Source organism: Oryza glaberrima, chromosome 1, assembly GCF_000147395.1.
Source record: "Oryza glaberrima chromosome 1, OglaRS2, whole genome shotgun sequence".
Taxonomy (NCBI): domain Eukaryota; kingdom Viridiplantae; phylum Streptophyta; class Magnoliopsida; order Poales; family Poaceae; genus Oryza; species Oryza glaberrima.
The window spans coordinates 17,944,979-18,013,761 of record NC_068326.1 but is presented as its reverse complement, the minus strand read 5'-3'; the positions used below and the strand labels follow the sequence as shown (position 1 = coordinate 18,013,761).

Below are 68,783 nucleotides of genomic sequence, written 5' to 3'. Positions count from 1 at the left end.
TCAATTTCCCAATCTTCTCGGAGATTCGGGTATGTTTTTAGTAATGTACTCTTCTTGTAATACTATGAGCTCAATAATAGAAATATCTTATCTACCTAATTATGTTTTTAATTCATATACTGCTTTGTCAGTTATATGGTTTATGAGTAGTTTATACTTATTTCATAAACTATACAGTTTAGATTAGTCGATCTATGCTACGACATCGGTCCAATGATCTTAACGGATTGCACTAGTTTTAACTTATCCATCCGAAGGGTGGGAGAATTACTGACATTATTTAGAAATGTAAGCATGGTGCTTAGATTGATTAAATGTCGTTGGATGCAGGTGTGTGGTGAGCCCCATGGACACATGAGTAGGGGTAGGCACAAAAATACCGACAACCGAAGACCGGAGCGAACCATACCAAACCGAGCCGAAGTAGCAGTTTTTTTTTATCTTTGGTTTTTTCTTCGTTTTATTTTTGCTTGTGTTCAATCTCCGGCTTTTTGTGTGGTTTTCTGTTCCCGACAACCAACAAAGCCGAACAACCGATCTAGGTACATGCATTACTAGTCCAAAGTACTTCCTTGGTGTTTCCAACATGAAAGTCTCAAAGGCTCACTTAACTCAATAGGCCAAAGCCCATTACCTTAACTTTGTTGCTAACTAGCGTGTGGGAGATGTTTGCTCCGTGAAGGCCGCAAGGGAGATCGCATCTAGCTATCCCAATGCTATCTGGAACGCGTGCTAGGTGAGCAGGTCGGTTGTCTTGGTAAACCGAGGAATCAAACCGACGTGATTCGGTTTATTTTGTGTGGTTTCATTTATTTTATCGTTTACTTCAGTTACCATTTATAAGAAACTAGAATTCTGCCATTTATAAGAAACTGGAATTAGGTATAACCGAAGAAACCGTACCGATTTAACCGGAAAAACTGAACACCCAACCCTACACATGATGCCGATGCCAAACCCAGTTATGTCATTCCACCATGTTCTTGGTAATGCATAGCCCCAACAACCTTGGCCCATGCAATTAGCCACCATTTACACCTTCTCACAATGGCCTCCACACGCCCTCCTTTCTGACCCTGACACTCTCCACCATTTGTCAGCTGCATCGTCATCTAACCACCACAATAGAAGGATGCGAAGGCCACTTCGGGAGTTTGCCTAGAGCCCTAGACTATGCAATGAACACTTAACCCCACATTTTCTTCACCACGAATCCATGTTGATTGAAGTTTGAGCGGAAGCCTCAGACTCCTCCAAGTTCTCATGGAGAAATGAAAAGGGTAGCATTGTAACATATCGCAATAATTTCAATTAATTTAAATTTGAATCTTTTAGAGGCAATATCACAGCCAGTTTAACTCCAAATTGAGTGGAACTTAAACTTAAATTCATCTAAAATAAAGGTCTATCCAAGAAGATTGATTTCGTAATTTTGGAATTTTTAGAATTTTTATGGATTTATTTAATTATGTTCTAATTGAAATTAAGTTCCCATCCATGTAGCTGGCTACTTATACAATGAGGAACCCATGTGCAACCCAGATGACCACTAGTGCAGATTACATTACCCCCTTCCCTTGATCATGTTATGCCAAAATTTTCATATCGCATTGTTTTCAGATAAAAATTGCATGCTATGATAAAAGTGTGTGCCTAATTGCTTAAGTCTCCATGATGCCATGTACTCCCTGTCATCTCTCCCGTCTCTCTGGTAGACAATTCATACCATGCACACGATGACCCTGATCACGCCTCCCTGCTGCCTACTCCTTGACAAGCTAGGAGCACATGCCGACCTCCTCCTCATTGCACACTTTCCCGATGAGCTGAACCTGAGCATGGTTCTAGGACGGCAGTGAGTGTGGTGACCATCGCAACATGGATCTAGGGCAGCAACTGATGATGGCATCACTGCTTTGGATGTGTATGAGCGAGGGCTAGGAAGCACTTGGAGAGAGGCTTGGAGATGGAGGCCCAATTCATATTAAGTTTGAATCCATCTTGGAATCCAGGAGAAGCTCGCACCAAAATCATCGCCAAGATCTCATTCGAATTACTTTTTTACTTTCTACATATGTATGGAAAGCTAACAAGATCAACTCTCCAATGGATCTGGTCTCATGTTAACACTCCTTCTAAGTCAACGAGAATCATCGAAATATGTTGGCATCCATTAGGGACGTGTCCATGGGTCCTTGGTCAACCCTAGAACCTATTTATTCAGTAGCCGTTGTTGAATTAGGGTTGGGTTTTGCTTAGATTATTCTGTCATTGCAGTTTCACTGCTAGTTTGGTTTGTGGAACTCCAACTTATGAGATTCATCTTATATTCACCGCTAGCTCATGTCAAAACTAGCTAAAATAGGGGAAGGGTGTTTCGTCCTGTTTGAATAGTTTAGTTTTAAAATGTATAGATTTAGAGGAAATCTAGATGGGAGAGTTTCCCTAAAAAAATCTAGATGGGAGAGGTCAGTGCCAAACTAAAGGCTGCATTCATTTGTGCCAGTTGGAGCCTATCCCTCCGGCACGGAAAACGGAATAGCTTATTATTGCATAATTAATTAAGTATTAGCTAAAACTAACTTGAAAAATGGATTAATAAGATTTTTTAAGCAACTTTCCTATAGAACTTTTTTTTTGCAAAAAATACACCGTTCAGTAATTTGAAAAGCGTGCACGGAAAACGAAGAGGGGAGTTGGAAACATAGGCTGCCGAACACAGCCTAATTGACATCAAAACCCATCCCTTGGTGTCAGCTCATCTGGCGTCGAGACATCGCACCTTGGTGCCAACGTCCCTGATACCGAGGACCGAGGATGTGCAATAAGGTTTCTAAATTGTAAGGGTCGATTTGTAAAATGTTTTTCTAAAAAGGTTAAAATAGCAAAGAAAAAGTCCAGTCTTTTTTTTATTTACTGCTCCTAACACCCAAGTAGTATTTTGTCCTACAAATTACTTCCAACTATTTTTTATGTAATTAGTATAATTTACTAGTTAGCATATATTGTTTTGTTACATAATGTGCAAGAGCTGGTTAACAAGTCTAATGAGGTGGGGAAGAATTAGTGTTGGGATGGCGGAGTCATGGTGCATGATTTTATTCATCAGGGTTTAAATCCTGTACCCACGAATATTACGTATTTATAGGCGAGTTTTTAACATGATTTTAGTAAGATCAAGGATGTGCATCTGGTTTTCATCTCTTTAAGCATGCGTCAGAGGCACATTAGTAGGGGATGTGAGTGTAATATTGCGCATGTAGTGGTGTGTGTACCGTGTAATAAAAAAAAAGAGAATCCATGAAATGCCATTGACAAGTACCCTAATCCCAGAAATGCCGTCAACAAGCACAACTTCCTGAAAGTGCCATTATACAAGCCTATTTGTCCGAGAAATACCATCACAGTCAACGCACCGTTTAGTCCACACTGTTAGAACAAAAAAATTTAAAAAAATAACTAAATCGCCCTCAATCCAAATTATACTATCTCAATCCGTTAAAAGAAAAGAAATTGGAAAAATAAGAAGACAGCCCTAAACCTAACACGATGGGTGACAGGGGCGATGCGGTGGCCCCAGGCGGTGGCGCGGTGGCCCTCAGCGGCAATGCGGCGCTCCCAGGAGTATTAGATGCTTAAGCAGATGGAGAAAGACGGGGACGCGGTGGAGTCGCCGGCGGTCGATTTGGAGGCAATGGTCGGGAGCACGGAGAATGCCGGTGACGGTGGCCTGCAGTGGCTGAAGTCTGTCAGCCTCGACATGCTTGGCGGGATCATGGACTCCGGCCCGAGCCCCGGCGCCGGGCATTAGACGCCGGCGGTGGCAGGGGTTTTGGGAATTGGGATCCGTCAGCGATGGAGCACGCATGCAGGCTGAATTGAGGGAAAGCCTATGGGTGTGTTTAGTTCACGTCAAAATTGGAAGTTTGGTTGAAATTGGAACGATGTGACGGAAAAGTTGGAAGTTTATGTGTGTAGGAAAGTTTTGATGTGATGAAAAAGTTGGAAGTTTGAAGAAAAATTTTAGAACTAAACTTGGCCTATGTTTTTCATGTCCCTTTGCTCTGTATTACATTTGTTTTTTTATGTTAAGTACCTTTGCATAAGACAGCAAATGCTCAACTAGCAAATGCTCAAATGCTCAACTCCCCGTCTCTCTCCATCCGCTTTAGGGTTTTTTTCAGGCCCAAATCCTCGCTTAAGCATCATAATTGCTACTTTGTGTGTTGATTGCCCTGATGTGGGTTACATGAAAGTAGTATCGAATTTTGACATGATTATTAGTCTGGACGTTCAATGCCTGAAAAATGATTGATGGTAGCTCTATTTTATTGTCAGGCAGTCTACCTATTGTACTCAACTCTGAAACCATGTTTTGTTATTTAGCTCAGATTGATAACAAAATTTCTAAAATCATTGATAGCCTGATTTTTGCTCATATCACAACCCTGATAATTGATAGCGAAATTTCTGAAATAATTTTGATGGCAAAATTTGTGAATTTAATTTTGAAATAATTTGATTGATAGCAAAATAATTATGTCTGAATTCAAATATGCATCAATGCAAAAATAATGTTGTGTGGGCAAACAATACAGAATGATGTGTGAGCAAATGTTTGCCCAGGGGTAATATTGTCTTTTCATATAACTTAACAGAGAGAAGTTAACAACAGTTTGGCTGTAATGGCATTTCTTGGATTAGGGTGCTTGTCAATGGTATTTCATGGATTTTCTCAAAAAGAGAAAACATTTACTACAAGACACGCAAAAAAATGTGTAATTGGCTAAGGGACACCAAAAAAACGTGACACTGCCCATGGACACTGCAAAAGTTATGTAATTGGCCGTATAACACCGAACACATTATTTTATTATTTTCGAGATGAAAGTGGTGAGATTTTTATTGAATTGTCCGGATTGCCCCCCAAGTGTCGATGACTTCGCCGTTGTATGCCTGTCCATCTTCCTGTTCTGTGTGCTCACCGCTTCTGTCATCGTCTTGAAGGCGTGCGTCTATGCTGCCTTGGCCGCGCTGGTCCCTTCCAAAATTCGAGCAAAGATGGGGTCATCGAGGATGGCGAGGACAAGCTGGGACAGCTCGACCTTGACGGCAGTGAGAGTTGCGGTCGTGGGAGAGGATCTCTGTGATGTGGTAGCAGTTCTCCTCCCCAACGCCGGCAAGGTTCCCGGCCGGCGAAGGGACGTCAACGTCGTCCACGGTGGCGAAGCTGCAGAGGAAGAGAGGCGGCGGGTGGGTGCACGTGGGGAGGCGGCCGAGGAGTGGCATGGGTGGAGCCGGACGGAGGATGGTGAGCTTGATGTCCCTGCTGCGGAATCCGGCCTCAGGGAAGACACGACTGATGATGGGGTCATTGAGGATGGCGAGGACAAGCTAGGAGAGCTCGACCTTGACGGTGGTGGGAGTTTGGGCGGTGGTGGCCTGGTGGTAGAAGTGGAAGGTGTCCGGGTTGCGGCGCTGGTTGGCCTGGGAGTGCTTGATGGCGGCCATGAGGGAGTTGGAGACGGGGGGTTCATCGGCGTAGAGGCAAAGGAGGAGGAGGCGGAGACGGAGGGGAGCCTATCGAGGGAGACAACGAAGCAGAGGTCGAGGGCCTTAAGCTGGATGCGTGGGGAGTAGGCGGCACTGTGGGTGCGGGCGAGGGCGTCGCGGTGAGGAGGGAGGAGACGAGGTGGAGGGAGGTGGTCTGGGCGTGGGCGCGGTGGCCGGTGGAGGTGACGATGGCATCGTGGGCGGGGACGGAGGCCGACGAGAGGCACTGCCTCGTTGCAGCCACCGGAGTGGGCATCGCTGACTCTCTCACCGAATCGATCGGATTTTGGAAGGGATGCAGTGGCGTCGGTCGGCATTGGGCGCTGGCGAGAGGAGGATGATGACACTGTGCGCGGGTCCACATGTCGGCTGCATTGAGAGAAAGGAATAAGGAGTACAGGGGCATTCCCATCATTTCAAAATTTCTCTCCCCTCTTTCAGCCCGGAAATTATAAAATAATGCCTTTAGTGTCCTACAGCCAACTACACAACTTTTGTACTGTCCATCGGCAGTGTCACATTTTTACAGTGTCTCTCAGACAATTACACGATTTTTGAGTATCCTATAGCAAATTTTTCCTAAAAAAAACAGTAGAAACTGAGCCCTAGCGAGGCAATATAATTAGCTATTCCCATCCCAGGTGTACGTAGTTCCACCCGTGGTAGTCCCGTATCCATGCAATCCACACTAGTAGAATATGAAAGATGATCCTCTAACGTTCGCCGTGACTGACATGTGGGCCTCACCACTTTCGGGCCTACATGTCAGCCACCAAGTTAGTGAGAAGTTATGTCAGAGGATCTCAATCCAGTAGAATATATATGCTAGATTGTTCAGAGTATATATATATAGCTGCCACTTGATGCTAACTAAACACGCCAGTGAAGCTAGTGATAGCTAGCTTTAGAGTTGAGACGTGCCCAAACTGTGTCTTTTATTTGATTAAAGCACTCTCTTTTGCGTGCATAATTGAACGATCGCCCAATGAACAGATCCGGAGAGAGCCGGTTTCAAATCCTGTCCTGTTCAAGTTTCAATTTGGAGAAAGCGAAAGAAGAAATTATTAACGACTCCCTGCCACTCTACGAGGTTATAAAACATTAGAACCTAGTACTCATATATAGGAAAGCAAAGCTTACCGATGCTCATTGATCCCCTCCATTTATACTCATTGCTTTAATCTTGACCATTAGTTCGATTATGGAGTTGTTTCTGTAGTGAATAAAAGCATAAATCTTACTTCCTCCGTTTCATAACGTGAGTCTTTCTAGCATTATCTATATTTATAGAGATGCTAATGAATTTAAACATATATGTGTCTATATTTATTAACATCTATATAAGTATGAGTAATGCTAGAAAGTCTTACATTATGAAATAGAGGGAGTATAACGTTATACTACACAAATAGATTTCTAAAGATTAATGATCGAACTTAAAATGATTAATTTAGATAAGACGACAAATAATTCGAAAGCGGGTAGCTGTACCTTTATCCATCCTCTCATTCCCTCTGCAGTACGGCGCCGACATACGGTGGTACACATGACATGAAACACAGACATTTTGAAGCCAGGAAACCAGGTATAAACATTATTCGTTTTTTACCTCATAAAGAAAAGCGCACACGAAAGAAAGCGAAGAGCCCGGCCGTGTGTTCGGCTCCTGTTGGAAACTAAGGCTCTGTTCACTTTGATGCCATTTTCGATCTTATCAAATTTTAGTAAAGTTATCAAAAAAGTAGCTACATTTAATTTGCTGTCAAATTTTAATAAGTTTATAAAAAAAGTTACTAAAATTTTGGCAACTATGCCAAAATTTAAAATTTTGGCAATGCCAAATTTTGGTAAGTTTTTTTTTCATCAAAGAGAACATGCCCTAATACTCTGCCAATACAAAATGGGTGTACTCCCTCAGCACTCGTAAAAAAAGTCATTTCGGACAGCGACACGGTCTCGTTTGGACAGCGATACGGTCTCTAAAACACAACTTTGACTTCTTGTTTCTATAGAAATATTTATTGAAAAGTGATATATGTATACTTTTATGAAAGTATTTTTCAAAACAAATATATTCATATAATTTTTATATTTTTAAACTCATCAACTTGTTAGTTATTCATTATTTATATTTTTAAGATTTAACTTAAACATTGTGCTAAACGACTTTCTTTATGAGTACGGAGGGAGTATTCATTAGCATATATAATTAATTAAGTATTAATTATTTTTAAATAGATTAATATAATTTTTAAGTAGCTTTCGTATAGAAAATTTTTAAAGAAATACACCGTTTAGAAATTTAAAAAGCGTGCGCGTAAAAAAACGAGAGATGAATTAGGGAAGTGAAAAAAAAACTCAACAAAGCCCCTGTCCCTGCCTACCTGGCCCCACACGTCAGCACCGTTCCAAATTCCAATTCCTTGCTTCCCTCGCCGGCCACCCCCGCTCGATCCGCATCTGCGCCGCAAAAAGAAAGAGAAAGAAAAAAAAAAAAAAAAAGCAAAGCGAAGCACAATCTCCTCCTCCTCCTCCTCCCTTCCTCGAAGAAAGAAAGAAAGAAGGCCAAAGCGGCAAAAGCGAAAAAGCGCGCACTCCGCACTCACACTCCCCCCTCCCTCCCGCTTAAGAAGATGCCTTGCCCCCATCTCCTCCTCCCCTTCCTCGCCGATCCTCACCACCACCACCGCCGCCAACGCCGCCGCGGCGTTGGTCTCGATCGTTGTCGAATAGGGAGGAGGGGGTACGTTGGTCGTCGTCGTCGTTGTCGTAGTCGCTGCCGCGGGGCGGGGGAGGCATGGCGACGGGGGGAGGGGGGTTGTCGGGGCCGCAGCCGTCGCTGCGGCGGGGCTTGTCGAGGGCGTTCACCATGAGGCCGGAGGGGTACTCCGGGGAGGACGGCGGGGAGTACAGCGAGGAGAGCGAGCTGGTGCCTAACTCGCTCGCCCCCATCGTCCCCATCCTCCGCGCCGCCAACGAGATCGAGGAGGAGAACCAGCGCGTCGCCTACCTCTGTGCGTGCTCTGCGTTCCCCTTTCCCTTTTTTTTTTTTTTACTTCTCTCCTATGATTTCGCTATCTGTTGCCTGCATGCGCAGCTATGCTCGCTCGTTGACACATATTGGTGTTTTTTTAATTAAAAAAATCTATAGAAAATTTGCTTAAAATTCATATTAATTCATTTTTCAAATTTATTTTAGTTGATGCTTAATTAATCATACTCTAATGAATTGCTCCGTATTACATGCACGGACGCAGCCGACCACACCATTTAGGTAGTCTAGTGCCATCATGAATGTTCTGAGCCAGTGAGCCTTGGAAATTGGAAGAATCTCATTTCGCAGCTATAGTATCGATTGCAGAATTATTATTTTTTTTTCTGTTTATGTAAGAAATGTGCATGTTTATCTCCCTTGTATACCTCTGCTTTGAACTTAGCCTATTGTGATGACTTGACTGTGGTTTTTGGTTGGTGGCTTGGTGCTTGCTAAAAGGTCGGTTTACCGCGTTCGAGAAGGCTCACACCATGGATCCAAACTCAGGTGGACGAGGAGTTCGGCAATTCAAAACATACCTCTTGCATAGGCTGGAGAAGGTATCTGCTTTTCCTGCTATTCCTCCACCTATCTATCAATGAGCACACGTAACAAACGTCTTTCCCAAGTGGCATGTAAGTGTTTGAAAGTAGCTACGTGCAGGAATCACATAGCTTTTGTTGTTAAGTGCATGTGTATTTCTTGTGATGGTGTTAAACTGTTTGAACTTTTATGATGTGAAATGGAAATGCAAACAAATTGCAGTAAGCACCTGGAATCGTGACACAAATAAACAATAATGATGTGCCTGAATAATTTAACTATTGAGAGAGACTGTTGCGCCGAAAGAAAATTTCTGCACCTCGATATGCAGTTTGCAATGTTATCCTTAGAAGGTGAAATGTAGCAGTTCGTCTACTTTACACCCTAAAGTATAGTACCACGTAATATAAAAGGAAGAAAAAGAACCCACTGGGCTAGTTCCGTGGCAGTATTGCCACTGTGGAGGATAACACGGCCAGCAGCATGGATATGACTCAACAATGTGTAAAATTTGTCTTGAATGTGGGCCCCCTTTCTCTATGAAGTCTCTCTTCTTCCCCTTTCTACCCTCTGTCTCATTCTGCCACCTCCTGGTTACCGCCATGGATGCCTCCATCAACAGTCTCTGATCCATGCTGGTGAAACGCACCTAAGCTTCCTCATATGCTCTCTCTTTCTCCCCTCATATGCTATTAGCATGATGAGATCTGGATGTGCAAAAGAAGGGTCTAATCAGAGTCAACAGGTGACACAGGGTGGTGAGAGATTGATACAATTTCATACCAACAATATCACGCCCAAGCTATGAGAGCAATAAATCTCCTGCAATTTCGATCCTACCACGTACCAAAAGTATGTTCTCAACTAGTCACGAGGAAATCGGTAATTGTCAAAATGGTAAGATGACTTAAAGCTACTTGATGAAGTATGTGTCAGTAGAATTGCGGAGCTAAGTCTGGTCTTAGAATAGACGGTCAGAGCGGTTGTGCTTTCGGCAATAGCAACTATGAACCTGAGGAATGCCAAGATGCCCATGGGAAGCAGGCTCGGTGCAAGCCCTGAGATGATTGAGAGGAATATGTCACTAATGCTCTTACTCATAGTTGAAAAGACTGGACCGGTGAGTGACCCGGTCAACCTCTTGGTTCACTGGTCCGACGGTCTAACTGGTGAACCGGCCGGTCTAACCGTGGTTCGCTACTAGATAAAAATTACTTTATATTCTCGTATCAGAACTAACAACCTAATGCTTGGATGGCTACCGGAGTCAACTTCAAACCCACCACCAGGGTTTGACTCCCCACCATTCCCTTTTTCTTGGTCATTTTTGCCTAAATATCTAGTTATTTCGGGCCTTCGAATTAAATGGGCCTTCTTCCGGCCCATTTAAGCAATTCAGATGTCTAGGCCGGTCCGATCGAGGCTGGTTTATCACCGGTTCACTTAAAACCGGCCGGTTCAAGAGGTCTAAAGCGGGTCAATTACATGTCCAGTCTTTCCATCAAACCGAACCGCGCTGACCTCTGGTTCCGGTTTTTTCCGGTCCAAACACCGGGCCGGTCTGGTTTTTTTCACTATGCTCTTACCTCACAAGCAGCATGGCAGAGATGCGGGGAATGTGCTCTTTTTTTTCTCCATAACAAACAGAGGGGGGGGGGGTGAAAGATGAGAAAGAACAAGAGTATACCACTGACATAGGGGCCCACTGTGCAAGAGATATTTTATATATTTGATTTGCTGAGTCACTATCATGTTGCCAGCTTGATCTGCCATGCTGGCAATACGCCTACATTTGCTCTGGTTTTTGTTAGTTAAGGTGGTACGATACCTAGTGTTCAGGGTGCTAAGGAAATAAACCATTACACTTGAGGGATTTAAGTAGATATTTTCCCTATTGAAGTTATTCTCACTTGCACTGCAAATCTTAGTAATGGAGAGTCTCTATTTTAATTGCATATTAATTGTGTATGATTAATTATAGAGTAAGGACCCACCTTTATATCTCATCTTTCCAAACTAGAGGATGAATGGCCATGATGCTTTATAGCATCCATGTAGTTTAAATTTGTTCCTTTTATATTAGTACAGAGGAATGGGCAGAGCTTCTGTGGCCCTGCCATCTGTTTCAGAAAAAAAAAATTCCTCTAATCAAGTATGATTTTTTGAAGATTACAAAATGTTACTTTCTCACAGTCCTTGCTTGCAGCATAAAGCACCAAAAGCCTGATTTTATGTGACCCCCAGAGAGTACTTTGCCAACTGGCCTTACAGTTTTACCATACGGTCAGAGGTTTCACAATCCCATAGTTCTGTTACCCACTAGAATTCGCATGGCAGTGTCTAGAATTTGTCCCAAACCAGGTATCACTTGGTGTCCTGTTTTTGTTGGAGTTAGTTACCGGTGATAGCTTGTCTTGATACTAGTGGAGACAATATTTCTATTAAGCTTGCAATAGTGATTCGTGCAAAAAGAAATGAGTCTCCATTATTTTCCAGAACACCATTGTGAAGTGAGAAGTTATAATAAACTCCACAAGGAATAAACTGGAATAAAGTTTTCATGTAGAAGATTAATATAAAGCCCCAAATCTTTTAACATTCTTCCTTACTCAGATTAGAAGTGCTTCAGCATGTTAATTGCTCCTATTCACTTTCAACATATACGCATTGCATGGTTTGACGTTTGTTATTTCACAGGATGAACACGAGACACAGCGCAGACTTGCAGGAACAGATGCGAAAGAGATTCAGCGGTTTTATGAGCATTATTGTAAAAAAAATCTTGTGGACGGTCTTAAGACAAAAAAACCGTAAGACTGGCCATTGTTGCATCGCATTAGCTATCTCTCGGTGCAAAACTACAAATGGCTCAGACTTTATCAATGTTCTCATACTATTCTTTGAATGCCTTAGGGAGGAGATGGCTAGACACTATCAGATTGCGTCCGTCCTATATGATGTGCTAAAAACCGTGACACCTGAAAAATTTCACGCTGAGGTTCTGCATTCTGCATCCAGTAATTACAAATAATTGCAAGATATTATTGATTTTCCCAGTTTCTGTAAATCATGAAATATGATAATATTGAACAACTGGTTGCAGTTTGATATATATGCTAAAGAGGTTGAAAAGGAGAAAGCTTCCTTCTCACACTACAACATTCTACCCCTTAATATTTCTGGTCAGCGACAACCAGTAATGGAAATTCCTGAGGTCATGTACTTTAAAATTTATTTTAAAAATACCACATTTATTTCATAAATAACATAAGTAGTAAAAGTGATCTGCTCTAAAATTGGCAGATTAAAGCAGCAGTGGACCTTCTTCGCAAGATAGACGGCCTCCCGATGCCAAGGCTTGATCCAGTTTCTGCTGAAAAAGAGACAGATGTACCTACTGTCCGTGATTTGTTTGATTGGCTCTGGCTGACATTTGGATTTCAGGTGCAAAATAAACTAATGCCTTTTTTTCACTTTCTTCAATCGTACTCAATTACTTAACTTAATCCAAAAGTTTGCATGATTGCATGATCCAAAAGTTTATTGCATCGAACTATTTCCTTTCTTAGAACTTTTCTATTTAAACAAATTATGCATATCAACTTGCAAAGTATAAAAGTTTCAGTACTTCATTGGGTATGGAACTAAGTTTAGTTTGCACGACTGCGTGCTCTGGAACCTTCTGATTCTCCATTCGTTTTTTCTGAACTATTTCCATTTTATAGAACTTTTTTTTCTCTAAACCAGTTATTGATATCAATTTGTGAAGTATAAATATTGAGTACTTCATTGGTTATGTAACTCAGAAGTTTTAATGATATGGAAATGAAAACATACACGGTGCGGTCACATCATATAATAATTCTTGCAAGACTTACAATTTTGGTTATTCCTGAACCATGTTCATTGATGATGTTAATATCATATTTAAAGTAAATTCCTTCATGTAAATTCTTTATGCAATGCACCAAACATCTGTTAATTACATGGCAGTGTTAACTAAATAGTTTGTACCTATCATTGCTGCACTCATGGGAAATATATTTTGTTGTCTCTAACATGCTGTAGATACAATAATTGTGGTGGCTTTGAGTTGGATGGCTAGACACCACTGTTTATCTTTGAACACCTACCCTGTTTGTTTAGTATTTGATACATGCTTTGATTTGTTGTTACAGAAAGGCAATGTTGAGAATCAGAAGGAGCATTTGATTTTGCTGCTTGCAAACATTGATATGAGAAAAGGGGCTAATGCCTACCAAAGTGACAGACACAATCATGTGGTAAACATTCTCTTTGAAGCTTCATTTAATATCACTAATCTTGAGTGAGCTTGTTGCCTTTTCACACATCATTCTCAGTCCGCATAAATGTAAGAATATTAAACTGATTCATGAACTTCTAGTATGGCTCGCAGATGCATAGTGATACAGTTAGATCCTTGATGAGGAAAATCTTTGAAAACTACATTTCTTGGTGCCGATATTTACATTTGGAGTCAAACATAAAGTAAGTACCACTAATGATCATTGCACATCTGGTGCTCAAAATCTGCAACCTTGTCAACTGAGAATATTGACATTGCAGAATTCCAAACGATGCCTCCACACAACAACCTGAGATTCTTTACATAGGGTTGTATTTGCTGATCTGGGGTGAAGCTTCTAATGTTCGCTTTATGCCTGAATGTATTTGTTATATCTTCCATCATGTAAGTGATTTTTTTTCTATTATATTTGAGGTAAATTCAATTTATGATACATCCTTTCATTCACTTGTGGCTCTACTCTGTTTTATCGAAAATCTGTTATGATCAATTCCTTTTTTTGTAACTGCACTTTTGGCAATAATACTGACAAGGCAGTTAATGCCAAATATTGTTGGTTTATAGAGCATTAGAGCTATGTTGGCTTCTCTGCTTCAATACTGCGTGCATATGAAATTTTTTTTTCTGTACTGCTCTTTGTATCATGCCAGTCAAATTTGTCTATGTATAAACTGATTATATCGTGTCGAGAAGTATCGTTTTCATCCAAACCTTAAGGTTATGATGCCATGTCACTCTAGAGTAATGAGAAAAACAAATTAACTTCTTACTTCTGAGTAATGTGAAATATAAACTTTTGCCATGTTGTGCAAAGTGATGCTACATGCAATTGCAGATATATCAACTCTTTACATTTATTGCATATTTCAGAGCCATCAGTACAAGAACACAATTATACCCATGTGTTTATTCATGGAACATGTGTAAGCTGCTTAGGAATGGGCATAAACTCCAAGAGAACCTATTTAAAGACTGAAGTGTATAAAAGTTGTGGACATGGCCCCGCTGGGCCAGTGCGCATAGAAGCTAATGTTATGGCTGGCAGTAGTTAAATGGAATAATAAGTTCAAGTTTGTTTCCTTGGGATCAAAGTTGAGTCACCCTTACAAAAATGGATAGCATGTAATCACCATTAGCTAATCAAGAAATATACTTCATGCCTCTATTTGCTATGTGTCAACTAGTTCTCTCATAGCAATCAATGTCTACCTCTCCCTTCTAATACCCTAATGACCTAATCCGTTTCAAGCCACTAGTGATTATCCCCATAAACAAGCTTAACATTATCAAAATAAGACATTCCCACCAGTAGTTTGACAAATAAAATGATGTATGTTTTTCTTTTCTATTCTTTTATAATTTTTTTCTTACACAGACCGCTAGACTAATACCGTGCATATGCACTAAACATACACTAACTCTTTTATTAATCATTTTCACCCTAATTCACGAGTTAGATGGCAAGGGATTTGTATGACATCATATCTGATAGAAGACAAGATTTTGATCCACCCTTTCGGCGAGAGGGGAGTGATGATGCCTTTCTACAGCTTGTTATTCAACCCATCTACAGTGTTATGAAGCAGGTATGTGCTGATATGTTATATCCTATGTAGCCCCATGTTCTCTGGCTGTATTTATTTATTTTTCATTTGATGTGAAAGGAAGCTGCAATGAATAAACGTGGTAGGACAAGCCACTCAAAGTGGAGAAACTATGATGACCTGAATGAATACTTTTGGTAAGTTGTTCTTAATAGTTCGTTATTGACTTATGGTGCTTTAGTTTTCAGTGGGTTCTAATGTACTATAATTTCAGGAAAAAGATAATGCTTTATCTGTCACCTTTTTGTCATAACCCTATACAATTTCAGGTCAAAGAGATGCTTCAAACAGCTTAAATGGCCGATGGATTCAGCAGCTGACTTTTTTGCGGTTCCTCTGAAAATTAAAACTGAAGAGGTTAGCAGTTGATCCTTTGTTTTTTTACAACAATGCAATATTTTATCTGGCATGAGAACAAGAAATTCTTGCTTGATTTTACATCATGTGACATAATATTGTTAGAGCATATATCATCAATTTGATGTAACGATTTCTGTCTAGTATAGTTATTACATACTTTATTCTTTATAGTACGATGGGACTTGTTAAGAAAATGTGGGAGGTGCTTTGAGGATACATCAACGTCATAATATGAGAGAATTTTCTGTATGGCCTTGAGATTTCACTCATTCCCTTTCATACCCCTGAATTTTGCTCATCGACTTCATGCCCTTGAGTTAACTTGAGCATGAGTTGGCTGTTACACTTTCCAAAATGATCACGAAGCCCTTGCCCGCAACCATAATCAATAAGCCTCTGCACTAAAAATAAACCCTCAAAAAAATTCAGCTATATAATTTTTTTCAGAGGATGTGATATTACCTAAATCATTGAAGTCTCAATATTTAACCAAATTTGAAACCCAAAATTGAAAACATTAGTATGAATAAAAAAATGAATGGAACAATCTGTTTGAAATTTACCAAAATAAAAAATATTAGTTTTTGTCTTCAAATACTTGGTGAAAATATCTTCTTTTTAGTTGACTATTTTCACCACCCTCCTTTATTATATCTTGAAATTTGGTTGAATATTAAAAATTCTGACGGTCAACTAACAGAATGAGCAAATAGTGAATCAAAATGAAAATTCAGTACCATGCAAGGGATTATAGAAACTCAATATAGCATAATTTGGTCTTTGGTTTGTACATGTTCCTGGATATAGAACAGTCACTAATGGTAACTGGAAACACTTAGCAGCTAATAAAAATATGAGTAAGTGTAAAGGATAATAATACCAATATATTGGCAGTGAAGGAAAAGAAAGTGAAAAGCATAGTTGAACAAACTAGCAATGCATATCGACGAAAAAGACAGGGATAAAACTCTCGTTGAACATAAAAAACTCGGTTCTTTTGTGAACTAATTACGTGAAACCATTGCTGGAATATCTTTTTTAGATGGAAAGAGAATTTCCATTAACTCTCTTGAGGCATCTGCATTGCCTTCCACACTGCTTTCGTAGCGGAGTGCCATCTGCATTGCCTTCCACACTGCTAATAGCAAAGGATGCATTGCACTTTGTAGATTCTTCAGACGTGCTGCTCAAGTTGCTAGCAGTACACAAGCTGAATATCTTGCCATGCATCCACATCCTCCCAGACTTGTCATTTGAACATATGCTCCATCACAGTTAATTTTAACAAAGAATTAGATGTACAATCATGCAAAGTCACCCAAAGAACAGATGTATGTTTGGTACTGTGTATGTTACCGATATGATCCCTGATCAAAATGAAAGTATATTGGAAGATAATGTAACTAACTTTTGAATTATGCAGCATCATGATCGTGTGATTACCAGACGGAGAATACCCAAAACAAATTTTGTTGAAGTTCGTACATTTTTGCACCTATTCAGAAGTTTTGATCGAATGTGGGCTTTCTTTATATTAGCCTTCCAGGTATATCTATTGCCCTTTGTCTTGCATACAAAGCTTCTATGTCTTCTATCTATTGACCATACCATGCTTCGTTTTATTTTGTAGGCGATGGTAATTGTTGCTTGGAGCCCTTCTGGATTACCGTCTGCTATTTTTGATCCTACTGTTTTCAGAAATGTTTTGACAATATTCATAACGGCTGCATTTCTGAACTTCCTGCAAGGTACATTTTTAGTTTGGAACTTATGAACTTTAAGTATCTTGTGAACTTATTAGCTATTTCAACTTGTGGTTGTTCTATCATGCTCATTCTTAAAGCTTCTATCAACAAAAAAAAATTAATGTTCTGTTTTTAAACCCGATTGGAATCGTATAAACCATTTTACCCCAATAGTTGTCTTAAATCTTTTCGTCTCATATGATTGAGAACATGATAATTATCCATGTGCAACTTGATCAGGAAAAGGAGGGCAGATATCCAAACACTCAAGTATCAAAAAGTGATTCAACCAAACAAAATTATCATTACCACCCTCATAATCCCAAATAGTTCCTTAGGTATTTACTCCAAATTTTTTGAAGTAAGGCTTGCTTAACTTTTTTGGGTTAAAAAATTCCATGCAGTTACTTTTATAAATATAAAATATTTACAAAAGAATTACAAAGAATACATAAAAGAGAAGCAAAATTACAATGATTCTACCCAATCAAGTACTGTAATTATTTGGGCAATTGTTCTTGTGTACTCTTGTGCACAATTTATGAAATTATTCTCTTGAACTTTCCAGCCACGCTTGAGATAATTCTTAACTGGAAAGCTTGGAGGAGTCTGGAGTGCTCGCAGATGATACGATATATCCTGAAATTTGTTGTAGCTGTTGCTTGGTTGATAATTCTTCCTACAACGTATATGAGTTCTATTCAAAATTCCACGGGCCTTATCAAGTTCTTCAGCAGCTGGATTGGAAATCTGCAGAGTGAATCGATATATAATTTTGCCGTTGCTCTTTACATGTTACCAAACATATTCAGTGCTTTGTTTTTCATATTTCTACCATTTCGAAGGGTATTGGAGCGTTCAAATTCTCGCATTATTAGATTTTTTTTGTGGTGGACACAGGTAATATTTGATTAGCCCTAACTTAGCAGAGCTATTTGTTGTTGTCAGTTCTCACCCATATCTTTTATTAATCAGCCAAAGCTATATGTTGCCCGAGGCATGTATGAGGATACATGTTCACTTCTAAAGTAAGTCCTAGACTTTCTTGTTACCTAGATTTTGAGTCTTATTATCTCTGTCTAAAGCTGTTTTTTCTCTTCATGAAAACAGGTATACATTATTCTGGATACTATTGCTCATATGCAAGCTCGCCTTCAGTTTCTATGTTGAGGTTGGTATAATCTGAACATTACAGTTCTCTGCTAATTTAAGTATAGGTCAGATTTGCTACCATGTTTCCATGGGTGATTATATGCTTTATTATTGACTAACATGTAACTTCTTTTTGCCAAAACTACTGCTTCAAAGAACTCCCTTTTCTTGCTGTGCTTTATAGTAAAAATAAACTAGAATAAAAAATAAAATAAAAAAGAGAAAAGGATTGATTTTGGGTAGGTTTTCTAAATAAAGAGGTGACTGAAACTATAGGCGAGTGCCTGTTACTCATCCCAATGAATTTCTATTCCAATAGTGGATTTTTTCAGTCCAATCTTTGAGAAAATGCACGTGAATTCAAGAGCATGGCTTGCTCAACTGAATTCCCCAGTTTATTTATAGTTTGTTTTTCACTAGATAACAGTTACCTCTTTTGGTGATTTGGATGTATCTTGTGTGTTAAAGATATATTAGAGTGTCAACTCTGCTGCTCAGATGCCTGGTAGATTAATATGCAGATATATGGAACATGATGAATTTGGGTCCATATATTGTAACAGCCCAGCTTTCAAAATTCACCGGCCAGCCCTTATGGGATGGGCTCATATGTATACATGCACCTCACTTACACTTTTGTTCTCGTTTTGTGTAAAGAAAGGGTAAACTTGAGGTGCTATGGTTGGAATGTGTGGATTTATATGATGGCACCCACCTATCTTAGCTCATGTGGAACTAATCCCACAAAAGCTACATGACATGGGCCACACAGGCCTATACTAGTGTCTAATGGGCTGGTATTACATATACTAGTTAGTAATGGATGCATAGGCATGTATGGTTGATTCCATATACTCACATGTGTCCTTTATTTGAGGTGACGAGTGACGACATTAGGTTGGGACTTGTAACGTACTATCTCAATTTGGACATGACTAGATAATGTTGTTATTAGACTTATTTTTAGGAAATTTTAGACTGTTTATTTGTTGTGTTTTGAGAACACACTGTTCTCTTAGCACTTTAGGCCTGAGGATGAAAACATGACGCTGTGTTTGGTTTGGAATTAACATGTAGTGTAGAGTTTCTCTTTTATGTAATAGTGTAGAGTAAAAACTTCAAAAACACAGGAGAACTGCGCTTCATTTCACTAAGAACAGAGAAATATTTCCAAAGAAGGGGTCAAGGAACCCCTCACCAAAAGAACATTTCCCAACAAGTGTCACACATAAGTGAGGCCTGACCAATTAGGCATAGTTATTTTAATACAGAGAAAACAACTTATCCTTCTGTAAGTCTTAACCAAGACTTGAAAAAATAATAAAAGGTGAAATAAGCCTCCTCATTTAATCCCCTTCATCTATTGCTAACTGATTACTCCAGTTAATGAAGCTAAATGGTATTTTAGACTAAATTTATCTGTTGCACTAGGCAGGAGCAGGATCAGGACTAGTGGATTAACTAACACTTTTTTTTTCTATAATTCCCTTGTTATGTGCCTGTAGTTTGTTCTCTTGTGAAACTTCAAATATTCTCTTGTGAGATTTTGTATAATCTGTGTGTTGTGATTACTGTTCACAGATTTATCCTCTCGTTGGACCAACGAGGACAATTATGTTCTTGGGACGAGGGCAATACGCATGGCATGAGTTCTTTCCATACTGTAAGATTATGTAATAGTACACAGATGATATGTAATTCTTTTGAATGATGTTTTAAGTGCTGATTGGATGCTGAATATTCCCAGTGCAGCATAATTTAGGTGTTGTAATTACTGTATGGGCACCAATTGTCATGGTACGTATCAGTTCATGCATTTTAGGGGGGTTTTCTTTCTCGATGTCATTACCAAGCTGTTTAATTAAATTTCTTATAAAGGTATACTTCATGGACACACAAATATGGTATGCCATTTTTTCAACAATATGTGGTGGAGTGAATGGTGCCTTCAGCCGCTTGGGTGAGGTTGGTACTTTGTAGCATATAAAGGTTTGTACAGTTTGAGTACTGGTGCTGTTAAGAGTACTAATGCTTGCAGAGTATTTACCTTCCTGCAGATCCGGACCCTTGGAATGTTAAGATCACGATTCGAGGCAATTCCAATAGCATTTGGCAAACATCTTGTGCCTGGACATGATAGTCAACCAAAGAGACACGAGCATGAGGTTCAGTTCTGCAAAACGTTATACTAGAAATCTTTTTTTTAGTTTACTTGATAGCTTACTTACTGCTGTTGTTTTTATGATAACCCTTTTCACCAGGAAGACAAAATTAACAAGTTCTCTGACATATGGAATGCATTTATTCACTCTTTGAGAGAAGAAGACTTAATAAGCAATAGGTTTGCATTTGGTGTTAATGTTTTTTCCATTTCTTTGACACTTTAAAAATTTTAAAAAATACTGCAAAAATGTTTAAAGTACTGTGTTTGATTTGTTTCTAGGGAGAGAAATTTACTGATTGTTCCATCATCTATGGGTGATACTACTGTTTTTCAGTGGCCTCCTTTCCTTCTCGCTAGTAAGGTACACTACTCAAATATTCCCTTATTTAACTACTAAATTTTCTTGGAGAGGCAGTACTGTGTTGCTCATGGCTATGATATTCCAGATTCCAATTGCACTTGACATGGCTAATAGTGTCAAAAAAAGGGATGAGGAATTGAGAAAGAGGATAAATCAGGATCCATATACCTATTATGCTGTAGTAGAATGCTACCAGACATTGTTTAGTATTCTAGACAGCCTTATTGTGGAACAAAGTGATAAGAAGTGAGTAGTCTTTCCTTTCCTTATTTTTTCAGCTTATTATGTTTGAGTCTATGTTTATTCTGAGAAAATTAATTTAGCATGGTTATCAGTCTAACTAATTTAATTAATATTGCATTGTTCATTGGCGCAGAGTTGTTGATAGAATACATGATAGGATTGAAGATAGCATAAGACGTCAGTCACTTGTAAAAGAGTTCCGATTGGATGAACTTCCTCAGCTAAGTGCTAAGTTTGATAAGCTGCTAAATCTATTGTTGGTACTGATAACATACCTTTGTATCCTATTGACTATATTTTCTCTGTACCACATTTTCTTTCTTCTCCAAAAAATGATCACTTGCATTTGCAGAGAACTGATGAAGACATTGAACCGATAAAGACACAAATTGCCAATTTGTTACAAGATATAATGGAAATCATCACACAGGATATTATGAAGAATGGACAAGGGTAAGATCTATATTTAAGTGTGCATAGTCAAGAGTTCTTTTTTTTTTTGTTTTTTCACCAATATTTTGCCAATCATGCAGTATTTTGAAGGATGAAAACAGAAACAATCAATTGTTTGCAAATATAAATCTGGATTCAGTAAAAGATAAAACTTGGAAGGAGAAGGTTATATGTCCATCCAAGCAACTTATTTCAATATGAATATTCTTTTCTACCATAAGTTTACAAGTACTGATGTCCTCTCATTATGAATTGGGATTCTGTGTTAACAGTGTGTTAGGCTTCAACTATTATTGACAACGAAAGAATCTGCAATATATGTACCTACAAACTTGGATGCTCGTCGCAGGATCACTTTCTTTGCAAACTCACTTTTCATGAAAATGCCAAAGGCTCCACAGGTCCGCAGTATGATGTCCTTTAGGTAAGAAACCTAACTCTCCCTCCACTTCTTTCACCAACCAGTGTTGCCGAATGTCTTTTGCCTTTTACTTTTTGGCACATAAGTGCTCTCCAATCTCCATAATTATTTGCCAAGGTCAATGTAGTTTTTTTTTGTGAGGGGGTAAAGTCCATTTTTGGCCCGTGAAACTTTTCTCAAAGTCCATTTTTTACCCTGAACACAAAACCAGTTACTTTCCACCCCCAATTTTCAGAACCAAGCATATAGCACCCTAAATCATATTTCACGGTCGTTTTGATCAAGTTGCTAGCATGAACTTCAATTAGGTAAGTTTCATGGTTGTGGACCTAAGTGACATTTGCCTATGCATAATAAGGGTATGAACTACAAAAACCACCTCCATTACAAATAAAACCAGTAAAATATATGTCCCGAAGTGTTCTTTGTCCGGTTTTGAAAGTTGAGTTGAAAAAAAACACCAGTTTTGTAGTTCAGGGTGAGAAATGGATTTTGAGAGAAGTTCAAGGGCTCAAAATAGACTGTACCCTTTTTCTTTGGTCTGCTCTATGATACTACTCCCTCTGTTCCATATGGTAAGTCATTTAGTTATGTTCTAAGTAAAATTTCTGTAGCTTTGATCGAGTTTATAGAAAAATGCACCAACATCTACAACATCAGTTTCGTTTCTCTATAAACTCCATATAAGTTACAAAAGTTGGAGTTAGGACAAAACTAAAACGACTTAAAATAGAGGGAGTAATTATTTACTGAAAAGTATATTTGATTGACAGCCTTTCTGCTTTTGCATCAGTGTTTTAACTCCCTACTTCAAAGAGGAGGTGCTCTTTTCAGCAGAAGACCTTTATAAAAAGAATGAGGATGGAATATCCATACTGTTCTATCTACGGAAAATATATCCAGGTATCTGTACGTGTTTGATCTCACAATTGGAGCAAAGTCTCTCAGTAAATCATTCATGACCTGTTGCATGCTACAGATGAATGGAAGAATTTTCTTGAGAGGATAGAATTTCAACCAACGGATGAAGAATCACTGAAAACAAAGATGGATGAAATCCGGCCCTGGGCATCTTATAGGGGGCAAACACTCACCAGAACTGGTAATATCACCAATATGCAATTGTGTGGCACATTAACTACATATTAACATACTGTCTAATTATTTACTTTTTGCTTTACTAGTAAGAGGAATGATGTACTACCGCAGAGCACTTGAGATTCAGTGTATTCAAGACAAAACTGATATTGGTTCGTTTAATTCTCTGTTTTTATTCCTATCTTTGTAAATCTATATATTTGTTGACTCAACTTTAACATTTTGCAGTTAAACTGGAACATCGTAGAACAGTACAGTCTTCTCAACAGGGGTGGGCCAGTTTCGATATGGCACGGGCAATTGCTGATATCAAATTTACCTATGTTGTCTCTTGTCAAGTCTATGGAATGCAAAAGACATCCAAGGATCCCAAAGACAAAGCTTGCTATTTAAACATCCTTAATCTCATGTTAATGTATAAAAACCAAGTGCTTGTGACCTAATAAAGCTATATCATAAATAATAATGTTACTACAACCCATCTGACATTTAAATTGGACAGGTACCCATCGTTACGTGTTGCTTATATTGATGAAGTAGAAGCTCCAGCTGGTAATGGGACAACAGAGAAGACTTATTATTCTGTTCTTGTCAAAGGAGGTGAAAAGTATGATGAGGTACCCCCATTGAACAGAGAGCTTTACGCGTTTGTGGAACTATGTTTACAAAGATTATGTTCAATTAAAATTTTCAGAAGGTAGAAGACTTCATATTGATGTCCCTTTTCTAGATGAGCACCATATATAAAGTTTTTCACTTCTATTGAAGTTTGTAGTTTCATGCGCACTTCTTAAGTTGTTAATACCTACTCGTCATTTTTCAACAGCTCACTATATCTGTTCTGTGTGTTTAGTTCTATGGCATAATTCATACATGGTGCTTTAAACCTGATTTAGGAAATTTATCGCATCAAGCTTCCTGGCAAACCTACAGATATTGGAGAGGGAAAACCTGAAAATCAAAACCATGCCATTGTTTTCACCAGGGGAGAGGCACTCCAGGCCATTGATATGAATCAGGTATACTCCTCATTTCCGCATTTTATTTTTCGAGACCCTTTATGTTGACTATTTCACTGAAGTTGTTGAGAAATGTAAACAAATAGTCATAAATACAGCCCCTCACGCCCAGGCTCAACTCAGCCATATGGACAAAGTATGTATATTGGGATCATACATGGTCTTCCCCTATGACCCACTTTGGATAATATTTTGCAAACAATGGCTATGGTACACACTGCATTTTGTTGGTTTTTGCTGACACACACTGCAAAATTGTGTCACTGCCCAAGAAAATTACAGAATCATGTTCATATACCCAAAAAGGGAAACACTATAAAAAAAATCATGCTCATTTGCTAGTAGACATTGTGGTGTCTTGAAATTTTGCTAGCTTAATTTTGAACTCAATATGTTGATTTTCTTACTATATTAGATATGGGGGAGAAACACTAGTAGTCTTAGTCATGGATCAAATGATCAATATATACATGTACAAACTGTACAAAACTGCGTTGGACCAGCTGGGACTGACCTAAACTATTTCTAGCACACATTTTTACATGTACGATACAAAAATAATATTGTTCCTTTACTCGTAGGATAATTACCTCGAAGAGGCATTTAAAATGAGAAATGTGCTGGAGGAGTTTGAGAGTGAAAAGTATGGAAAGAGAAAACCCACTATATTAGGCCTCCGTGAGCACATTTTTACTGGGAGGTATGTGTATCTATCCAAAATTCTGGTCAATTATATCTTGTTTATGCCATCTATTAGTAACCCTTTTCTGTATTTTGTTTTCTATTGTAGTGTTTCATCACTTGCTTGGTTTATGTCCAACCAAGAGACCAGTTTTGTTACCATTGGGCAACGAGTCTTGGCTAATCCTCTCAAGTATGTAAATCTTCATTTTAACATTGTGTTAGAAGGATTTTTTTTTCTGATGCATTTCATCAGAATGGTAACCTATTTGAATTGGGTGCGTCATCCATTTAAAAGTTAAAAAGTATTTGATGATATTTTTTCCTTTTACCTAACTAGTACTGTGAGAACCATTTTAAAATCATTTCAGCTTTATCTTGAGGCAATCATGCATAAAAGGCCATTATATCCTTACATAAGTATTTTACAAAACAGATCAATTATGGATAAGTACTATGCCCAATTCTTAATATGTCAAAAGTAATTGTAACCTAGTATGGATGGAATACTCTGTTGATACAAAATGTCAAATGGTAAGGAAAAAAATACAATTTACAACCTTGAACTGTCATGGCAGTCTGAGAAACAACCCTGAACTATCAACACCGTGCATTTCTTAAACTTTTCTCGGTCAGGCGGGACATGATGTAAAGCTAAAACTACTTTTGATTTCTGAATTTCAACAACTAATGAATGACTTCAAAAGAAATTCTCATTTGCTCTATGGGGTAATTATAACATTGATAAATTTTATCCAAGTGAATTAAAGTATAATTCTATGGCAATAAATAATGTTTAATGATTAAAAAAATAATTTTACCTCAGCTAAATAGACTTTATTTTTTCCTTTGCAATGGCTGAATTTGTTTTGGCTCTAAATAATCTATGGTGCAACTGAGAATTCGCCTAGAATTGATCTGAATCATTTAATAGTTTTACATATGCAAATATCTTGTTAGCCTTGGGGTATGTTTTGAGTTTTAAAAATTAGTAAATGATATCAAAATATTCTAAAAATCTAAATTTACAATGGAATATATAGAACCTGGGTACATTTGTTGTAGAGGTCAATAAAATTTAATTATCTCATAAACGGTGGCTTCTTTTTGTTTAGAAATACTCTTTTGGCTGTTCAATTATATTTTATTTCAGTTGTAGCAAATTTATCTAAGTAACAAATAATCCATAGATCAAATAAAAAAAAAGTCATTAGCTAGTTTGAAAAGTTGTTTCAGCCTCAGTCACATGACCACATCACTATGCCCACAGCAGTCACCAGAAACCACTATCTTTTTATGAACAGTTTTGATAGTTCTAATATTATTGTTTTAAATTTTGTCAGTTTTTATGGCCCTTCATTCATTGATAGACACCACTAACAGGATAGCCAGGTGGTGCTAGCATGTGAAGAGGGAATACTATAAATTGAGATGAGTGATTTGAGCATGTAACTAGATTAGTTCATTCTTTGCTTAATGTGAATAGTTGATGTGGCTCGTCTCTAACTTTTATAGGGGTTTATCCCCTAACAACTTTCTCCAATAGGAAGTAATAAATCTTATCTCTAACTCTATCCTTAAACCAAACATCTCAAACTCTTATATCTAAAAAGTCTATTTTTTTCTCGAAAAAACAAGAGAATTGCGTATCATTTCATTAAGGGGAAGAAATAAAGAAAAAAAATACAAAGTAGGAGATCCAAAGCCCTCCTACCGAAAAAACACACCCACACGCCCCAGCCAACACCAGCAAGCTCTAGCTGCTTAGGTTTGCCGACCTATTAAGAAACTTTTGGAGGGCAGGCGCCCCCGCGAAACACCAAAGATTACCCTCATTCTCTACCACCTGCAAGACCGTCGCAATACTAGGATTGGCGCCCATTGAAAACACAGTCATTGCGATGCTTCCAAATCTCCCAAGCCACTAAGATGACCAAGGAGTTGAGCCCTTTTCGCACGTCCTTTGGCCGGTCTTTTGTAGCTTGGCTCACCACCTAAAAAAACGATCGGCTGAAGGTTGAGGCACTGCATCAGAGAACCCTAGCTTCAAGAACAGTGCCATCCACACTTGGCGAGAAAAGACACGAAATCAAAATGTGTTGGACGGATTCTTCACTTTGATCACAAAGGGGACAGGCCGTGGGGTGCTGCAGTCCGCGCTTAGCAAGCCGGTCGGCTGTCCAACACCTCTTATTGACGGCCAACCAAATGAAGAACTTACAGCGAAGAGGAGCCCAACTCTTCCAAATGTTTTTCCATGGAGCAAACTTGATCGATCCCAGGAAATAAGCTTCATAGATAGATTTACAAGTATACATCCCATCGGCGGTTAGCTTCCAAACATGCTGATCTTGTACATCTTGTAGCAGAACCACCTCTTCTACCAAAACCCAAATGGTCAAGTACTTATAGATGGCCATATGGCCCAAGGCCCAATGGCCCGGCCCAAGGCACGACAATTTGGCCCGACCCAAGCATGGCACGGCCCGACTAGGTTCATGCCCGTGCCAGCCCGGCCCGACAGCCGTGCCGTGCCTAGGCTGCTTCCTCGGCACGATGGGCTGGCACGGCCTGGCGCGAATGAAGAAAAAAAGTAAGAGAGACCCAAAATAGACTTAATCAACCATATAAGGTAAGGCCCAAAGAGAAGAGGAATACAAAATAGACTTATTTTCCAGCCATATAGACACAGCCCAATGAGTTGAGGAGCAAAAATAGACTTATTCTGTGGAGAAGAATGATGGGTTGTCGTGCTTTCGGACGGCTCGGCACGGCCCGAGTCTTATTGGGCCGTGCCTGGGCCGTGTGCAGCCCGTGGGTTGGCACGGCACGGCTCGACATGTAGGTCTGGCTGTGCCAGCCCGACTTACCTCAGCCCAGGCACGGTCGTGCCTGGGCCGTGCTAGGCCGGGCAGCCCATTTGGCCATCTATGCAAGTACTCATTAAGAACCTGAACAGATAGCCCCCATTTATGTCAGCCGCCCATCTTCTGTTCTCCAAAGCCTGCGCCACAGTACGTTGCTTGCTTGTGCTCTTAGAGATCAAGGCAAAGAGATTAGGCGCCAGCTCTGCTACTGTTTTCCCTTGCAGCCACCTATCACTCCAAATTCAGTATTTTCTCCATTTCCAACTATAGTTTTGACAGCCACATTGAAAAGAGAACGTACATTGAGGCACATGAATAGATAAACCGCCCCAAGGTCTAGCAAAATCAGTTTTTTGAAACGATAACCACCTCAGGCGTAGTGCCCACCCCATATTTTCTAGGTTAGGGATACCAGGGCCTCCATAGGACAAAGGCCGACACACACGATCCCAAGAGATCAAACAATTTCCTCCATTAGTATTTTCTCTTCCCTTCCATAAGAAGCCATGACACCTTTTATCTATAGCCTTGACCACCCACTTAGGAAGATCCAACGCCATCATTGCATAAATAGGAATAGCCGAGAGGACCACCTAACTGTTATTAGCTGACCCACCCTGTTCATTAAAGAGGCTTTCCAACTCGGTAAATTATCTGCCACTTTGTCCACAAGGGGCAACAAGTCTGTCTTGGTTGATTTACAGATTGTAAGAGGAAGTCCGAGATAAGAGCAAGGGAAGCTCGCCACTTCACAAGACAACTCATTAGAAATCACTTCCAGATCATCTTCCAAGCAGTGAATAGGAGTGCAAGAGCTCTTGGTCATATTGGTCCTTAGTCCAGAAATCTAACCAAAAAACTCCAAAATCTGCTTGATAAGAGATAGGTCCCCACTTGTAGGACACAAAAACATGACCACATCATCCGCATACAGAGAAACCTGGTGTGCTGTCTGCGGGATAGTGAGAGGCTCCAGGAGATTTCCACGATCCGCACATGCCACAACTAAGTTCAACGCGTCCATAACCTAGATAAAAAGGATAGGAGACAAGGGGTCACCTTGCCGGAGGCCTCTACAGTGAGCAATGTCCTGGCCGGGCTCTCCATTCACCAAAACTCTTGTGGAAGAGGTTGACAGCAAAAGGCATAGCAAATTACACCATCGTCTCCCAAAACCCAAATGGCACAAAACTTCAAGAAGAAAGGACCAGTCGTCTTATTTCTAGCCACTTACCTCCTAAAGCTAAATAAACAACTAACCATCATTGTAATTTCTGCACATGGCAGCCTTATTCAAAAAGAATGTATATCCTGTGCTGTGAAAAAATCCAAAGGATTTTTGAACTGGGAAGCTCATTATTCTAATTAAAACAAAACTTGTGAAGTGTTGTTAGTAATAAGTTGACCAAATAAAAAGAGCTAGTCGTGAGCCCATGACTGTTATACCCATGAGACCATGACCAGTATTCAAGTTCCACATCTTCCTAGACAGAGTAGACTTTTGGCCTAATTGCTAACTGCAATTTATCTGAAAATTGTTTTAAAATCTTTTATTGTTTCCATAAAACACTGATAAGTATCTGGAGTTACTCTTACTTTGATCGCAAATAGCTTTGTCAATTGGTTCACACAATCCTTATTGCATGTTTGGAAATCATAAGTGGCTCATGCCCGTGTTAGTATGAACTGGAAAAGGAAACTACCAAATATGCTTTGATAATTTGTTACACAACTATAAAAATAAAGTCAGACCTAGCTTTCTGGAAATCATTCTACAAATGTAACTAAACAGTTATGAGATGGAGCGGGGTTCACTAAGATTTGAGTAGTTTCCACATGGTTAGATATTGTTTCATTTAACATTGATTTATGACTGTATATTTTTTATCATGTTGTGCTTTTATGTCTACAACTCATTATTGCAAGATGAATACAGGGTTCGGTTCCATTATGGTCATCCTGATATTTTCGATAGACTCTTCCATATTACTAGAGGTGGCATAAGTAAAGCCTCAAAGACTATAAATCTAAGTGAAGATATATTTTCAGGTAAGCCGTGCATCTCATACATGTTTACAAATCCATTACCTAGCATGCAGTTACTGAAACGCAATTTTCTTATAGGTTTTAATTCAACAATGAGAGAAGGGAATGTCACACATCATGAGTATATGCAAGTTGGTAAGGGGCGTGATGTGGGAATGAATCAAATTTCAAGCTTTGAAGCTAAGGTGGCAAATGGCAATGGTGAACAAACATTGAGTCGTGATATCTATCGGCTGGGGCGCAGATTCGATTTTTATAGAATGCTATCCTTCTACTTTACTACAGTTGGGTTTTACTTTAGTAGCATGGTAAGAATATTAATTGAAAATGTTCATTTGGAAGTTTATATTATTGATAGCTCCTAAAAAGGTATTTCTGTCTTGTATAACACTACTAAACATAATCTTCCTTGAGAATCAACCCTACTAAAAATTGTATAACACTAAAATTGTAGAAAGTTACTTACAAAAGAACAAAAAGGACATCTTTCCTCTACCAGATGGTCTAACGTGGAGCCATTTGTTTCTTCATGGACCAGTCACCAGTATATTGAAAATCATCAAGATTTGGAAAGTCTTTCATGTAAAGAAAAGATTTTGTTTGGCCATTCTTGCTGTAGTTCCTTAGTATATAAATATGAAGTATATTTTGGTCAGCCTGAGAGTATAGGCATGGTTTTACAATGTGTTTCACTTTGGCATTTGGGATACTGACATCCTTCTTCCTTTATCCAGGTTACAGTACTTACAGTTTATGTGTTTCTATATGGGAGGTTATATCTAGTTATGAGTGGTCTGGAAAGGTCTATTTTGCTGGATCCACGTATCGAGCAGAACATTAAGCCTCTTGAAAACGCACTGGCCTCGCAGTCTTTTTTCCAGCTAGGTTTGCTGCTTGTTCTCCCTATGGTAATGGAAGTTGGCTTAGAAAAGGGATTCCGCACAGCATTAGGAGAGTTTGTTATCATGCAGCTTCAGCTGGCATCTGTGTTTTTCACATTCCAGCTTGGCACCAAAACGCACTACTATGGAAGAACAATACTGCATGGCGGGGCTAAATACAGACCTACAGGTCGTGGATTTGTTGTCTACCATGCAAAGTTTGCTGACAATTACCGCATGTACTCCCGCAGCCACTTTGTTAAAGGACTTGAACTGTTGATACTTCTGGTGGTTTATTTAGTGTATGGAAGTTCCTACCGCAGCTCAAGCATGTACCTATTTGTCACCTTCTCCATATGGTTCCTGGTTGCATCTTGGCTCTTCGCACCCTTTATCTTCAATCCGTCATGCTTCGAATGGCAGAAGACAGTTGATGACTGGACAGATTGGAGGAAGTGGATGGGGAACCGTGGGGGTATCGGCATGTCTGTGGATCAAAGCTGGGAGGCTTGGTGGATAAGTGAGCAGGAGCACCTTAGGAAGACTAGCATTCGCTCTCTCCTCTTGGAAATCATTCTTTCGCTCCGCTTCTTGATCTATCAGTACGGTATTGTGTACCATCTGAACATAGCACGCCGCAGCAAAAGCATTCTGGTACCTCATCTAAACACAATCTGTTCTGCTTGCTACTTTCATAGTTCCTACTATTGCAGGATATATACCTTAATTTACTGGCCTCTTTTCAATATCTAGGTATATGGATTGTCATGGCTGGTTATGCTCTCAGTCCTAGTAGTTCTAAAGGTAAAGCTACAGCATGTCAGGTGGTATACTACCTCAGATGATTAATAATCTTACCTGTTGTTTGTTGTTTCTTCCATACAGATGGTTTCGATTGGGCGACAGAAGTTTGGAACAGATCTGCAGCTTATGTTCCGCATTCTCAAGGGCCTCCTGTTCCTTGGTTTTGTCTCTGTGATGGCTGTATTATTCGTCGTTTGTAACCTCACAATTTCGGATGTTTTTGCTAGTATTCTTGGGTTCATGCCTACTGGTTGGTGCATTCTTCTGGTGAGTGAAACCCTTCTGCACCACTTATTTGTTTTTTTTTTGTAAGCATAAAACTTAATTCCAAGAACAAATATAAAACCCTGTCCATTTTCTCAATAAAAAGATAAATTTTAGCGTTCATCGTAATCTGGACCCAAATGATTTGTATGATCTTGTCATTCATCCACAGATTGGGCAGGCATGTTCGCCGTTGGTGAAGAAGGCAATGCTGTGGGATTCCATCATGGAGCTCGGGAGGTCGTACGAGAACCTGATGGGACTCGTCCTCTTCCTCCCCATCGGCCTCTTGTCATGGTTCCCCTTCGTGTCCGAGTTCCAGACACGACTGCTCTTCAACCAGGCCTTCAGCCGTGGCCTCCAGATCTCAAGGATCCTCGCCGGGCAAAAGGACATTGGAGAGGAATGAATGAATGGATGAATGGCCCCTCCTGGCCTCGTCTCCTCCGGTGAACTCGCTTGGACGAAAAAACCATCGATTTTGGGCCGCTAGTTCGTTGATAGGGCCTTTTTTAAATAGTTCTGAACAAACAAATAGTAGCCGGTACATCTGAACTGTAGTATAAATGTTTGTTCCTCTTTAGAACAAGGCATATATATGTAGTAAGCAATTAACATAAATGCAGTACGTTGGTATATTTCCAAGGGTCGGCATGTCAGGATATATTAATTAGTTAGTGACTGGCTAGACATCAGTTTCCTTCTGTTCTCGAACGTGTGTTCTTCTGTTCAGCCGTTCTGGATGTAGCATGTCAATCTTTCATTTTGTTTGACGTTTAGAAATGTCATAGTTCGTGTTTTCGAAGGACAAGCAATCTCACCAGCAAGATTGTGTGCGACTATCGAGGTCGAGGATGAACGGGAAACTTGGAAGATGGTGGGCCTGCTCGCCACGCTTTGAAATGCATCGGGGCAGCTTTCCTTTGTGTGTACCTAGAAAGCTATCTTTGATATAAGCAAGGTTTACAAACCTGTACAGTTATCGTAATTATCACGTGCGGCAACCTTCTAAGTTTTTAAAAACACGATTTACCTTGCGGTAACCACATGATTGTCGCGATAACCGCTAAATCGTGGGATGCTGGTAACCTCACCCTATAAGGTTTGGTAAACCCTGGATATAAGTTGTAGGTGCTCTGTTGTTCAGTGCTCTAAGCAAAACTGTAAATTCCTGCTCCTCTTAATATACTTAGGCCAGCGGTTGGTTATAAAAAAAAATATACTCCATCCAATTAAGAATATTTGATAAAAAAAATAAGATTTGGTTCAACTTTTAAAATTTAAACTATTAATAATTTCTCAAATAGTTAGTTTAGAAATAAAAGAGATGTTACAGGCACATTTGCCTCGAAAAGTCCTAGTACATCATGAAGTAATTAGATCTTGTAAACTTGTTCTAGTATAAAATTGATGTACTTAATTTACATTTTCCTTTATTTTTCTTTCCTAATGAAATGAAATGTAATTCTCTTACGTTTTCGAGAAAAAAAAATAAAATTGATGTACAGATTTAACCAAATTTTATCACAAACATCAAATAGTGATGATTGGAGTACTGTCACAAAGGAATCACCTTGGCAAAACAACCATTTTCTCTACTTTATATTTTTATATATAGTTCATTAGGTCAACTAGAGTAAATGATAGGTTACCTATATATTAGCTTAGCGCAATCCAATAATCTGCTGCTCATTACATAATACATAATCTTCAACATACAAGGCAATCTAATAATACACCGAGAACGAGAAGTCCCTAACCAACAAAAAATAAAACAAACATGCACAACATATTGAACTACAGGATTACTTCACGAGAGATGAAGCAGGAATGTATATGTCAATTTCATCCAATGTTGGACGATCACGTAAGGTCAAGCTGTGCTCATTTGCCAAATGCAAGAGGCAAATGAAATATAGGTGCGGTGAAATTTCTGTTGCTGCAGCATCAGGGTTGCAGCTTGGAAGATCTTGCAATACTTTCGATAGGCACAGGGGTGATTCTGTGTCCTTGTCTTCCTGCTGAACAAATTTTAACCGAGTACAATATTGTTAACATATTAATATAGAACAACAGAAATTAGGGAGAAAGGTTCAGTTCGAATTTCAGAGTATCAAGTCTATCATATTGATGTTTCGATATATTCAAAGAAAATTACACAGATATTCCTTTTTTTAAAGCAAATTTTTCATGTTTGTTAGTATCACAGTTCACAAATATCCTCCTAGACACTCTTCATGAAAATTTTCCAAGGCAAATTAAACTAGGATAACAAAACAATAAAGGGCTCTTGAAACATTTCAATTTGCAACAAACTTATTTTCAGCAAACAGATACAGGTATTAGTTTTGAATTATCAAAATATTAACCAAGTTCCAAACTTGTGTCTGGTGGGTGGGCACAATGTTATTAGTTATACTTGAGGAAAGCCAGAAACTAGCAAAAAACTGGCTTGACTTTCAAGTTTCAAGTATAAATAATAATCATTTCCTCATTATCCATGTCCTGGCAGTTGCAACTGGTAATTAATTTCTACCCATTTTATATATTACAAAAAATATCAAACACGACATCAAAAATAAACTTTACCAAAAGAATATAAACAAATAGTTTCCAGAAAGCTGGTTGTGGCAGTATGGATGATAACAGCATAGTTGTTAATATTCCGTTTTAAGTCCCTAGATGTTGTAAAGCATATGCCAGTATGCCACGTGTAAACCCTGTACTATATAATGTAGCACAATAAAACCTTAAGTTTTGTCAATCATATATGTCACGGGTAAGATTAACCAAATAACAAACATACGTGTTTTATTGATTACATTTTAAGCTATTCTATTTACGAAAATGAAAACAATATTGTATTAGTGTTATTCAGATAGCAATTTTTAGCAATAACAGAAGATATTACCAGGTCATCAGTGTCAGCAGATGTATTGATGTGATTCCAGAGCACTTCTTTCAAGGCATGAACATCGACTTGTTTTGATACCTTGTCATATTGTATATCAATCTTGTTGACCTTTGATTTAGGAAGGAAACAGGTATTAATTCAGACTTTACCAGGCCAAGTAAGTTAGTAACATTAAAAAAAAACAAGGTCATCTTAAAAACTCAAACACATTACAATAATTTATTCAGATCACTAGTTTTTTCATGTAAGTCCTCTGGCAGAGCACTCTGTCGAAAGGTCAGCAATTCTAAGCTCACAAGAATAGAAGCTCCTGAGTATAGGTAAGGTGTAAATGCATAATAAATTTGCAAGATACACTTTTATCGTTTGTTTGGATACATTTATTGTGCCATAAAAATCAGCAGCATAGATGTCCACCACTACGAACAGCCAACTCATGTCAAGCCAGATCAGGCATGTAAACCCTATACATTTGCAAAAAGTCAAAACGCCCTCCTTTTTTTTGGAGGGGAGTCAAAACACCATTTGTCATACAGAAAATATAACAGAACTCTAGGGACTGTTCAGTACCCAAAGTATAAGAGTTAAATCTGCACTGACTTGGCATAAATTTAACATATATTGATGGGCATGTGATTCTGCTTTCTAGGAGGCCACAAATTAAAGTTTATGGGACAGACATCAATATACATAATGTTAAAGCTTGAATTAATTACTCCCTCCATCCCAAAATATAGCTACCTGTCTAGTTCAAGAACTAGAAAACTAGAAAGGTAGCTATTATCTCTGCATTCTGTTTACACAATTTCTTTTGTGTAAAGTTATTCTGTTGTTATAGTGCTTTTTAGTTACTACATTCAGATCTAACCAGCTTTAGTATTTCAAATGGTGTCAATTGCAACTTTGTACAAGCGCCCATCGAAATATCAATACAGAACCAGACTCCAATATAAGCACACAAAACCAAAATGTCTAACAAGGGAAGGCAAAAGAAAAAAGGAGCGCACCTGTCTTGGTTTGGTAATAAGATCTACTGCATCCTCTACATCGGTATCACCATTTCCTTCATCGACATGATCATTACAAAAATCATCACCATCCCAAGGTTCAGATGGGATGAAGTCATCAGTATTCTCCCTTGAACCACCTACTAGAGAACAAAGGTGTTCTGTGGTTAACAAATGTAGGAAAACAATTCTATATAAATAGAAAGGCATTAACAAGAACAAAGGCTGTCCATACATACATCAACTTGCCACACATTAGCAAACAGACATAATCTAGTATGAGAATAGTAAAGTTCTTCTCTGAAAAGGGAAAATCAATTTGCTACCTAATAGCCAACATAAGTATCACATTACCACCTTTCTTGGAGTTGTGCAGAGCATTCTCTATAAATAAACCCAGTCCTGAACTTTATACTTATTTGCATTCCACAGTTTCAGATAATAATACTCTAACATCATACGATTCACAGATTGTTTCATTTAAGTATTTAAGTAGCAATATGAACTTACCAATATATCAAGGGTTAATTGGATCCATGCCATTACAAATTTGTTGTATTAGAAAAATGCCACTATTATTCGTGATATCGGCTGGTAGTGGTCACCGCTCATGCCTTGGCCTCTTGGGGAGGAGCAGCAGCAGTAGCAATAGCAGTGGAGAGAGATGGGGAAGATGAGCTGCTGCTGGTGGTGGTCGCTGTCCACGTCCTGGGCAGGAGCAGGAGCAGTGGCAGAAATAGCAGTGGAAGGGAGAAGAAGGAGCAGGTAGAGGAAGAAGAGGAAGAAAAAGGAGAGGAGAAGAAAGGAAGGAGAGTCTGATGGAAAATATAACGGTGATGGCATAGATCTAATTTTACAAAATTATAATGGCACTCAGCCGATATCACGAATAGTAGTGGTATTTTTCTAATACGGTAAATTTGCAATGGCATGAATCCAATTAACCCATATATCAAATACCAAAAGGAGCTGGAGGAAAGTAACACAGGTAATATGAACAGGGAAGATGTGATAAATAATTTAAGAACCTTCAGAATTTACAACAGGACTTCAAGATATAATAACAAGGCAACAAGAAAACTTCATGTGAAATACACAATGCAAGAACATAGAAAACTTACCAAGTGGTTTTTTCCTTCTCCGAGCCAGACACTACAAAAAGATTCATAGTTACTATAACCACCCCAGATCCATATCAAGAAAAAATTTATAAGAAATTGCCATTACCAAAACATCCGGAAGAAGGAATAATTTAACAAGGCTTTCAGGTCTATAATGGCAATCCTCTGGAAGTTTGTTATTGCTGGTAGCCCTATTTGCCGGCAGCAGCAATGATTTTGAATTCTTAGGAGGTGCAAAGATATTTGGCATATCATGTTCCAATGCTTTGCTGAAATCAATGTCAGGTTCATCCTTGCCTCTTTTCTTCTTTGTCTTTTTTGGGGCGTCTGAATCATCAGGTTTAGTTGGGACAGGGTCCAAATCTAGTTGAATGTAAGCCCAAAGGTTAGATTAAACAAGCCTGCCTGAAACAAAACTAAAACAGGACAATGTACCCACAGTACCTTTAGCTTTTCGATATTTCCAATGCTCAGGTCCTGCCCAGGCATTTGTTTTTGCAGAGAATCCCATGCCAAATGACAAGAAATCTGCAATTTTGTCAATTCTTTCATTTACATCAAGACCTTCAGCAGACTCAAAAGTGTACTCATCAGTTTCCTGCAAAAAAATATACCCTCAGATATTTATACTTCAGAAAACAAACAAATAAACCATAATTTGAACTGAGTACTTCAGACATTTCAATCAAAGAAATGTCATTGGATGGTGAATGAATGGATAAGTAATAGGCATCAAATTGCATCCTACAAAGTTACTCAGTTTGACTTTTATCTTAAAAAAATATTAATTGATACCATGATTAATCAATGTTTTCTCACATTCATTTAATGTCAATTCTCATAGATTTTTAAACTGCGCAGAAAACTCCAGTAATTGGAAACATTGGGAAATAAAAAGAAGAAAAGAACAAAAGCTGTCAACCCCCAAAAAATGCATGCTCTAACCACACACAAAATGTGTCTAGGTTTTACTGTTTGCAGGAAGTACCTCTTGACCGTTCATGGAGCTATGATCCATTGGGTCACAGTGTTCATCATACACGCTCTCTTGATCATCACAACCTCCAAAATCCCAAGTTCCACAATCATTTTGCATATCATTTTGTGTGATGTCATCATTCGCCACATCATTACCGTCAACCACCTGATCTTCCATCACTGGAATTTGCCTAGAAATTGCTTCATGAGGTGGTCTTCGGTTTTCATCATCAAACTGATAAACTATATTGCTCAAGGTAGGAGAAATATCATTGCAGAGGGGCATATGAATTATCATCTGCTCGATTTGCTCTGTTTAAGAGTAGACCATTACAAAACCTTAAATGGAAATAAAAAAATGCAGAGCATAGACAGCAGAATAGAAACAGATTGACAATCATACCTTTAGCAAATGAAAGACCAATCAACTCAGCCATCTCAGTTTGCATATCACTTAAGATGCACTTGTCAGGTGCTTCAAACGAATCAAAGAGCACACGGCAACTGTCATATACTCCGAGGTTATATGACAAGAGACCCTTTGCCCCACCCTCATCAAATTGCGCGGTAGTTTGATGGTACAAAGGATCGACCGTGAAGGCAACTAGCAGAAAGTGCAATAAATTAATATTATACTCTACAATTTTAAACTTTTGGTCCTATGATAGTAATCCCGACAGAAGCACAAAGCAAAAAAGTTTTTAAAAGATCTGCTTGGAGCTTACCATCAAACTTCTTTACATTAAGCGAATCAAATGAGGACTCCAAAGTTGATGTGGGTGATATCTGCACATATGAAACAGCACTAGGCTATTAGAAAAAAACCAAGCAGAACTTAAGTGGAAAAACGAACAGTAACCAATTCAGATAGGCATACCCTCCTATCTGCATCCTTTTTGTTTGTACCTTCTTGTGAATGCTCTGGATTGCTACCTTCTTCTGAATCTTAAGTAAAATAAAACACCAAATCAGGACATCATAATGAAGCAGCATGCATTTACCAAGGGAAAGCTATAGGCACAACAAAGGTGTATTTATGATAATTTGCAGAATTACTGCCTAACTTTTACCTTAAGGGTGTCTTTAGTTCCTGAAAAAAGTTGGAAGTTTGAAGAAAGTTGGGAGTTTGGAAAAAAAGTTGGAAGTTTATGTGTAGGAAAGTTTTTGATGTGATATGATGTGATGGAAAGTTGGGAATAGGGGGCAAACTAAACACGGCCTAACAAATAAAACAAATGATCAAATGCAATTCAACTAATCCTCGTGCATCATTTATCATCTAAGGTTTTGAGATACAGTAGTAGCATGATCGTGAAAACTGAAGAGTGCTCCAATGAACCAAAAGTCAGAAAAGGCCATTTCTCACAGGGACTTGATTTCTTAAAAAAAAATCTTAAAACATCTTTCTATTTATTGTTCGATCAATTTATAGATGGACATTTTTTTTGGTACAAAGCCAAATTTCTATCATGTAAGTTGACTTAGTTTGAATTTAACTGAAACAGTTTAGTGGTGCCCAGAATACTAATAATACTTTTGCAACTCGAAGCTGACTCACATGAAAAAAATCGAATTACAATCGAATGGCTACAGTAAAAATTGGAAAGCGCTATGAAACTCTAGTGGGTATTTACCAGCCTCATCGCCTCTTCCAGCACGGTTGATGCCTCCAAGCACCTTGTACGCCTCAGAGTGCACTGAATCTACACGCAAAGAGTAAATCTTCACGCCCGCCTCGAGCGTGCAGCTAGCCTGGTCACAAGAAAATGGTTAAAAAAAAATTTCTCAATCGAAGTCAGAAGAGGTCACAAATCTCCTCCCACGGTAGTAGTAGAAAGAAGGTCGGAAATGGAAGAAATCAGCACAGCCGCACCTTCTGGAAATTGGTCTCGTCGTCGTCCTCCTCCCCGGCCTGGATGATCTCGCTGAGGTGGTCGATGAGCCCCAGCTCCCACGTGTTCTTCTGATTAATTTTCTGCTCAAATTCCCCATCGGAAAAGAGGGGGAAAAAACAAAAACACAAAGAAGGCGAACTCAATACGAGGCGCGCGCGAGTGGCCCTAGGGTTTCGGCGCGGCGGTGGGGAAGAACAACGACGAGGGGGGGTAAGGTATAGAAGGCGCGTACGTTCTCGGAGGCGAGCTTGATGCAGTTGTGGAAGAGGTCCATGACCTGGTCGCGGTTGAGGAGGTCGTGCTGCTGCTGCGCCGCCGCCCTGGTGGCGAGGGACGCGGCGAGGGAGCGGCGGCGGACGGAGGCCGCGCGGGCGGCGGCGCGGGCCCGGGCGCGCTCGAGCTGGTCGTCGTTGGAGCCGAGCGGGAAGGCGGGCGGCGGCGACTGCAGCAGCAGCAGCCGCGGCCCCGCCGCCGTCCCGCGCGCCGGCGGCGGGGTCGGCGCCGGCGCCGGCGCGGTGGCGGGCTCGGCGGCTGGCATCTTCGCGGCCGATCGATCCGCGGAGAGGAATGTCGATTTGGGGGATTTTTTTTTTTTTTTGGGTCGGTTTCGTTTTTGGGGGGTTTCGGCGGCGATTTCAAATTTTCGGGGAGAGCCGCCGGAATGGGAAGGGGTTTGAGGGAGTTGGAACGATGGGGGAAATCTGTCTAACGGGCGGAAAGAAGTGCATCTCTCTCTCTCTCTCTCTCTCTCTCTCTCTCTCTCTCTCTCTCTATGCCACGTGGGCCCACTGGTCAGATAAGGACATGTGGTCGTGGCAAAATTCAGTATATGTATGCTCATCATTTCATGATTTTTTTTTTAGATTTTCCCTTGCTTTCGTCAAGATTCATAATGATCTGCTCTTGTTTTTCTGCATTTTCTAGTTTTTTTCTTTTACTTCTTCTTTTTTTACTCCTCCCGCATCTACCATATGAGGGCATGTTTATCCGATGAAGTAAGAACCGAACCAAATATCCACATTTTTTAAAAGTAAGATGGGTGAATCTACTCCACAAAATACAAAGGGTGCAGTTACTTTTTTAAAACTCCAAAGCTCTAGCTTCATACTCATCTGAAATATAAGTATTTTTTGCTGCATTAATCTGTATCAATATTTTTGGCAATGTTATCTCATGATGGTGGTGGTTCTATGTACATGAAGCCAATGTTGATTTTTATAAGTTATATTTATGCTTGCGATTTGGCTAAATGAGGAGAGGGGATTGCTATCTAGCGTGTACGTGCCAGCAGGTGCTCCTACCCTGCGCATATTTTCTTTTTTATTATTGTTTTTGCACGCTCCCCAACTTTCCGGTGCGTTTTCCTTTTTTCATGATTTTTTTAAATCTCCAGCACTTGTTTTTCCTTTTTCCGATTTTTAATGTATTTTACAATTTAGATCTTTTATCTCAAATATAAAAAGTTCTATTTGAAACTTTCAGTTTAAAATTTGAACTCAAACTGCAAAACTTACATCTCAAATTTCGAAACTCTCAACTCGAATTTTAAAAACATTAAATCAAAGATTAAATAAATCTTGAGTCAAAAGTTTTAAAATCCGAGTTGAAAGTTTTAAAATCTTGATTTGAAAGCTTTCCAATCCGAGTAAAAAGTTTCAAATATTGAGTTGATGGGATGGATGTGTTGAGTTGTAATCCAAATTCATTTGCACGCGAATAAAGGCCAGCTTCAAACGGAGCGAAGCGGAGGCCCGTCGCCGGAGGCTTGGGTCTGAGCCCCCGCGGTACGGATCGGTATCCTTTTAGGGTTTCACCTTCATATATACTTTTTGTAAGCCGTCGTTCAGCGTTATAATCTCACCCCGATATAGTGAAGATACCGTAGTTTTTTCTCTCCTACTTTGGGAGAGTTTTCCATATTAAATCTCGTGTCTTCTGTGATTGATTTATTATTTTTTATTGTTTATTTGCCTATTATTTCCTAACATGATGGAGTTTGGAGAACCACTCGACACCGTCGTGATGGAGCCTACTCCCGTCAAAGGAGAAATTCAAGTACAAGTGCACAACAGAAACATTGACACTTTGACAGGATCACTTGAGCATATCGCTTCGATCAGATGAATCATCGTAAAAGAGATTAGTAATTGCTCGCCCATCTCCATACGCCATAATCTTCAGTTTTGAGATGAACCACCCAAATTATCTTATTACTAGAGGTGGTTGAAACAAGGGCTTTATACTGTGACACGACGATTATTGTTGCTGCTGTCGACGAGAGAGATGAGGCAGGTGTACATGTCAATCTCGTGCTGCGCGGAGCTCGTCGGCCATCCGGGCGCTGAGGAGCAGGTAGTGGAGGTAGTCGCAGTCCTCCTGGCATGCCGTTACGAGCGCGTAGCACCGCCACAGCGCGCCTTGGAGCCGCTCGAGGGGCCGCTTGGTGACCCCCCGCCGCATCAGCTCGGCGAGCTCAAGCTCCCGTAGCAGGCCGCCGCTGAGATCCACGTGCTGCCCCATGCGGTGGGAGGTGAAGGAGAGGGCAGCAACAGGCGGCAGCACGGCGCAGCTCGGTGGCAGGCAGCGATGCGACCGAAAGGGAGAGAAAGATACAGAAGGGAGAGAGCGAGGAGGAAGAAGGATTGAGGAGAGGATGACAAGGGGGCCACATACCAGTGGGCTCCATATTTTTTTCTTTTTAATGACAAATACGTCTCATTTTAATTGTACTGCCAATTAAGCGTCATGTCAATATCATAAAGCCAAGTCAATACTAGCACATAGACACCACGTCAGCGAAATCATCATTCAAAGCCATCGAAAAAGTTAAATTATACCGATTTTAATAGTTAAAGAGGGTCAGATTAAGTCGCTCGTTAAGAGAGGGTCAAAGTCGACTTATTCCCATCCATAACTCCTATTCCTCGAATCTGTCCCAGTTTAGGCCCACTCACTCTCTGTCATACTTTACCTTGTCTGTCCAAGTGTCGAGTAGAGATTAGGCCGGATGGGGCGAGGGAGAAAGGGCAAAAAAGAAAAAAGAAAAGGAAAAAAAAAGAAAAGATCAAATCAAATCAAATCACCCGTCGAGGCCAAACCCTAATCACCGCCCGGCGATGGATGGCCGACGGCGGCGCAGCGGGAGGCCGGATGTTTCCTACGGCAATTCGGATGGAATCACCCACAACCGATCCGTGATTCTGGGCACCATCCACGGCTACTACAAGGAGGCGCTCGCCATGCTGCCGCTCGACGACTTGCCGGAGCTTGCCCCGCGCCTCGTCGGCGCCGGCGTCTGCTTCGGCTTCGCCGACCCTACCACCAACATCATCGCCAACACCCTCTCCTCCTTCCTCCCCGACAAGCCTGATCCCGATCACCGGGCCAAGAAGCGCAAGCGCAAGCGCAAGGCAAGCATCAAGACGCCATCGGCCGCAGCGAGGTCGGATGCCGCCGGCGACGCCCCCTCCCCTCCGCCGGAGACACGAACCATCGGCGAGCGATCGCTGGAGGGCCTCATCACCTTCCTGACATCTTACTTCCGCTACCTCCCCACCTGGGATGCTCTCCGCTACCTGTGCCTCGCAAACGCCGACCTCCTCGTCGCCGTCCGCCTCATCGAGCTCAATCGCTGCTACAACACCAAGGATGAACGATTCCACACCTCCTCCTACGCTGCCAGGGCTGCCCTTACATGCGCGGCATCATCGGCGAGGCAACCTAACGTCGACGGCTTCATTGCTGGTTCGTTTTCGCTGGCGTCTCGTCTTGAATTCGTCACCCAGACCGTGCTAGCAGATCGCGGCTGTGTATTGTCTGTTGAGAAGATCTTGTTGCTGTCTGGAATGCTGAAGAAGAAGCCGCCCACGCTTGACAGGTCTGACAATCCAATGATTTTTGCTGATGAACGGCGGCTTCGTAACTGCCATACCGATGCTAATGCTAGTGGTGATGCTAATTGTGAGAAGGTGCCAGGTGGTTTGACAATATCACTTCGGGCTGTTCTACTTGACAAGATTCATGCCAAGTACCTCAAGGCAATCTCTCGATTACCTATGCAAGATGTTCGGGCCCGTTACCACCGTGCCCTTGTCAATGGGTTACTGCTATGGCCCATTCAGTTGTGTGACCAACATCATCGTCAACACTCTCTGGTATGACTCTACTTTCCCTGCTGTGGAGAAACTTGAGGTGGACATGATCTGCACCTCCACCTTTGTTCGTGTGGAGTCCCGGTCCCTTCGTGGCCTTATCAAGCTATTGCTTACATGCATTCCTGAGATTTCTGAGCATGATGCCATGATATATCTGCTAAAGAATAATCTGAAAGTTCGCAAAGCAATTGAAATGGCAGGAGCGGAAGGGTGGGAATCCAGCTGGGATGTCAGTGCCTACAAGGCTGCAGCGGATGCATCGTTTCATCCTGAGCCCGAAGCTTATGTACAGTTTTCCACTCAATCTCTACCTAAGGTGCAGGCTGCCGTTAAATCACTATTGCGTACTTCTACCCCACTTTCCTCAAATGATGTTCTTCAGCTAGCTACGTTGTTGCCATCTTCAAACTGCATCTCTGCTAAATCTTTGGAGACAATTGTTGATCTGTCTACAGATGCATTGGATATGTTTATAGCGTTCAAGGAAAAATTTGTCACTCAACATGGTTTTTTTCGTAGAAAGATTGAAGCTGCACTAAGGAAAAAGGTTAGTACCTTCCATTCCATATTATGTGCTACTTTCAAAGTATTGCTCTCTTAGTTAGACTATTGATTTGGATAATGAAAATATATATTTAGTGCAGAATTATCTATTTCATATTGTCATTATAATTGCTCTTCTCTGCAAATTCAATTCTTACCTGATGATTGAGATAATGAAAGGATCTGTTTATCACGGAATTATCATTTCATAATGTCATTATAAATTAATAATTGCAGTTTTATGCAAGTTCACTTCTTTCCTGGTTTTAGGATCTATTTAGCGTGGAATTATCCATTTCATGATGTCATTATGGTTGCACTTTTCTGCAAGTTCACTTATTCCCTAATGATTTGATTAGGATAATGATGAAAGGATTTGTTCGGTGTGGAATTACCCATTTCATAATGTCATTGTAGTTTATTTTTTTTGCAAGTTCACTTCTTCCCTATTGATTAGGATAACAAGAGTATCTGTTTAGTGTGTAATTGTCCTTTTCATAATGTCATTATAATTGCTATTTTTCTACAAGTTCACTTCTTTCATGGTTGTAGGAATATCTATATGATCTTCAAGTAATTTGTGTTGCAAATGAGCGTGTGGGCAGCCAGATGAACTTCTTGGACTTCAAGTGTCCATATTCACATGTAAACTTTTTGGCAAGCCCAAAAGTTGGAAGTGGACTTAAGTTATTCTTTGCTGAATTCAGTAATGATGATGATGATATATCCTTTTGCTGTACCGTCTCAATAAAATCAAAACACGGTATGTTTGATATATGATTGTGTCCTTTTCTTAAATATAATTTATAGAATGATTCTTTCTTGTATTTTGATGCTAACCTTTTTTTGGTATTGTCTTTTTTGGAGAAGCTCGTTGTTGTTATTGTGAATATGAAGGGACCAGGATTATGCATCCTGTGCATCCGATTGAAAATTATTGTGGTGGCGACATGGACTTCACAGAAATGGCGCATGGCACGCATGAGCTGACCAATGCAAGAATCATTAGTGGTGGGAAGTGGGCAGGCAATAGAGTAGGCATGTGTGGGGATGATTATATCTATTTCGATCCTACCCGAGATGCTAAGTTCGCCCAATGCATGAACCGAACTGCTTCAAGGGCGAATATAAGCTGGAGTGACATTTTAAAGGTGAATACAAGCTAGAGTGACATTGAGAGGCATGAACCAGAACTGCTTTATGGGTGAATCAGTGAATGCAAGCTAGAGTGATATTGATAGTATAGGTGATGTGTATTCCGATGTCTTATTTTAATGAAGATATCTTTTTTTATTATAGTTTTATATGGACTGGATGGTTATTTATAATATACTGCAGTGATGGCTTAAAATGAGTTTCAGGATGTGTACCGATGCCCTTTGATGCTTTCCATGCTTGTAGTTTTGCATGAGTTGTGGTGTTCATATAGTTTTGGTACAGTGGGGGTTTGCTTTCACAAAGTTAGCTTCTTCCCTTTTGCTTGCAGTCCGTGGATACTTTGGTTGTTGTTTTTTAGGGATTGGTTGCTATTTTTAGGATACCACAATGATCTTATCAGAGTTTGTTAGGTTCTATTTTTTTATTATTTTATTTCTTGCTGTAAATAGTGATATTATAGCTGATTATGATTCATCTTTATTATAGTATACTCCTTATATTCAGTACTAGTTCCTTGAGGGGAATGGTTTATGAGATTTCTGGGATCTTTTCAAACATAAGCAGATAGATATATACAATCACAGATTGATTGTTTTTTTTTTCATTTTGATGCGACACTGGTTTCTGGACGAATAAACAGATTCATCTTGGCTGAAGCAATATATATCATGTGACCATCACCATGACATTATGATTTCTGTCAAAGTTCATATGTAATCATGCAGCAGCAATTATAGTACAACAATTCATTTTCATATGCACTAAGCTTCACTACTCTACAAGTCACGTGTGTCCAATTTTCTTTATGTATTTAAAAGCATGACGCCCATTGTATCAGGATGTTGCAAGAGATTTGAGATCATTTTATCTCTTGGTGTTCATCAGCATAATTCCAGCATGATGAACACCAATTGTTTTCTTAATACAAAAATAGATGCTTTAAAGCCAGAGCTGCCTTGCCCACATGTAAAAAGCGCCAACAAGCAACTGATCTTGGAAAGAAGAAGCTCAACTTGGTTTGCAGAAGATGACTAGCATTTACCATGAATGCATTCGTAGCAAGTTTCAGAACTTCAGAAGCATTGGTAGATATGTTGTTCATTCACTTGTTCTCATCTATCAATTCATTTGAGAACATGTTCCCCCCTGTTCATCGTCTAGATACTTGCATGCAACAAGATCCTGGCTGTGATTGATCAGTCAAATTAATGTAATTTACTAATTGATATAATAAAGGTTAAAGGGGGAGAAATGTGCTCTTTTTTAATCCATTAAATTTTTAAGAAAAGGAGGGGCTTTTTTCACTGTCTGCATTTGTGAAAAATTGCAGGAATCGCAACGGCGCCGTCTGTTCGCCGGCGGCGAGCTCCGGTGCGGCACTCCCGCGAAGGGCATCACCCTCCGCCGCCGCCGCCGGTGGTAAGTGCGCCGTCGCCGATCATTGAAATTTGAACATAGGGGCAGATCATAGTTGAGGGCATCCATTTTTCTTTTCTTTTTTTTTTTTTGATGGGATGGTACACTGCATTCTTGATTCTTGCAGAACATCGATCGCATACTGATCGCTTCTGTTCATCATCACCTAGTTCGTGCGCTTGTGGAATCCTTTGAGTTGAGCCTCCCGCAGAGCATCGCAAGAACAAGAATCAGTTTCCCTGGTTCACTCCACCACCCCGAGAAGCTGTACGCCTTCTCATGGCAGGCAATCCCCTCCTGGTGCTGCAGCTGCCTCGAGCAGCTGTAGCCAGTGGACAGCCCAATGTTCCCGTAGGCACTGTGTGCAGAAGCAATGGGTGATGAATAACTCAAAATAGTCATGGAGGTGAGCAAGAACATTATGAGAAGAATTGTGTGTGTGCAAGTGTTATTTGTTACCTTATCACCTCAAAGATGATGTTAAATGTGGAGAAATTGAGAGGGTCAGTGGAGAGTGATCTCCTTTCAGTGATGCAGACCAGCATTATCACTGTGGTGTTGAAGCCGAGTGGTGAAAATGCCATCATCTTCAGGAATGGTTTCCCCTTGCTTGTTCTATCGTCGCTTTCTGGGCCGATTCGTTTGTGATCTTGACATGCTGAGAACTACTTTGTCAAGGATGGAGTGTACCTGAGAAATGTAAGCAACCATGTTATGTTATCTCTTCTGATTGTTGCCTGAGACTGTGAAGAACTTGAAAGAGAGGAACTCACATCATGACCATGAATAGTACTAAAGCCGCTGGCGCAACAAGGGAACAATCAATGGAATTTTCTCCTGCCTGCCTTGCATTCACTACCATGAACAATGCATTGGTTATCTTCTGGAGGGAGCTGAGCCCTGCAAACACTACAGAATCCCAGTTCAAGAAGCAGAAGAGGATGACTGTCATGGCTACAAAAGCAACCTCCACAGCTGCAAGAAATATTGTCTGCAAGTTAGGCAGCAGGTGACTGAAACCTAATGCGCTGCTATTGTTCATCATGAAGTCAGGCTCTTCAGCTTTTGCTAATCTTAGTCCTCTCAATGCCCATATCACCAACCTCAGAAACACAGGGAACAGTGTGCTGCCTGCAAGAATCTGGCCAATGAGTAGCAACAGGAGGCCATTGTTTGAGGAGAATACAACCATACTCTCATTTGTCGGCAATAACCCTCCATTTGTGAATGAGGAGACTGTGACCGATATCGAGAAGAGAGCTTTGTTGATGCTTTTCCTTGTTAGCACATCTCTAGCACTTGAAACATGAGCTATGTACATGAACACCAATAGAGAACCAGTGACAAGAATAATGATCATGTATGCCAGCACCACAAACACTAAGTATTTGAGGCATCTCTAGCTGTGATTGCTTGCACACAGTAACTGAACTGACTCAACGGTTTTCAGGATCATGTTTGTTTTGCTTGCTTGACTCAAGGACAAGGCCAAGAAAGGAAAGGAACATCTTACTGCCTAAGAACATCAAGAGAGTCAGGATAGCTATCTGAGAGCTGGAAAGATCCTCCATTTGTATGGTGGCTAATCCTGTGACTGTAACTGCAGATGTTGATAGGAAAAACATATCAACATAGCGAGGATTGTACTTGTGGTTGCTTGGCCTGAGCACCACCAAGGAAACAAAACCAAGTACATCAATGATAAGAAAATAGGATAAGTGAATCAAAAGCGGGCTAAGATGGTATGCGATGAACCGACAAATGAATGCCGATGAGTTGATGGCATGCCTTGCAGAATTGACAAAGATATGCAGCCGAATAGGCATTGGAGATAGAGGGCAGAGCCTCTAGCTCCTGATTGTGTTTGTCTTGATTCAAGATGGAACTGCAAACTGCTGTGTTGAAATATAAAGGGGACAACCAATCTCAGTGAGTATATATACAAGGCACTGTGATAGTATATCTGTCTATTGGTTAATATTAGTGGCGAGGAGGAAGACATCTGCAACATGGTTGAGGTGCCTTTCAGAACATGATGTTAAGTTGCAGAGCATGCAGGTAGATACACGAATGCTTATATAAAAAGCATAGAAAGAAGTGCTCGACTGCTTGCATGCGTGCTGAATTTTTGTTCCTCTATTTGCCATACTGGTAAGGCAACTATGACTGGATAAGCAAGTGTAAAGGGTGAGAACAGCAACTGTTTGAGCAAGATGACATGTTAGTGAAAGAGCTGGCAGGCATGCTCCTCAACCAATTGACTGAAATTCTTGGCAACTGGTATGATATCGCCGACATCCGAAAGTATTAACAATTGATATCATCTCTGAATTTTTATGGAGAATAATTAGAGTACTTCTGAGATGATATGGAGAACTTTTATGGATGTCGAAGCATCTCTGCATTTTGCATTCTGAACAAGAAAGTTAATAGAATTATTACAGCACTTCCACTTAATGTCATTTAGGTAAGTCTATCCACCTTACTCTCTTTTGGTGCAAGTTATTTTGAATTTGGTTATTGCCTTGAGTATATCTTGCACTGATGATGCAGAAAGAGATTGCAGCTACTACTGATCGATAGCACTGGAGCATGTTTAGCTGTTACCAAATTCATGGCTAGGAAGCATTCTGATGCCATGCTTCAAAGGGCATGTACAGAAACCACTGGACAGAAATCATTCCTCTAGCAGCCACTGCTCTATTCAGTTCCTTGCTGACCATGGTACAACATAAATGCAAGCATGCTGTTACAACCCGACTCATCCAGACAAAGGACGATTGTTCGAGTGGACAAGCATTTCTGGACTGAAACTGGAGGTAAACTCGTGATCTATTATATACTAAAATTCCATTAAACGTCCTATAAACACTTCTAAGCCACCACATGGACTCCTACAAACACTCCTCATTGCTACATGGCACACCATTAAATTAAGAAAATCCTATAAATTCTGAGAAAAAAAAAGCAAAACATCCAATCCTTAATTTTCACTTAAAACGGTGGACTCATTATTGTAGACTATTAGATGTATATCTATCTATTAAAAAATAAATCTGCGAATCCTTAGCCCTCGCATGTCACATGCCCTATGCATACCATCGGGCTTTCCTTGTGCCTCTCCTCTTTTTTAACTAAGGGTTGGGTTAATTGGATCAATAGATCCATGCCACTGCAAATATGGAAAATTAGAAAAATGCCACTACTATTCGCGATATCGACTAGGTGCCACTAAAATTTTGAAAAATTGAATCCATGCCACTCCATCACGTTTCCCGTCATTCTTCCTTTCCTTCCCGTCACTCTTTCCAGGAGGCCAAGGGCATGGAGGCCGGCATCATGGGCGGGGGACGGCGGAGCCGATGGGTCGAGGAGGCGGAGCGGCGGAGTTGCCGGAGCCGCCGCTTTCTCCAACGCATTCCGCCGATGAAGCTGTTGGAATTAATAGATGGGCTAAGGCCCATTCAAGGATTAATTCTTTGGAAAATCACAAAAGCCCACCTCATGGGATGGCATGCATGTGGAGTTTAGTACCACCTTGCTTATTCTAGGAGAGGGGGACCTCCTTAAAAGGGAGGATGCCCTTTTAGTTTACATGTGTAGATCTAATGATGCGTTCATGCTAGTTTACATCTGCAATATCATGGTTTATTTATGGAATATATTAAATCATTATATGCCTATAATCTCAACAACCCTTTATTTATGGAATATATTAAATCATTATATGCCTATAATCTCAACAATCCAAAAACCTTATTATAGGCGCTGTGATTTTACTATGGCTGGTTTTGCCGATGCATTGAGGCCGGATAAATTCACCGGTGTGCACTTTAAGAGATGGCAGATCAGGGTCACTCTGTGGCTGATAGCTATGAAATGCTTCTGGGTGAGTACTGGCAAACCTGAAGGAATTCTTACTGCTCAACAGTAGAAGCAATTCGAGGAAGCCACTACTCTCTTTGTGGGATGCATTCTTAGCGTTCTTGGCGATCGTCTGGTCGAGGTGTATATGCACATGACCGACGCTAAGGAGTTGTGGGATGCACTGAATACTAAATTTGGTGCTACTGATGCTAGCAATGATCTGTACATCATGGAGCAGTTTCATGACTACAGGATGGCTGACAACCATTCTGTAGTCGAACAGGCTCATGAGATACAAACCATGGCTAAGGAACTCGAACTCCTTAAGTGTGTCTTACCCGACAAATTTGTGGCCGGGTGCATTATTGCAAAACTACCTCCATCTTGGAGAAGTTTTGGTACTGCACTCAAACACAAAAGACATGAATACTCCGTTGAGGGGTTGATAGCGTCTCTTGATGTTGAGGAGAAAGCTCGGGAATAGGACGCCGCGTCTAAGGGCGATGGTGGGCAGTCCAGTGCCAATGTTGTGCACAAGGCCCAGAACAAGAGCAAGGGGAAATACAAAGCTCAAAAAACCACCAACTTCAAGAAGCAGAAGAAGAACAACAACAATCCTAATCAGGATGAGAGGACTTGCTTTGTGTGTGGCCAACCTGGTCATCTGGCTAGGAAGTGTCCACAGCGCAAGGGGATGAAGGCACCTGCAGGGCAGACTTCTAAGTCTGCTAATGTGACCATTGGCAACACTGGAGATGGAAGCGGGTATGGTAATTTACATACTGTTTTTTCAGTTAATCAGTCTACTAATTGGTGGGTTGATACTGGGGCCAATGTACATGTTTGTGCTGACATCTCATTGTTTTCTTCTTATCAGGTCGCACGGGGTTCCACCGTCCTAATGGGGAATGGGTCACATGCTCCTGTTCATGGTGTTGGCACGGTAGATCTGAAGTTTACTTCGGGAAAGATCGTGCAGCTGAAGAACGTGCAGCATGTCCCTTCTATCGACAGGAATCTTGTTAGTAGCTCCCGTCTGACTAGAGACGGATTTAAGTTGGTTTTTGAGTCTAATAAAGTAGTTGTGTCTAAACATGAATATTTTATTGGTAAAGGTTATGAGTGCGGAGGCTTGTTCCGCTTTTCCCTTTCTGATTTCTGCAATAAGTCTGTGAACCATATTTGTGGCAGTGTGGATGATGAGGCTAATGTTTGGCACTCATGTTTATGTCATATTAATTTTGGCTTGATGTCTCGACTTTCCAGCATGTGTTTAATTCCTAAGTTTTCCATTGTCAAAGGTTCTAAGTGCCATAGTTGTGTGCAATCGAAGCAACCTCGCAAGCCTCACAAGGCTGTCGAGGAGAGAAACTTGGCACCACTAGAACTCCTACATTCAGATCTTTGTGAAATGAATGGGGTGTTGACGAAGGGTGGAAAACGATATTTCATGACGTTGATTGATGATGCTACTAGATTTTGCTATGTGTACTTGTTGAAAACGAAAGACGAGGCTCTAGACTATTTTAAAATTTATAAGGCAGAAGTTGAAAATCAACTTGACAGAAAGATATAAAGACTCAGGTCTGATCGTGGTGGAGAGTTTTTCTCAAACGAGTTTGACTTATTCTGTGAGGAACATGGCATCATACATGAGAGGATGCCTCCCTATTCTCCCGAGTCTAATGGGATTGCTGAAAGGAAGAACCGCACACTGACTGACTTGGTGAATGCCATGTTGGACACCGCGGGACTACCTAAGGCATGGTGGGGGGAGGCATTGTTGACCTCGAATCATGTGTTAAACAGAGTTCCTAACAGAAATAAGGACAAAACACGATATGAGATATGGATTGGGAGAAAACCATCACTTTCTTATTTGCGCACATGGGGGTGTTTGGCAAAAGTCAATGTACCAATAACGAAGAAGCGCAAACTTGGACCTAAGACTGTGGACTGTGTCTTTCTGGGATATGCTCATCACAGTATTGCCTATAGATTTTTAATAGTTAAATCTGAGGTACCTGACATGCATGTTGGTACAATTATGGAGTCTCGTGATGCTACCTTCTTTGAGAGCTTTTTCCCAATGAATGATACACATAATAGTTCTAGCCAACCTCCTGAAATAATTCCCAGTTCAATCACACCACCAGAACAAACTGAACATACACATGAACATGTCACTGAGGAGGATGACAGTGAAGCTCCTCGAAGGAGTAAGAGACAAAGGACGACCAAGTCCTTTGGTGATGATTTCACTGTGTACCTCGTGGATGACACTCCTAAGTCAATTTCAGAAGCATATGCATCTCCTGATGCAGACTACTGGAAGGAGGCTGTCCGTAGTGAAATGGATTCCATTATCGCTAACAGGACTTGGGAGGTGACAGAGCGACCCTATGGGTGTAAACCTGTGGGGTGCAAGTGGGTGTTCAAGAAGAAGCTTAGGCCTGATGGTACTATTGAAAAGTACAAGGCTCGGCTTGTTGCTAAGGGTTATACTCAGAAAGAAGGCGGAGATTTCTTTGACACTTACTCACTTGTTGCTAGATTGACCACAATTCGTGTGCTACTTTCCCTAGCAGCCTCACATGGTCTTCTCGTTCATCAAATGGACGTTAAGACAACTTTTATTAATGGAGAGCTGGTTGAGGAGATCTATATGGATCAACCTGATGGGTTTGTAGTTGAAGGTCAAGAAGGCAAAGTGTGCAAATTGTTGAAGTCTTTGTATGGTCTGAAACAAGCTCCTAAGCAATAGCATGAGAAATTTGACAAAACATTGACATCCACAGGCTTTGCAGTCAATGAGGCAGATAAATGTGTGTACTATCGCCATGTTGGGGGTGAGGGAGTTATTATGTGCTTGTATGTTGATGACATACTGATATTTGGGACAAACCTTGAGGTGATAAATGAGGCTAAATCATTCTTGTCTCAAAATTTTGATATGAAGGATTTGAGAGTAGCTGATGTTATCCTAAACATTAAGCTAATTAGAGGTGAGAATGGGATTACACTCTTGCAATCCCATTATGTGGAGAAGATCTTGAATCGCTTTGGCTACATTGATAGTAAGCCTTCTCCAACACCTTATGATCCTAGCTTGTTGCTTCGCAAGAACAAGAGAATTGCTAGGAATCAACTGGAATATTCCCAAATCATTGGCTCGCTGATGTACCTAGCTAATGCAACTAGGCCTGATATCTCCTTTGCTGTGAGCAAGTTGAGCCGGTTTACCTCTAATCCGGGAGATGATCACTGGCGTGCGCTTGAGCGAGTAATACGCTATCTGAAAGGTACTATGGAATTGGGGCTTCACTATACTGGGTATCCTGCGGTACTGGAGGGTTATAGTGATTCTAACTGGATCTCTGATGTGGATGAGATCAAAGCCACTAGTGGATATGTCTTCACACTGGGTGGTGGTGCTGTTTCATGGAGGTCTTGCAAACAGACCATTTTGACGAGGTCAACCATGGAAGCAGAGTTGACGGCATTGGATACTGCTGCTGTTGAGGTAGAATGGCTGCGTGATCTATTAATGGATCTGCCTATTGTTGAAAAACCGGTGCCGGTTATTCTTATGAACTGTGACAATCAAGCAGTAATTGTCAAAGTGAATAGTTCTAAGGATAATATGAAATCGTCTAGACATGTGAAAAGACGATTAAAGTCTGTCAAGAAATTGAGAAACTCTGGAGTTATAACGTTGGATTACATCCAAACAGCTAGAAACCTGGCAGATCCCTTCACGAAGGGACTATCACGAAATGTGATAGACAATGCATCGAAGGAGATGGGTTTGAGACCCATGTGAGTTATACTATGGTGGTAACCCATTCTATGTGATCGGAGATTCTGTGAATTAGAACCTGGGAAGAACAAACCATCAGTAAACTAGAGGAGAGTACCAATATATACCCTCTCTAAGTGAAGATGCATGTACTCTCGTGAGCTCCAAGGCAGGTTGGCTATGCCTTAATGAGTTCTGTTGGCTTTAATTAGCAAAGATGTTGTCCTGCAGAGTATTCTTGAAAGAACTCACCTTTGTGAGCTTGATTGTTGGTCGTAGTCTATGAAGATTTTGGGTGAATCTTCTAGGAAGCTTACTAAGGACCTAGCAGTATGACTTATACGCTCCACCCGAGGGGTAGTCTACAGACGGTCTAGTACCAGATAAGACTCTGAGTGAAACTTGCTTGCACAAGACTTGCAATTCAAGGCGTAGTCCATTGTTCAAGTTGTGAGTAAGTGTAGCTTGAAGTTCTAGATGGATGTTCAATCTTAATCGGTCTCCATTGAACCGCTGGTATATAAACAGTACATTGGAAAAGTCAAATCTCAGTGGGATTTTGAGATTTGGTGGGAGATTGTTGGAATTAATAGATGGGCTAAGGCCCATTCAAGGATTAATTCTTTGGAAAATCACAAAAGCCCATCTCATGGGATGGCAAGCATGTGGAGTTTAGTACCACCTTGCTTATTCTAGGAGAGGGGGACCTCCTTAAAAGGGAGGATGCCCTCCTAGCCACTTGAAGCATATGTGGTGAAGAGAAGAGGGGAAACACACGCGCGCGCTCGCTCGCCTGGCCTGGCAGGGCAGGGCAGGGCAGGGCAGGGCAGGCGGCGCGCGTGCACGACGTACGCGTCGAATGGGATGCAGCCTCCTTTTGCAGTTTTGTTTTGCTGCGGGAAATTCGGATTTGTTTTGTTTTGGAAACATTCCGAAAAATCCGGTGCATGAAAACGGCGTGGAGTCCAGATAAGTTACGCACGTCGAATGGTCCGCAAAATTGGCTTCTCACCGTTGCGCAGATGCAACCTCCTTTTGCAGTTTTGTTTTGCTGCGGGAAATTCGGATTTGTTTTGTTTTGGAAACATTCCGAAAAATCCGGTGCATGAAAACGGCGTGGAGTCCAGATAAGTTACGCGCGACTTATCCGGTTCGGTTACGAGGAGTGGCGCCCTGATCAAGCGACCTATCTCTATATAAACTGAGCCACCGCCTTCACGCAACACACGCGAAATCAATCTAGGGTTTGCCTCCTACTCTGTGCTGCGCCGTCGCTCGTAGACTACTCCATCCCGCTCGCCGGCGTGCACCGGCGATCGGGAGAGCAGGTCTCCGGAACCTCTGCCTTCGACGTCCTGCACCGAGAGAAGGCGGCAATAAGGTTTTTGGGAAGCGCTTCGCGCGACTGCTCCCTGTTCCTCCGCGACGGCTCGCCTTCCTCTCCGCTCGCGTGCTGCGCGCCTTCGTCAACGCGCGCACCCGCGAATAGTTCCTGCCAAGCGACCGGTCTTTCCGCCACCTCGGTACGTGTTCGACATGTTGCGCATATTTGATATGTTCATGTTTTACTGCTTAGTTTTCATGTATAGATCTAATGATGAATTTATGCTAGTTTACATCTGCAATGTCATGATTTATTTATGGAATATATTAAATCATTATATGCCTATAATCTCAACAGAAGCGGTGGACGTGCGGGGTCGGGGCCTGGTGCGAGGGCGGCGCCAGTGGTGTGGGGGAGGAGCGAGGCGGTCGGGGGTGGTGAGTCCCCGTGGCATAACTGTGAAGCCCCCTCGGCGCAGCTGCGACGACACGGCGTCGGGCATCGTCAACGACGTCGACGCGTTCGAGCGCACCATTGCCAGCATCAGGCGGGTCATAGTCCGCGGCGCACGCGGTGAGCTTGAGCAGCACCGACGCCTTCCTCGCTAGCGCCCGCGCGACCAGCTTGTTGTCGGCGCGGAGCTCCCACCCCCTTCTCCACCGCCTCGTCGCAGTCCCTCACGCACTCCTTGTACTGCAACGGGGAACCCAATCATCATCGCCGCGAGGTTAAACAATCAGATGGTTTTGGGCATGGCTGAGACTGAGAGTCTGACCTTGGACATGAGGAGGTAGGCGGCGGCTCGGTTGGTGAGGAAGGAGATGTCGCGGACTCGCGGGGGTCTAGGAGGGCGCCGCGGCCCATGGGTGTAGTGGCGCAGCGTGTGTAGTCTCGAGAGGAGGAATGAGGAGGAGGAGACTTGACCGTAGCTGCATTATTGACGCGGCGGTTTGGCTTCTGCAATCTGCACGGAGGATCAGGAAGTGGCTCCTACTCGAGTCCCTCGTCACCGCGCTCCCGCCTAACGGTGGCGACGGGGACCACGGCGACGTCACGTGTGGCCTTCCTGCTTCGGCTTCTCCGCGCCGGGAGCATGGCCGGGGCCGACGCGGCGCTCCTCGCCGACCTTGACGCACGCGCGGCGAGGCGGCTAGACCAGGCATCACTCAGCGCTGTCATGATCCCGGCATTCCGCTGCGGCGGCGACCTGCCCGGCGCGAGCACGACGCTGCTGGATGTGCCCCTCATGCTTCGCCTCATGCGCGGAGCTCCGCCTCGTGCGCGGATTCCTCGATGAGGGCGGCAAGGCCGGCGTTGGTGACGCGGCGGCTGCCTGCAGGGTGGCGAGGCTCACTAGGCCGGATCCAGTCATCTGTGACGGGCTCTAACCCTCACCTTTGACGGATTTGGTTCTGGTCAGAGACTAGTGGTCACTGATGACTACACCTCACCTTTGACGGGTGAAAGCCCGTCACTGGTAATTAAAACCTTTGACGGGCTAAAAAATATAGCCGTCACAGGTGACTCACACCTGTGATGGGTGACTCTTTGCAACCCGTCAAAGGTGACGAAACAGCTGTGACTGGTTTTAGTTCTCACCCGTCACAGATGTCAAAAACCACCCAAAAAAAGAAATGCCTTAGCCCCAAATGTACGAAATGAAGAAAAATCAAATACATCTCAAGATGCACATGATACAAGAACTTTGTATTTTAAATCAAATACATCTCAACAAACAACTACACATGAAGCAATCTAACAATATACATCACACAAGTATCCATGTCCATTTTAACAAACTACACATCCACACAAGCAACAAACATGAGCAAATTAAGAACAAACAAATCCGGCGGCCGGCGGTCGGTGGCGGAGGCGGCGGCAGCTGGCAGTCGGTGATGGAGGGGAAAGGCCGCGGACGCTGGATCAGCGTCCCCCAACCTCGTGGAGGCCGGATCTGGCGGTCATCGGTCGACGGCGGAGGAGGCGGCGTCCGGCAGTCGGGGAAGAGATTGTGGAGGTGGCAATGGTGTCGGCGGCCGGATCCGCGGTGGCGTCGGCGGCCGGAAGGCGAGGGAAGGCGCCAGCGGCCAGATCCGGCTTCCCGGTGGCCAGATCTGGCGACGGGTGGTCAGGAGGCGGCGACGGCGTCGGCGTTGAAGGCCGGTGGTCGGGAGGCGGCGACGTTAGCGGCCGGGAGGCGGGAGAAGGCACCGGCGGCCGGATCTGGTGACCGGCGGTCAGGAGGTGGCGGCGGCATCGATGTTGAAGACCGCCGGGCCCGACCTCCTGGAGGCCGACGGCGGGTGAAGGAGGCGGCGACCCCGAGCTCCTAGAGGAAGCCGAGGGGCGAAGGAGGCGGTGACGCAGCCGGCGCACGGTTGAGGGGAGAGGCGATGGTGAAGGAAGAGAGAAGAGAGAAAGAACAGAGAAAAGAGATGGGTTGTGGGCGGTGGGCGGTGGGGGTGGGTTGGGGTGGTGGGCGGTGTGGGAGGGTTGGGGTTTCCGTTTTTATAAGTGAAACCTGATTGAATATATGAGGTGAGGTTACTCACCTTTGACGGGTGTAAACTTAAAACCCGTCACAGGTAAGTACTCATCAGTGACGGGTTTATATGTGGACACATCACAATCATTATGTGTCGAGTCCTTATATATACCCGTCACAGGTGAGTATTTACCTGTGACGGGTCATTTTCTTTAGCCTCATCTATGACGAGATTTATTTTAACCCGTCAAAGGTGATAGTATCTGTGACGAGATATTTTGGTCCGTCACAGATAGGCCGTCACAGATGGGCTGATCTGGCGTAGTGGCTGGTGGACGCGTACCTCGCCGAGCTCCTTCACCACCACTTGGCCGGAGTTGGAAAACGGCACGGAGTTAGGAAATTAACGGGGAGTGAATGAAAAACGTGACGGAGTGGCATGGATCTAATTTTCCAAAATTCCAGTGGCACCTAGCCGATATCATGAATAGTAGTGGCGTTTTCCTAATTTGATATATTTGTAGTGGTATATGGATCCAATTAACCCTTGTTTAAAATAGAGAGAATCTATTCTATACCACCGAGTTTGTTTGAGTTCAACGATTTGCTATCGACATTGTCATTTTGTATAATACAGTGACGACTTTATTAATTTTCCTACAATACGCCATTAGGTTAGGTATTTTTTTTCAAAAATACCCAAAATACCCTTATGGACATACAAAGTTAACAATTGATTTATCTAATTTAAAGTTTTAAAAAATGAAAACTTTTATGAGGCCTGCTTACACAACATGGAAGTTTGAATACAAGTTTCAATTTTTTTGGTATATTTAGTTTCAAGCTTTTTATATTTCTATTTTTTTTAAAAAATATAACTTATTTATTATATGCTATATAAATACGTTTTTCTTGTTGTTTTTATTATGAATCATCTTTCATACACTACATAAGATATTTTAATGCTATTAAGTCTTGTATAAGCAGATTCTCTCTCACATACCACATAAAAAATATTATTTCTAAAAACTAAATATACCAGAAAAAATTTGAAACTTGTATTCAAACTTCCATGTTGTGTAAGGAGGCCACATAAAAAAATTTATATTTTTTTGAAACTTCTGATAAGATAAATCAATTGTTAATCTTGTATGTTTCTAAGGGTATTTTGGTTATTTTTGAAAAGAAGGTCTAGCCCAATGGCATATTGTAGAACAATTGATAAAGTCGCCGGTATATTATAGAAAGAGACAATATCGATAGCAAATCGTTGAACTTGAATAAGGCTGTGTTTAGTTCACACCAAAATTGAAAGTTTGGTTGAAATTGGAACGATGTGACGGAAAAATTGGAAGTTTATGTATGTAGGAAAGTTTTGATGTGATGGAAAAGTTGGAAGTTTGAAGAAAAATTTTGCAACTAAACACGGGCTAAACTTAGTGGTATAGAATAGATTCTCTCTTTAAAATATGGTTGCATGAATTGTTAGTGCTACTTAATCTAGATCCATACTGCGCTGAAAAATGTGATCATGAGACCACAAGAATAATATGTAGCACCAATAGTCTTCTCGTGTTCACATTGAGTTCATTCAAGGACAAGTTTACCAAGCTTCTCATGAGAAAAGAATGGTTGACAAATCTAAAAGAAAAATTTTCAGAAATTTATTTCTCTGCTGATATTGCCAATGACATAACAAAAACTTGTTGAGCTTGTCGAAGGATTTTGAGGATTTATGTCATGAGAGGTTACGCGACAAACGTGTCCAGTGGACATTTGGATTAAGTTCAATTCCTTCTAAACTGAATTATTTAAGGCTGCAATGTGTGGATTTCATTCAAAGTTTCAGAAGCTCACTCAAATTACCAAAGTTTGTGGAAAGGAAGTTTCTTGAGGATTTCTGCATCAAACATGCTAAAGTCATCATTTCTACAACTCAGTCAACTTTTCTGCTTCATGAAGCAGCTATGGAACCAATCAATTTATTAATAGTAGATGATGCAGCCAAAATCAACGAATGCAACCTCATTATTCCATTGCACCTGCCAGTGACACACATTTTGATGCTAGGCGACGACTTCAATTTGCAGCCAAGCAAGGTAATCTTTTCTTTCTGATTTTCTAGTGTATTCGTTTACATGACTAGACAATATTAATGTTGGCTGATGCAAATGATATATCTTATTGATGAAATGGTTAGGTACGGGAAAATGCCAGGTTTACTATGAGTCCTTTCAAAAGATTGCTCAATTTGGGTTTTCGGAAGCATATGCTCACTGAGCAATATGCAATTCATTCATCAATCTGGCAGTTCCGCAATGAGAAATTTTATGAAGGGAGAATCACAAATGGTGCAATTGTTATTTCTCCTGAATACAACAAAAAATTCAAAGGTCTTAAATTTTCCAATTATTGCTTTATTGATGTCACTGGAACAGATGGGCCTAGCTGCAAAGAGAAAAACACCATTGAGCTTGCCACAATCCAATACATGCTTGAGATCATTTCCAAGGTATGTCTTCTAGATAGCTGTCACTTGTAGTTTTTTGAGGCTGTTTTTGCAGCAATACTATAAAGACCTTAATTTACATTCTTTGTAAAAAAATTGTTCAGGTCTGGAAGATACTGAAGTGATTGATGTTGGTATCCTATGTCTGTGTGGCAGCAATATTAGTGAAATCAAAAGTTCTCTCAGACAAAAATATGCTTCTCACAATAAAATCAATGTGCACATTGAGTCTGCTGATAGTTTTGAAGGAGAAACTTATCAAGTGGTTATTCTATCAATGCTTTTCAAAGATGAGAACACGATTCTTCAGATTGAAAAGATCAATGCTGCAATTACCAAAGCAAGGTTCGTTAAAAATATTGAATTCAAAATTTGATTCGGCTGTATATGTTACTTTAGCTTCTAATAACAGCTATATATATTGGCTGCATTTTTCCTTTCATATAGACACTGTTTGTGGATGTTTGGTGAAGCTGCTAGTGTATCTGCTAGAGGGGGAGTCGGGAGTCTTCAGAGAATTAGTTGATGATATGATAGAGCGAAAGTGTATATTGAAATGGAACACTATCGCTACAAGTCAATCAAAATATGCACTTGAATCTGATGACTTCCATGGTTCTAGCTCTGCAAGTTCAAATGAAACCATACACTAGGTAAAGTTTATATACTGTAAAAGAAAAGGAAACATATTCTTTTTATTTCCTAAAAAACGATACCCGTTAGAAGAAATTTTGGTTCGTTTTCATGGCATTTGCAATGCAGCATGAAATAAGTGTTAAAATTTTGTGTTACCGATTTTTCCTTATTATGATGTTAGAAAACCTTTTCTTTTCAAAGAGCCAGGGGAAACTTAATTTTACCCTCTATTTGTATCCTAGCCCTGTGTGCAATGATGCGCAAATTGTATCTTTCTGATGTGTAATGTGAAACCAGATTATGCTAATTTATTTGCGAGTGTTATTTAAAAAAGTTTTTACACACATTACTCTCATCACAATTTATTCTACAATGACAATATGTAACAATTTCCATCAAAAGAAGTGTAACAGTCACATTTATTTTTGCCCTATATTTTAGGTATGCAAAGAATTCACATGGTCTGTGAGACCTAAGACGACAAAATATATCTAGCACTTCTACGTGACCAAGGAAATTCTGGTACACATGAAGTATCTTGAAATTCTTCCTTGCTGTTGTTTACTTGTTATTTGATTTCACATCCACATGCAAAGATTTTACAGTTGGATCATCTTACTTCTCTAACAGATACATGCACAATGCATTCCTGTTTGGGAGCAATGGAGTCCATGTACAAACACCAGTATGCTTGTTTGGAACCACCACAGGACTTCAGTTGGATTTTATCCACTGATAATTTGATGGAAGAATACAAGGAAGTTGTTGGAAAAGAAATTAGAATCATCAACTTGCTACTGTACTGCAAATTCTAGAAGAACGTGGTGTCCTAGGCAGAAGAAAGCAACAACCTGAGGTAATATCTGTTTTAGATGTATCATGTCATGTGTTGTTTGATAGGCTAAAGTGTGCCTTTATAGTCATTTTATTTTAGTTGTTACTTCCAAAATTACAGGCGCTCTTGGATCAAGCACAGTAGCACTACTTCATCTGTTTATGTTCATAAATTTTGCAAATAGAAAATATGCACTAGTTGATGGCTATATTCCTGCAAAGTGATTGTATTTTGCATATTCCTGTGCCCTGCTTTCTGAGTTACAAGCCACACCATGATTTTCAGAAACAAAAGGAATAAAGCCTAAAAGGAGGATCATATGTAAGGTTTAGTGAGGTTACCAAGCTGCAATTCATGATTTTAATTAGTTGGTATGCAATCATCCATTTGTTTATCTCCTGGACAAAAATAACTCACAAGAATATCCTGCACATAATCCTATTGTAACCACAATTCCATATATTGTTAGTAAAAATACACATTTCCGGTGTTCTTGAAACAATTAATTAATATCATATCAGGAAGATGCAACACCTTGTATGAGCAATTGCATTCTGTCACACCAAGATGCCCTTCTTTGTCGACTTTCTTATCAATATCATAAGTATCGGGCGCTTCAGTGGCCATTCCTCATGGTTGTCCTGGAAATTTCAGTGGAATTAAAGTTTAAACCTTCAAGACTGGACTAGTGTTCCAGAAAGGTTTGGAAGCATAATATGACGTGCATCTATTTTTAAACTATCCTCCTAGTCATATATTAGTGAATCTGCCATAACAAAGTAGCCTTAGAAACTATTTAAACATCTAGTGTTTGCGCTTTGGTCAAGGAATTGAGGTTGTAGTACCTCTTTGATCCAGTTCTCAATTGTTTACTTGTTTCTTCCCACAAAGGCACAAACTGCATTTCTTGCTGCACTTCTTGTCCATAATTCCATATAGATATGGAATCAATAGTGTATTTCCATCAAAATCCAGTAGTCCACCTTTCGTTCCCTGTCTTTCAAAATTAACATTCCTTTATTAATTTTCCTCATGATCAATTCTTAGGCCTGACAATATTGTTCATTATTTTACCTTGACTCTAAGTTTTGACTCTTTTGCAGGTTGCAAGTAATTTCAGAATCAAATCCCAACCTCAACTTCCCATCAAGAAGGACCAAGAGATAAAAACCGTCTTCAATACTGTCAAGAATGGAAAATTTCCAGTGGCACATTTCCGCATGTCGGAAAACTTCTTCTCCTTAAGGCCAGGGGAGATTGGCCACTATGACTACCAAAAGCCCTACCTTAATCTCGTGTCTTCTTTACTAGCTTCTCATGCAGTGATGATAATTGGCTCAGCGATGACCATGACAGAGGTGAATAAGAGAAGAGAAAACAGTGCGCTATCCATCTGAGCCTACAGAATAGCGCGGGCAGTTTGTTTAGCGAGAATGATAGTGGTTACGTTGGGTTGGAATCTATACGAGGCCTGTATCAACTCGATCTTTGAAACAGTGCTACTTCTCTAGCTAGCTGCTGCTCCTGCTACTTTTAATATGTTGCAAACTTGCAATGTAGCCCGATTCAGGCATCTTTTTGTGCCCAGGTTTTGATGCTTTTACTGGAGTTTAATTTGTATATGTATCACATTTGCAGCGAACTTGCATCGTTCCTGGGTCAACCTGTCAAATGCCCAAATTGGTTGCCCATTGGCCTCCTCCCAACTTAACTTACAAGCATGTCAATAACCCTTAAGAAGATTTGTGTCTACCGCTCGCAGCTTCAAGAGGTCATAGAGATTGTCGAAGCCTACTAAAATATAGCCAGATGGCCCAAGAAATGGCTCTGGGCCATAAAAACCCAATATCTATGTCTCTCTATTCTTTCTCCTTGAGTTCGACTTCTCTATGTAGTACCCGTGCAACTCTCAGTAAGTTTGATCCATCTTGGTAAGCTCGTGGTCTCCAACCAATGGCATGCCTAACTGGAGCTGCTCTGAGCTAGGCTCTTAGGACAAACTGATACCTCCTTGCCTATATCTAGCTTCTTGGGAGCCAATGTTGAGTTTATATAGTGAAGATTTGCTTGCTGGCGCCCGTGGTTTTTTCTCTCATGCCTTAGGAGGGTTGTCCACGATAAATCTCGTGTCTTCTATGATTGATCTGTCGTTCTTCATCGTTTATCTGCCGATCATTTCCTAACAGCCAAGAGTGAGGTTGTCACCTTTCCTTTCCTTTCCCTCTACGGGCTTTTTTGCTAGATACCGCTGGTGGAGAAGAATGTGCCTTGCTCTTTTTCTGAGGAGGGAAGAATGTTAGCCATATCGTCAGCTTCCACAAAATCAAACCCAAAATCAATATCATCTTGTGGTGCGCCTTCGATGGTAGGAGGGGCTGAACGAGCTGGAGTGGAGATAGGCGATGGAGCTCGTGGTGCATTTGACTTAGGAACCATCCTTATGACAATTTGATCCTTAGGCCATTGGATAAAGGTCCCATGTGCAGCTCCCAGTTTCAAAATTTAGTCGTTTTGTGGGATCTCTAGAGATCAGTTGACTTGATCATGTCAACTTGGACTTTGGCATGCCCAGCCACCAAATCCACCCCTGTGCACTTTGGTTTTTGGGGTAGGCTTGAAAACTGAAAGGGCATTGATGTTGCCTAAAGGGGGAGGGGGGTGACATGTGCTAAGATCTTAGGGGGTGTGTTCCTAGACATTTGCCTATGTGGCTGGGTAAGTTGGGCCGACGAGGACGTCGGGTCCTTTGATGAGGAGTGTATGTGACATCCTGGCCCAATTAGGATGAGGCCTGTGTGGCCCATGTGAGCAAGGACGAAAGTGTAAGTGGGGTGGTATGTGTAAGTGGGCCCACCCGTCGGATGGGCTGGCTACGTGGTTCTGGAGGGAGTACTATTACAAAGTATGTAAAGAAACTTAAAGTCTAAACAATCAAGTAATTAACCACTTTTTAGGATGGTAGATGCCTTTGCTATAGTCGATATCAGTGAGAACCCTAAAGCGAGAACCAGCCGATAGGGCAACCACTTTTTAGGGTGGTAGATTCCTTTGCTAATCTAATCTAGCAAGATGATTTAGTCGATATCAGTGAGCACCCTAAAGCGAGAACCAGTCGATAGGGCTAAATCGGGATACTAAGACTAGATTACTTAAGACATATGATAGCAAATGGTCATGATAGAAGGACTAAAATATCTAAAGCGACATAATAGCTCCGATAGCACAAGTCATCGAGACAAGTTACCTCTTATCGAGAGAACTCACCGAAAAGAAGAACAAAAAGGGTGGCGATGCGCCAAAGTTGTATTGCATTTGTCGTCCCTTTTTTACAATGATCTCGGGTTCATATTTATACCCCGAGTACAAACTTAGTCCATTATGGACACGACTCAAACTTTCCTAAAGATAAAATACAAACAAGACCACACGGTGGTCTCTTACCATATCTCTAACAAAAACCGACATAAATATCCTAATTAATAGATACAATTGCCTTAATCAAGCTCCAATTGCGGTTATCTTAGTCTAGGCCCAAACCAAGCCCCAAGTCATACCATATCGGTTGCTTGCCATATCGGCTAGGCTAAGCATTTGCTCTGTTTTTAGCCGATATGATGTCCAGCCGATGCACAGTCTGACTCTGAATTCAACTCGATTCTGCACCAAATCCGCTTCGAACTTTCTTCTATCTCTCCGAGTCTGATGCAAAATTCCGTTGTTAACAATACCCGAGCCTCTCAAAACTAGCCGTTGGAGGCCAAGATTCCATTTTTTGGAATTTCCGAAATGCATTTCGAGCAAATCCGAAAATCAACAGAAGACAATCTCAATATCACAGCCATTTTTGGAATTTCTGAAATATTTTCGGACTTTCCGGAAATTTTTCGGATTTTCCGAAAAACACATGGCAAAACAGCCATAACTTTTTGCTCGTAAGTCCGTTTGATGATCTTGGACTCTATGGAAAGCTCACAAAGAGAACTAATCAAATCAACCAAAAGGAATGTCTAAAACCACTCAAAGGATGGGTGACTTTGAGCAACGAGACATACACAAACACATCGACATTACATCCCTCTTAATAGTACAACATTCCTATATTCAAATGTAAATAGGAAGAAAATTATAACAATAGGAATGACTTCTTTCCATCTTCCTTTCTTTGTCTTAAGGGACGTCAACGCCAAAACCGTTTCACCATATATTCTTCAAATGATTGATGCGGTTACTTGTAGCTTCAAATGGCCTCACACGGTCCATTGTGACAAAGTCGTCACTCGCCCTTCACCGCTAGATTTGTTTTTTCGACACCAAGCCCCTTGCTTACCCTTCACCATGCATGGTCCATCCCGACCGAGCATCGGTTGCCTTTCACCATTTTGCCATAGTAGCCACTTCATATTCCACATCTTCAATATCTTCACTTGGTCATCCTTAGTATATTTAGGTGTAATGATATCACTTGAGCATCAGCACCTTTGCAATCCTTGGGACCTATTTCTCTCATTCAACTTAATAAAATTATTAGTCCCAATGATCCAGTTGTCAACCTCCACATGTTGACTAACCGATCGAGTATATAAAAGGATATGAATAAGTAATGAGTATTAATCAACATCACAAGTGTCATATACTCGATTGTATACTCAAATATAGAGATCCCAATTAAATGAAAGTGAATAACTTGGATCAAATACATGCATAACTAACGTATAGGGTTTGCTCCCCTTAAATGTATGCATAGGACCTCGAACTAATATTTTCCTCCTAGAAAAAAAAAGAAATAGGTTGTTGAGGCAACAAGTGAATATAAAAGAAAGCATGTGTGTTCGGACGAACAAGTGTGCACGTATTTATGTGAGCAGAAAACCAATAGCTTGAGCATATTTATGTGAGCAAAAAACCAACAGCTTGCGCACTGCATGCATGATGTACACATTCTTATTCAGTTGAACACGTACCCCTTCGTAAAAAAAAAAGACCAATCCTACCTACGAATCTGGATACATGTGTGTCCAAGTTCGTAGGTAGGAATTCGTTTTTTTAGACGCAGTAGTAAGTGCTAGGCAGCTAGCTAATACACATACTCGGACCTATAGCTACGCAGTGGCGAACCTATGTACTATTTACCGGGATCACAGGCACCTGGTAAATTACTCAATGCTAGCTGATTCATATTATATAATTAGTATATTAGTTAATAATTAGATAATTAATATGTATAGAACCTCCAATAATTTTTATTATGAGTTGCTCACTCTAGCTACCAGATCATCTATTGACGAGACCGACTGGCCGGCCGGTCATACTGGGCCAAGAAACGGGTCGCGTCCGTGACTCCATATATGCATGCATGCATGGTGTCATCTCCCACTTCGGTCTCTTGCAGATGCTAAGTACGTCGGTCACGTACATACGCCACAAAAAAGTACGTGTGTCTCTGTGGTCGATCGCTGCGTGCACACTGTGCCTCGACGCCTACCTGCGGCAAAAACACCCTCGCATCGTCATATATCCTTTTTCCGGTCTCCGGCAGCCCTTTTCTACTGATCTCAGCCAAAAGATAAGATCGGGCGACGACGCAGCAGCACTGCTGCCATACTGCGTATATTCCCCGTCCACTGCTGCTAAAGGCTAAAGCGCGATTTTAATTTCTTCCCAGACATTTTTCTGTAATGGGCTTATATATAAGTCAATTTTTGACAGATACAACGGGAAAATGAGTTTAGGATATATATAAGACTTTTACAATTCTATCTTCAACAGTTTAAAACTCAAGTCCGAGTGTGATCACGACAAAAATAACAAGGAAAGACCACAAATTAATTCCAAAACTTATAATTCGTAATTCAAAATCGGATCAGCTGGTCTATAAGGCGTAGTTCAAACAAACAAATCTTTAATTGATACTGGCCGTGAAATGTACAAAGTTATATTAAATGGGTACGTAGATGTAGCGGTACCCAGATATGGTTTTCTAATGGGTAGGGTGCTCGATTATTATGTGCTACCTCTAAAAAGACGGTGTTTGTACAACGTGGTGTATCCATCAGGCGGTAGAGGAACCTTCTTGTGCTTTTTCTCATTCTTCCAGCTCAGCTAGTGAGCAGCTTTTTATCCAGTCTCTCCTAAAGTAGTGGAATACGAACCCGGCCACGGAATGAACGTTTGCCCTGAGATCTTCGATATTTTATTCATCCTTTTCCTTTTCGGAAAATTTGTATATTAATTCTTCACGACCTTTTGATGAAATGGCTAGCTATAATAGTTCTGCTAATTAATCTACTGATCATATATATAAAGATTACTATCTGTATTTATGCTATGCTGGCATCAATAATAAAGATTACTACACTCATATAAACTGAAGGACAGCGATCTCTACGCAAAGAAGAGAATAAACCGCCCATGTTCATACGCACTTCTGGATGGATAAGAGGATAAAAAGCTACTTGTGCCCAGAAAGTATAAAGGATAGGTATCTTTATCGGAGCCTAATTCAAATTCTCAAATATACCT

At 40.8% G+C, this 68,783-nt stretch overlaps 3 protein-coding genes and 1 pseudogene across 10 annotated transcripts; 2 read left to right on the top strand and 2 right to left on the bottom strand.

Annotated features, from left to right (window-relative positions):
- Positions 1 to 8,157: 8,157 nt before the first annotated feature.
- On the top strand, positions 8,158 to 32,522 carry LOC127753715 (callose synthase 7-like). The gene is made up of 42 exons (XM_052279144.1): positions 8,158 to 8,567; positions 9,047 to 9,147; positions 11,828 to 11,940; positions 12,044 to 12,128; positions 12,234 to 12,344; positions 12,434 to 12,574; positions 13,309 to 13,413; positions 13,536 to 13,639; positions 13,718 to 13,841; positions 14,915 to 15,043; positions 15,122 to 15,198; positions 15,331 to 15,418; positions 16,845 to 16,967; positions 17,052 to 17,169; positions 17,735 to 18,066; positions 18,142 to 18,194; positions 18,277 to 18,337; positions 19,900 to 19,981; positions 20,066 to 20,115; positions 20,197 to 20,283; positions 20,376 to 20,483; positions 20,580 to 20,659; positions 20,762 to 20,843; positions 20,929 to 21,089; positions 21,220 to 21,346; positions 21,439 to 21,539; positions 21,620 to 21,704; positions 21,812 to 21,963; positions 22,754 to 22,863; positions 22,940 to 23,062; positions 23,145 to 23,210; positions 23,287 to 23,473; positions 23,561 to 23,675; positions 23,955 to 24,077; positions 24,659 to 24,777; positions 24,868 to 24,951; positions 29,562 to 29,674; positions 29,750 to 29,979; positions 30,406 to 31,206; positions 31,306 to 31,356; positions 31,438 to 31,623; positions 31,793 to 32,522. Exons 1-42 carry the CDS (start codon positions 8,351 to 8,353, stop codon positions 32,027 to 32,029), a joined length of 5,742 nt encoding a protein of 1,913 aa, XP_052135104.1. The 5' UTR covers positions 8,158 to 8,350; the 3' UTR covers positions 32,030 to 32,522.
- Positions 32,523 to 33,257: 735 nt separating this feature from the next.
- On the bottom strand, positions 33,258 to 40,167 carry LOC127753726 (condensin complex subunit 2). 4 transcript variants are annotated; one of them, XM_052279165.1, is made up of 13 exons: positions 39,768 to 40,167; positions 39,514 to 39,615; positions 39,275 to 39,392; positions 38,518 to 38,585; positions 38,366 to 38,426; positions 38,044 to 38,244; positions 37,651 to 37,952; positions 37,107 to 37,260; positions 36,769 to 37,025; positions 36,663 to 36,693; positions 35,542 to 35,684; positions 34,532 to 34,642; positions 33,258 to 33,638 (listed from the first exon to the last, which is right to left on the bottom strand). In XM_052279165.1, exons 1-13 carry the CDS (start codon positions 40,071 to 40,073, stop codon positions 33,426 to 33,428), a joined length of 2,067 nt encoding a protein of 688 aa, XP_052135125.1. In that variant the 5' UTR covers positions 40,074 to 40,167; the 3' UTR covers positions 33,258 to 33,425. The 4 variants fall into 4 exon arrangements, with proteins under 4 accessions (XP_052135125.1, XP_052135132.1, XP_052135112.1 ...); XM_052279172.1 differs by having other exon boundaries at positions 35,542 to 35,681; positions 39,768 to 40,166; XM_052279152.1 differs by having other exon boundaries at positions 33,258 to 33,641; positions 39,768 to 40,162.
- A 2,385-nt stretch (positions 40,168 to 42,552) lies between these two features.
- On the top strand, positions 42,553 to 45,587 carry LOC127770759 (uncharacterized). 5 transcript variants are annotated; one of them, XM_052296572.1, is made up of 4 exons: positions 42,553 to 43,689; positions 43,890 to 44,005; positions 44,145 to 44,236; positions 44,785 to 44,917. In XM_052296572.1, exons 1-3 carry the CDS (start codon positions 42,652 to 42,654, stop codon positions 44,206 to 44,208), a joined length of 1,218 nt encoding a protein of 405 aa, XP_052152532.1. In that variant the 5' UTR covers positions 42,553 to 42,651; the 3' UTR covers positions 44,209 to 44,236; positions 44,785 to 44,917. The 5 variants fall into 5 exon arrangements, with proteins under 5 accessions (XP_052152532.1, XP_052152527.1, XP_052152535.1 ...); XM_052296575.1 differs by adding an exon at positions 45,103 to 45,587 and having other exon boundaries at positions 43,152 to 43,279; positions 43,413 to 44,236; positions 44,785 to 44,995; XM_052296584.1 differs by adding an exon at positions 45,103 to 45,587 and having other exon boundaries at positions 43,298 to 43,412; positions 43,504 to 44,236; positions 44,785 to 44,995.
- A 602-nt stretch (positions 45,588 to 46,189) lies between these two features.
- Positions 46,190 to 48,696, bottom strand: LOC127759911 (probable cation transporter HKT2;3; annotated as a pseudogene).
- Between the last annotated feature and the right edge of the window lie 20,087 nt (positions 48,697 to 68,783).

Coding starts and splice junctions, on each gene's coding strand:
- LOC127770759 (XM_052296567.1), top strand. CDS start 42,652: ATGGATGGCCGACGGCGGCGCAGCGGGAGGCCGGATGTTTCCTACGGC. Junction 43,690..43,889: donor ATCATCGTCAACACTCTCTG/GTATGACTCTAC, acceptor TTGAAATGGCAG/GAGCGGAAGGGTGGGAATCC.
- LOC127753726 (XM_052279152.1), bottom strand. CDS start 40,073: ATGCCAGCCGCCGAGCCCGCCACCGCGCCGGCGCCGGCGCCGACCCCG. Junction 39,393..39,513: donor ACGAGACCAATTTCCAGAAG/GTGCGGCTGTGC, acceptor TCTTGTGACCAG/GCTAGCTGCACGCTCGAGGC. Junction 38,586..39,274: donor TGGAAGAGGCGATGAGGCTG/GTAAATACCCAC, acceptor ATTTTACTTAAG/ATTCAGAAGAAGGTAGCAAT.
- LOC127753715 (XM_052279144.1), top strand. CDS start 8,351: ATGGCGACGGGGGGAGGGGGGTTGTCGGGGCCGCAGCCGTCGCTGCGG. Junction 11,941..12,043: donor GGTCTTAAGACAAAAAAACC/GTAAGACTGGCC, acceptor TGAATGCCTTAG/GGAGGAGATGGCTAGACACT. Junction 12,575..13,308: donor GGCTGACATTTGGATTTCAG/GTGCAAAATAAA, acceptor TTGTTGTTACAG/AAAGGCAATGTTGAGAATCA.